At 37.8% G+C, this 72089-nt stretch overlaps 2 pseudogenes and 1 gene segment (V, D, J or C); all 3 read right to left on the bottom strand.

Annotated features, from left to right (window-relative positions):
- Nucleotides 1-26360: 26360 nt before the first annotated feature.
- LOC121433443 lies at nucleotides 26361-27033 on the bottom strand (annotated as a pseudogene).
- A 25617-nt stretch (nucleotides 27034-52650) lies between these two features.
- On the bottom strand, nucleotides 52651-53289 carry LOC121433450. The segment is given in 2 exon segments: nucleotides 52651-53057; nucleotides 53238-53289. Coding segments are annotated over 2 exon segments (456 nt in total).
- Nucleotides 53290-70020: 16731 nt separating this feature from the next.
- LOC121433458 lies at nucleotides 70021-70746 on the bottom strand (annotated as a pseudogene).
- Between the last annotated feature and the right edge of the window lie 1343 nt (nucleotides 70747-72089).

Consider the following 72089-nt stretch of genomic DNA (forward strand, 5'->3'; position numbering starts at 1 on the left):
ATAATTCATGTTCCTAGAGAAGCTAAATAAGAAGGTGAATCCAAAGACAAGCACATAGGCATCCTCATGAATATTAACCTTCATCAGGCGATGAAAGGAGACAGAGACAGAGACCCATATGGGAGCACTGGACAGAAATCTCAAGGTCCAAATCAGGAGCAGAAGGAGACAGAGCACGAGCAAGGAACTCAGGACCACGAGGGGTGCTCCCACACACTGAGACAATGGGGATTTTCTATCGGGAACTCACCAAGGCCAGCTGGCCTAGGTCTGAAAAAGCATGGGATAAATCCGGACTAGCTGAACATAGCGGACAATGAGGAATACTGAGAACTCAAGAACAATCGCAGTGGGTTTTTGATCCTACTGCACATACTGGCTTTGTGGGAGCCTAGGCAGTTTGGATGCTCACCTTACTAGACCTGGATAGAGGTGGGTTTTCCTTGGGCTTCCCACAGGTCAGGGAACCCTGATTGCTCTTCCAGCAGATGAGGGAGGGGGACTTGATCGGGGGAGCGGGAGGGAAATGGGAAGCAGTTGCGGGGAGGAGGCAGAAATCCTTAATAAATAAATAAATTAATTAATTAAAAAAAGATATTGATTTGTTTTTGTATTCAGTTTGCCTGTATTTTGTTGACAGTTTTTGCATCAATGTTCATGAGCAAGATTATTCTGTAATTCTCTATCTTGGTTGAGTCTTTGTGTCATTTTGGTATCAGGGTAACTGTAGCTTCATAAAAAAGACTTTGACAATGACTCTTCTGTTTCTATTGTGTGAAACACATTAAGGAGTATAGGTATCAGCTCTTCTTGGATGTTCTGGTAAAATTCTGCATTAAAACCATCTGGTCCTGGGCTTTCCTTTTTTTTGGCGGGGGGAGGGGGTTGGATTTTTTTTTTGACAGCTTACTATTTCCTCATGACTTATAGGTCTATTTTAATTGTTCACCTGGTCTTGATTTAATTTTGGTATATGGTATTTATCTTAAAACAAGTCCATTTCTTTTACATTTTCTAACTTTGTGGCATATATGCTTTTGTTAAGACCTAATGATTCTCTGAATTTCCTCAGTGTCTGTTGTTATGTCCCCCTTTTTATTTCTTATCTTGTTAATTTGCGTGTTTTCTCTCTGCCTTTTGATTAGTTTTGATAGGGGCTTGTCAATCTTGTTGATTTTCTCAAAGAACCAGGAAGGAGGGGGAGGGAAGAAGGTGTGTTGGGGAGTGGGAGGCGAATGGGAAGAAGGGAGGAAGTATAAATTTTAGAATGGTAAAAACAAAACAAAACAATTATGTCAGAAATAAATATTTTATAGAAGAAGAAAAAATACATATTGATTAGTCTGACTACAGAGCAAGGCCAGCTCAGACACCCTCTCCTCTATTGCTTAGGGTTTTAGCTGGTGTCATCCTTGTGAATTCCTGGGAATTTCAACTGACAGTCTTTTTGCTAACCCCATAATGGCTCCCTCAATCGAAATATCTGTTTCCTTGCTCTCATCTCTGTCCTTCTTCTACCTAGACTACCCCATTTCGTCAAGTTCTCCTCCTGCCTCCCCTTCTCCCCTCATCTTCCCCTTCTGTCCCCCACGCTAACCCCAGCCCCATGCTCCCAGTTTTGTCAGCCAAACTTGTTTACTTCCCCTTTCCAGGTGGATTTACATATGTTTTTCTTAAGGTTCACCTTGTTGCTTATCTTCTCTAAGATCATGAACTATAGCCTCAATATCCTTTGCTTTATAACTATTATCCACTTATGAGTGAGTATGTACCATGTTCCTCTTTCTTCATCTGGGTTACCAGACTCAATACTTTTGTATTTCCATCCATTTGCTCACAAATTTCAAGAGGTCTTTCTTTTTATCCTCTGAGTAAAATCCTAATGTGTAAATGTGAAACATTTCTTTGTCCATTCTTTGACAGAAGTGCATTAGTGCTGTTTGCAGTTTGATCCTACCCATGCAAGAATATGCGTGATATTTTCATTTTCTGGTGTCTTCTTAAATGTCTTTCTTCAAAGACTTAAAGTATCTGTTAAACAGTTCTTTAACTTCTTTAGTTAGGGTTGCCTCAAGATATTTTATGTGATATGGCTATTGTGAATGGTGATGTTTCTCAGATTTATTTCTTAGTTTCCTTATCAATCCAACACCCCTTTATGATAAAGGTCATGGAGAGATCAAGAATAAAAGGAATATTTCTAAACTTAATAAAAGCAATATAAAGCAAGCTGACAGCCAACATCCAATTAAATGGAAAGAAACTTAAAGTAACCCCACTAAAATCAGGAACAAGACATTCAACTGTTCCTGAAAATAAATTTCCTGTCCCTGTATTTCTGTTACATCACTGCCAGTTCAGCTACTTTTCATCTTTTTTTGGTTGTTGTTTTATTAATCATCTTGTGATTTTTTTGGTTCTATTTTTGTTTTGATCTTTTTAAAATTTGGTCTGGATTACATTTCTAAGTGATTTTTCATATTTTAAAGTAGTTTCAGGTTCACTGAAGAAGAAAATTTGTCAATGGAACAGATGTTAAGTTGTTAGTTTCGTATAAATGATAATATATGTACACACTTAATGGGACTCTGAGAACAGGGACAAAAATCATTACACAAACAAACACACACACATACACACATATAAACTGTGCCTATTTGCTTTACTGTGTAGCATACACTAACATAGGATGGAGGAAAATTTGAATTCCTCATTCCTCAGCAATTGAAAAGCTTAGATTATAGGCATTTATTATCAAGCTGGGCAGAGGCATGATTCTTGAAATCTCAATATGTGGTAGGTTAAGAATACTGATGGTATTAAAGAATATCTTAGTCAGAGTGTATAGGAATAGCAATCAAAATAGCACTTAACAATTAGGTCTCACTACCATCAACTATCCTGTCAATAAAACTCAATAAGTTTGATAGTGACATGAGTTAAAACCTCATCCACACACCAACATATTGTGAAACTATGGAAGTAGTTTTGATTGTGTCCATAAATTAAAACATACATTAACAGATCTTAGAGAAACACTATTTCTGACTGTAATGCCTAGAAAGATCTAGAGGATTCTAGAGGAGGAGACTACAGAGGAGGAGAAAAGTGTGGGAGGAAACTGGTTGAACTATGGAGACTCCTTAGCCATGACTGCAGCACAAAGAGTCACCCTCAGTTGAAAGGTTACTGCTCTCTACATAGAACAATAACAGCAAACTATTAAGCCTGATACCAACAAAAGAAGAGGCAGACCAATATTCTGTTCTTTTGGGAATCTACCAGGGAATTTTTTTTATTTTATTGAGCTATACATTTTTCTGTTTCCCTCCCTTTCTTTCCCCTTCTCTTCAAAACTCTCCCATGATCCACATACTCAAGAGATCTTGTCTTTTACTACTTCTCATATAGATTAGATCCATGTATGTCTCTCTTAGGGTCCCCTTTTTTGTCTAGGTTCTTCGGGATTGTGATTTGTGGACTGTTTTTCTTTATTTTATGTTTAAAAATTGTTTATGAGTGAGTACATATTATATTTGCTTTTCTGGGTCTGGGTTACCTCACTCAAGATAATGTTTTTAGCTCCATTCATTTGCTTGCAAATTTCAAGATATCGTTATTTTTCTCTGCTGTGTAGTACTCCATTCTGTAAATGCACTACATTTTCCTTATCCATTCTTCAGTCAAGAGGCATTTAGGTTGTTTTCAGGTTCTGGCTATGACAAACAATGCTACTATGAGGGTATTTGACTGTTTCAGTTGCAATGGTGGTGTGGGAAAATGGTTTGTATTACGTCAATTATATTTTTATTTATTTATTTATTTATTTATTAAAGATTTCTGCCTCCTCCCCACCACCACGTCCCATCTCCCTTCCCCTTCCCCAATCAAGTCCTCCTCCCTTGTCAGCCCAAAGAGCAATCAGGGTTCCCTGCCCTGTGGGAAGTCCAAGGACCACCCACCTCCATCCAGGTCTAGTAAGGTGAGCATCCAAACTGCCTAGGCTCCCCCAAAGCCAGTACGTGCAGTAGGATCAAAACCCAGTGCCATTGTTCTTGAGTTCTCAGTAGTCCTCATTGTCCGCTATGTTCAGCGAGTCCGGTTTTACTAAGAATCTTTAAACTAAATGTCATCAGGAGCAGAAGGAGCAATAGGATGTTATCATGGGGTGAAGAAGGCCAATAGAAACCTAAATTTAGAATCAACAGGCATCACTAAGAACAAGCCAGATCTTTCTCTTCTTCACTCCAAAGCAAATGCTGAATCCACATGAAGCCTTCACAAGCAGGGGAGCATTTTACCCTGTAATCAGTAACCCATCCTCAGAATCCACAGTTCCTGTCAATCAGCATTCAGTTTTGGAGTCCTAGCTTGGTCTGTGGACAGTGACAAATACCCTGACGATGTTCCTACTGTGAAACACAAAGCAGACAATGATGTTAGGCTTGTGTTCCTCTGGACACTCAACATACTCAGAGTTCTACTTAGGACTATAGCGTTTAAGTAAAACCTCAGGTCAGCTAGGAGTGAGGCTTTTACATAACCAACATTTCCCTTCTCTGTGGCACCTGAACTGGAGGTACTGACAATGTGAGGAAAAAGCAGACATTTCTGTTTCCAGTTGTTTGACAGCCTGAAATGTCTCAGACCCTGTATCCTTGAATAGTTTCATTTTACTTGAAGGGACTGAGTGAGGATCAGTATTCTCCAATCAAGGACAGAAGTACACTGCAGCTTGACTGTTTCCAGAAGGCCCATGTGGTAAAGCCTTAGTCTCCAAGATTTTTTGGAGGGATGAAACATGTATAATTACAGGTCCACTAGGAAGGTTTGAGGTCACTAACTTTGTGTTCTTGGGAGAACTGTGTGATTGTGATCTACCCCTCTTTCCTCTCCACAAAGTTCTTGGCTTTGCTTCAAACACTCCTGCCTCAATGCCTCATCAAAGCTAAACACAGGGCCGTACTCCCATTGAGCAAAACATCCTAATGAGCAAATAGTAAACTTATTATCTCCTTTTCTTCTAGTGATTGAAACAGGGAGGCACACCAGGCTTCACACTTTCAATGTAATTCAAACCAAGAAATACTTAAATTATTGTGCAGCTGAGCACTGCAACCATCATGGATGATAATGTAATGATTTTTGAAGGCGTAAGTCACAAACAATGCCACACCAATTTGGGATTATGATTAATAGGGTGGTATTTATTAAAAGGGGAAAAAACTTACAGATCACTGTCCCAGGCAACAGCCCTCTACGCAACCAGGAAAGGAGTCTAGTCGCAGGCGGAGAAGGAAGTGAAGAGAGAGAGGAGAGGGAAGTGGCCACTTTTTTAAAGGGAGAGAAACCACGCCCCAATGGGCTGGTACCTCAGCGGTGATAGGCTGGAGGAGTGGGAGGACCTCCCGCAACACCTCCCCCTTTTGTTTAAATAAGAGAGTTCTAAACCTACTATGAAATTATATACAATAAGTACAAATATCCTATTCTAACTAGCTTAGGTCTTGTATAATAAATAACTTGGCCAAGTCATGAGAGAAAGTAACTACATTTATATAGTCTTCAACCCCATCAAAGATCTGAGAAGGGAAATAATGTTACCTGGGTAATTAGGAAGTTTAGTAAAACAACTTCCAAAACATGCAACAAATCACAGAGACAACTGGCTACCTGGGCAATCACCCAAAATCACGTTAGCAGCGTTGAAGCAACCAACTTTGGCTAAGGCCTAACATAACTGACATACCATTTTCAAAGGCAAGCAACTTTTCAAAACTATCTTTCCCTGTCTTGGCAGGATATGACAGCCCTGTTTTATCCATTGATGCACGCTCTGTATCTTTGTCAGTCATTGAGGTATGGGCATTTCTTTGCCCCAAGGCCAGTTCTGCCAAAAAGAAGGCTCCAGGTGGAGTGTCTTTGGTGCTCAACATTCTCTCGGGAATAGAGTGGTGTTGCCAGGAGCAATTGTGTCTCACTACCACAAAACTCTGAGTTAGATTAAAGGCCAATTTCTACAGCTCTTTGAAGAAGTTGAAGATTATCTATCTATACTGAGTATAATCTCTATATACCTAAAGAACCTGATTAGTCTATTATAAATGACAAACTTAGATGACTATTAGTCTATATAATTCTCAATATCTATCTAACTTAAAGACTAAGACAATAAACGACTGTGAAACAAATGAGGACAATGACCTCCAAATATAAACAATGTACAAATATACATTGCAGTAGGTAAATATATATCAATACACAATCATTATATAAGTATCTTAATCAGAGGTAGAAATGTACACTGCAATATGGTAAATATATACTATATATATTTATATATAAATACAATATATGTCAATACATAAAAAATGTTTTAAACATAGGTAGAAACATGCATGCGTACAATAGTCAATATAATTTAACTTTGTATCAATATACAAGAATCTATACCAATGTATTTGTCTAAAAACAGTAACTCACAATTACAAATCTATTATTCCATCATCCCTCTTTTTTTTTTTTTTAAATGATCCCTGAGCGTATAAAATTCCTCCCCAAACCCTCAATCGTATACTAATTATAATCAACCCCTAAATGATGTCCCTAAACCCAAGGGCAAACTTTACTGGGAAAGGGGACGTAGTCCTCTAGAATTACTTCCAGCTGTGATGGGGGCGACGTTCTTTCTGGGGGATCCTGTGAAAGTGAAATGATGGTTAAATTTCAAGATCAATATCTTTTAAAATTGCCAATAGTCTCTGAGTATTTTGTGCAGGTCTGGCCAAAATGTTGTATAAGATGTGCACCATTTCAGCTAACCAAGTTGGAACTGTCTTGTGCAGCTGGTACCAAAAGCAGGTCTTGTAGTAGCGCTATCAGTATCATGACGTCATATCAACCAGGTGGAGTTGTTGTTATGGGGCCCCATCTTCTTCCTGGAAACTTCAAATGTCACTTCAGGAAAAACTCATTGTTCATTATGAAAAACTTAAACATTAATCATATAGACATATATAGACATATATATATATATTCAATGAAAGACATGATAGATATATTCAATGAAAAGTATGATAGATATGAAGAAAAGCAAAGATGTTTTCTAAACTCATATTTCTTTCTGTCCCATATCATGGCTCTTGACATGAGACAGAAACTCCAGAAACTCTGGGTTTTTCTCTTACTAACAGGCTTGGAATTGGAGAGGGACTGAGCCAGAGTCCAACTTCAAAACCAGCTTTATAAATTTAGAAATATGGTTTAATATTACTTACACAACCCATTCAGTTGTCTTGATATTTCCTATTGGGCAGGTATTTTTCCATCTGTCAGTATCCAAACATCCAGGGTCCCTTGAATTTCTCAAAGATGATTGTTTTCCTGTGGAGATAAGAACAGAACCCTGCCCCCATTCTATATGTTTTTCTTACCACCTGTATGAATATCGTCGTTGTGGATGAGTTGTCATTTCTCCTTTCCAAGAGGTTTCTCCTCTTCAAATCGAAACTTTATTAATTTTGATGGTATCCACAATTTTTCTTCTCCTGTGGAAACAAGAGCAAAACCCCTTCCCCAACGTAGCACATCTCCTGGCTTCCACTGAGAGGTCAGCACATCTTTGAAATAAATCGGTTGATTTAGTTCAGCAGACTTTTCCATTATCCAATGTCTTTCTGCTGCTGTCGTTCCTTTCTCATTAGCGTTAAGAAAATTCAAGGTTAATAAAGCATTATGTAATCTATTTCTGGGGGTATTTTCGGTCCCTTTCTGTTTGTTCAGCATATCCTTTATAGTACGATTTGATCTTTCTATAACTGCCTGACCTGTAGGATTATTTGGTATACCTGTAATGTGTTTTATATTATAATAATCAAAAAAGCATTTCATTTTCTTAGATACATATGCTGGACCATTATCTGTCTTTATTTGTGCAGGTATACCCATGATGGCCATAACTTCCAATAAATGTGTGATTACTGAATCAGCCTTTTCTGAGCTCAGGGCAGTAGCCCATTGAAAACCTGAATACGTGTCTATGGTGTGGTGTACATATTTTAATTTACCAAATTCCATAAAGTGGAACACATCCATCTGCCAAATTTCATTTCTCTTAGTACCCTTTGGGTTACTCCCTGCAGGCAACGGTGTTTGATTATAGAAAGAACAAGTAGGACATCTCTTTATAATGTCCTTAGCTTGTTGCCAAGTAATGGAAAATTCTTTCTTTAGGCCTTTACTATTGACATGATGCTTCTTATGAAATTCTGAGGCCTGCAACACACTTCCAATCAATAACTGATCAATCTCAGCGTTGCCTTGGGCTAGAGGACCAGGCAGACCTGTATGGGACCGGATGTGTGTTATGTACATCGGACAAAGCCTGTTCCTGATTATGTCTTGTACCTGGATAAACAATGAAGTCAACTCTGTGTCATCTGGTATAAATTCAGCGGTTTCAATATGCAAGATAACTCTTTCTGCATATTGTGAATCTGTAACTATATTAAGAGGTTCTTTAAAATCCCTTAGCACCATAAGAATGGCATATAATTCTGCCTTCTGGACAGAATTATAAGGGCTTTGTTCCACCTTACTCAATTCATCTGACTTGTAACCTGCTTTCCCTGATTTATTTGCATCAGTATAGAACGTACGGGCTCCAGTTATTGGAGCATCACGTACAATTCTAGGAAGAATCCAAGAAGTTCTTTTTATGAGATTAAGTCTATCACTTTTGGGATAGTTGCTATTAATTTCTCCCAAAAAGTTAGCACAAGCTCTTTGCCATGGTTCAATGTCTTCCCATAACTTTTTTATTTCTTCAGTAGTAAAAGGCACTATAATTTCTGCTGGGTCTATACCTGCTAGTTGACGAAGTCTCAGCTTACCTTTTATAATTAATTCAGAGACTTTTTCCACATAAGTTTTTAATTTTTTACTTGGTTTATTAGGTATAAATATCCACTCTAAAATAATATCTTCCCTCTGCATTAGAATCCCTGTAGGAGAAATTCTGGAAGGCAACATGACTAGGATGCAGCTAAGATTTGGGTTCACCCTATCCACATGTGCCTCCTGTAATTTTTCCTCAATCATTGTCAGTTCCTTTTCTGCTTCAGCTGTCAGTTCTCTTGGACTATTCAAATCTTTATCACCATCTAAGGTTTTGTTTAAATGAACTATTAGATCAGGTGTTATCCCAACAGCTGGTCGTAGACTGGAAATGTCTCCTAACAATCTTTGGAAGTCATTAAGAGTCTTTAACCGGTCTCTCCTAATTTGTGCCTTTTGCGTTTTAATTTTCTCTAACCCTATTCTGTAACCTAGGTAATTAATAGAATTTCCTCTTTGAATCTTTTCAGGGGCAATTTGTAATCCCCACCTAGGCAAGACTTTCTTTACTTCTTCAAACATCCTTTCTAAAGTATCTTTATTTGAATCAGATAACAAGATGTCATCCATGTAATGATAAATGATGGACTTGGGGAATTGTTTACGAATTATTTCCAATGGCTTACTTACAAAATATTGGCACAGTGTAGGACTATTGAGCATACCCTGTGGGAGGACAGTCCATTGATATTTCCTATTAGGCTGAGAATTATTATAAGTAGGCACTGTGAAGGCAAATTTTTCTCTATCCTTTTCTTGTAACGGTATAGTGAAAAAACAATCTTTCAAATCAATAACTATAAGAGGCCATCCTTTTGGTAACAGAGAAGGCAAAGGAATTCCAGATTGTAGTGGGCCCATAGGTTGAATTACTTTGTTGACAGCTCTTAGATCTGTCACCATTCTCCATTTACCAGATTTCTTTTTTACAACAAACACAGGAGAATTCCAAGGGCTGGTTGATTCTTCAATATGGTGAGCATCTAGTTGCTCTTGCACCAGCTGTTCCAATGCCTGTAGTTTATCTTCAGCTAGAGGCCATTGTTTGGTCCATATTGGCTTCTCAGTTAGCCATTTTAAAGGTAGGGCTGTTGGTACCTCTAAAGGTTTGGTATTTGCTGTATGTTCTTGTACAGCCTGAATGGCTGGTGACCTTTTTCCATAATACCTCATCATATCCTTCCCAGAATTATGAGTTCCTGGAAATACAGGAATGTTAATCTGGGTATCCCATTGCTGTAGCAGGTCACGGCCCCATAAATTTATGGCAATATTGGCTATATATGGCCTTAGTCTTCCTATTTGCCCTTCGGGCCCTATGCATTCAACCCATCTTGTGCTTTGTTTTACACGAGATAGGGTTCCAATTCCCAGGAACTGAACATCTACCTCTTGAAGAGGCCAATTCGGATGCCAAGATTCTGGGGTAATGATACTTACATCTGCACCTGTGTCTAATAAGCCTTCAATAAAAGTGCCATTTATACAGACTCTTAGCTTTGGTCTTTGATCATTAATAGAAGTCTGCCAAAATATACGTTTACTCTGTCCTATTGGGTTTTTTGACTCATCCTCCACACGTAATTCATTATTTAGACCAGTATTACTTTTTACAGCAGAAATTGGAGCTTTTAATTTTCTTGGTGAGGCACGTTCTCCACTGTGACTGGGAATGACTGGGCCACTGTTGGCTTGGGGGCCTGCGAGAGGCCCCCCAAGGAGTTTCCCGATGATATTGGATTGCCCCGTCTGTCTGTTGTTGACCTACATTCGTTGGACCAATGCCTGCCTTTACCGCATCTCCTACATATACCTGAAGGCCGAGGTCTCCTATTTTTGTCATTCCCAGAAGAGATATTATTCCTAGAAATTCTTTGCCTGCAATTCCTTTAAAAATGTCCTAATTTACCACAATTAAAACACCTGGCAATTTGATGTCTCCTCATTGCTTTGGAAATCGCTTCTCCTACCCAAGATTCATCATTATAGCTAAACGTCTCAACATTCATCGTATGCTGAATCCATTCATCCATAGGTGATGATCTAGACTTTAAAGGCCCAATTATCTTTTTGCATTCTATGTTTGCATTCTCAAACGCTAGAGATTCAAGAAGTATTCGTCTAGCTTCTGGGTCTGTTACCCCTATGTCCAGAGCCTTAATTAATCTTTGCAAAAAGTCAATAAAGGGTTCTCTCTGTCCCTGCCTAATTCTGGTATATGATTCAACTCTTTTTGCTGGATCTTGTATCCTATTCCAAGCATTTAAAGCTGCTTGGTGACATAGACACAGTACTTCATCGTCATAAAGAGCTTGGACCTGTGGATCAGCATATTCTCCTGTACCAAGAATTTGATCTTGGGAAACCTCAATACATTTTGCTCTTCCTTGCTGTTCCATATGTTTGGATTCTTCTCTGAAATAAATTCCAAACATCAAGGAAGGTCCATTATCTAAAACTGCAGACACTAACTGATGGAAATCATGGGGGGTAGCTCTAGCATTAGAAGCCCAAGTCCTTATCATTTCCTTTACATATGCATTGTGCAAGCCAAAATTAACAACAGCTTGCTTAATTTCTTTCAGATCATTCATTGCTATTGGTGTCCATCTAGCTTCTCTGACTCCCTTTGAGCCTTTAGAAGTTGACGCTTTGTCAGAATTAAGTATAGGGTATGTCGCTAGAACCCTGGGTAAGCCAGTTCTAATAGCTGGTGGAGGCATTGTATCCTGTCCTTGTGCCTCCTTACTCTGTTCACCAGCTGCAATAATTTCTCCAATCTTTTCAAATCTTTTTATCATTGTCTCTCTTAAATCCTGAATCTCCTGACCTGTATATATTTCCAGTGATTTCACTGAGGTATCAATTTTTTGGTCCCCATTCTGCACCTGTGATTCCAAAGCTTTAATTTTTTCCTTCAAAGATACCATGTCCTCCTTAAACTTTTCTTGTATATCATATAGATTCCCATCTTGGAGGTACCTTCTGTCTGTTACCTTATCAAAACTTTGTGATAAAGTCTGAAGGTCAAATTCAACAGCCTGAACCCTTTCAGATAACTTTCTAATACCATTGGATATGGAATCAATTTTGTCTGTAATAGTATCCACTTGTTCAGATAACCTCTGATTTTCAATAATTTTAATCCTGTCAATTAGTTGTTCATTATTAGTTCGTAAAGATTCTATCATTCTTAGGAGTGCCATATTCTTCTGTTCATTATTAGTTTGTAAAGATTCAATCGTTCTTAGGAGTACCATATTCTTCTGTTCATTATTAGTACGTAAAGATTCAATCGTTCTTAGGAGTGCCATATTCTTCCTTAATGATAGAATATGGAAAAGAAAACTGAAGCCTAGTAACAAGTAAATTAAGGTATCCCCATAATCATATAAACCTTGTATCATGTAATTCATTGTATTAGTAAATATAAATTTACTAATCCATTGTATTAGTGAAAACAAAGCAGTAAAATTTGCGTTAGAAAAGAAAACTGCCATATTACATATTATCCAGCAGGTGGCGCTGTTGCAGAGTCGCGGTGAAAACATGGTCCTGTTTCAGTGCCTTAGTAGATGTTAAAAACTGGAAAATGCAAGTTTCTCAACAAAGTAAATGTAATTAAATCAATTCCAGAGACGGAACCAGAAACCCAGAATCCCGGGGTAGAGAAGAGCAATCTGGAAGCCGCTTATGCCTCCATGTGACAGAGTCACCCTGAGGGGTTGCAGCTTTCAGCAACCGCGTGCTCTGGTTCATGCCACTTAAGAGCTGTGCTTGCAAGGGAGATTTAAAAGCGACTCAGAAAAGAGCAAACCACGTGGGCAGAGACTACGTGGGCCTGTGGAGTTTAAATCCACGTGGGGAGTCCAAGGCTTCTGCTGCAAGGCACAGGCAGCAGCTGAAAAAGAGAGGTCTCCTGCCAAGCCGAACTAGTGCCCGCCAAGCCGAACTCGAGGCTGCCTAGCCGAACTCGCGGCCGCCAAGCCGAACTAGCGGCCACCAAGCTGAACTTGTGGCTGCCAAGCCGAACTTGTGCCCGCCAAGCCGAACTCGCGGCTGCAAGCGGGGAAAGGAGAGGTTCTGAAACCAAACGTTGAGTGCCAAAATGAAGGCGTAAGTCACAAACAATGCCACACCAATTTGGGATTATGATTAATAGGGTGGTATTTATTAAAAGGGGAAAAAACTTACAGATCACTGTCCCAGGCAACAGCCCTCTACGCAACCAGGAAAGGAGTCTAGTCGCAGGCGGAGCAGGAAGTGAAGAGAGAGAGGAGAGGGAAGTGGCCACTTTTTTAAAGGGAGAGAAACCACGCCCCAATGGGCTGGTACCTCAGCGGTGATAGGCTGGAGGAGTGGGAGGACCTCCCGCAACAGATTTTCACCATTTCACCATTGTTTTTCCAACTCTCTGACAGTGTCCCTGGAATAATGATGTGGATTGAATTCTTGTATCACAGTTATCACATCCTGCAGGACATTCTCTATTAGTGGATGTTAAAGATTTTTCCATCCTCTGTCTTCTACAACTTCATTATTTAACATCCCAAAGATTCCATGTATGGATCTTTAACTTTTTATTTTTTAATTGTTTTTATGTAATTGTTTTTATATTTTTAATTGGTTCCTAGGCATTTTGTTTTGAAGTTGCGAATGGAATTAACTCCTTTCTTCTTTCTTAGGAAGTTTGTTACTTTTACACAGAAAATTTACTAACTTTTGTCTGTTGACTCTATATAGTGCTCTTGGTTTATACACTGCCCTTTGCTGGTAGGATTTTTAGTACTAATAAATTTCTGGATTGGGGTGAGTTTCTGGCCCACGGCGCCACCCTGGGACGGGGAGCTCGGGGGTTTCTTGGACCCCTGTCCTTCTTGGGCTCTCTGCAGGGCCTCTACTCCCTGGGTGCTGCCTCTTTCTTCCTGGCCGACCCAGCTTCCGTCCAGAGCCCTCCCCACTTCGGCCCCACTGCCCTCTTTTGGCGCGTGGCATTGCCCAGCCCAGCCTATCTGGGTGCTGGGTCCGAGTACTCGGGGCTCACAGGCGGGCAGCAGTTCCTTTGTTTCTGTGGCCTGCCTGCACCAAGCGGGGTAGGTGCTTTGTTTGCGAGCTGCCCAACCAGCACGGAGGCCTGATCTCTCATCGCCAGAGAGCCAACATTGGGGAGAGACAGCGTTTGGTAGGCAAGGAGACCTGATCCGGTAAAAGAAGATCCATAGGGAGCATTTGGAAGAAGAGATGGGCCGACGTCAAGGCAAGAATTTGCCCAACAAGCTGAAAAGCAACATGAAGCCACCAGAAACAAGCGACCTCACAACGGGAGGACAAGAACCCCTTAATCAAGAGGAAGGAGAAAAGATTGACTTCATGAAAGTGATTGACACCCTTAAACAGCATGTAAAAAACGCCCTTATAGAAATGGATGAGAAATATAACAGAAAGTTTGAAGAATTGAATAAATCAGTGAATGATACCCTAGAAAACCAAGGAAAAACAATCAAACAGATAATGGAAACAGTTCAAGACCTGAAAACTGAAATGGAGGCAAAGAAGAAAACACAAACAGAGGGCCGGCTGGACATGGAAAATCTAGGTAAACGAATAGAGACTACAGAAACAAGCATAACCAGCAGAATACAAGAGATAGAAGAAAGACTCTCAGATTCTGAAGATACCATAGAGAAAATAAACACACTGATCAAAGAAAACAGCAAGTCCAACAAACTCTCATCACAAAACATTCAGGAAATATGGGACACAATAAAAAGACCAAACCTAAGAATAATAGGAGTAGAAGAAGGAGAAGAAGGGCAGCTCAATGGTCCAGAAAATATATTTAATAAAATTATAGAAGAAAACTTTCCCAACCTAAAGAAAGATATTCCTATGAAGGTGCAAGAAGCATACAGAACACCGAATAGGCTGGATCAAAAAAAAAAAAACATCCCCTCGCCATATAATTATCAAAACACAAAGCATACAGAATAAGGAAAGAATATTAAGAGCTGCAAAGGAAAAAGGCCAAATTACTTATAAAGGTAAACCTATCAGACTTACACCTGACTTCTCCATGGAAACCATGAAAGCCAGAAGGTCCTGGATAGATGTACTGCAGAAACTGAGAGACCATGGGTGCAAGCCCAGATTACTATACCCAGCCAAGCTTTCATTCACTATAAATGGAGAAAATAAAATTTTCCAGGATAAAAACAAATTTAAACAATACGTAGCCACAAATCCAGCCTTACAGAAAGTAATTGAAGGAAAATCACTAACCAAGGAGTCCAACAATGACCACAATAACTCAGACATCTAGAGACCCTTCACCAACACAAAACAAAGAAGGGAAACAAACAAACTCTACGACTAAAAAAAAATGACCGGAGTTAACAACCACTGGTCATTAATATCACTTAATGTCAATGGACTCAACTCACCTATAAAAAGGAACAGGTTAAGAAATTGGATAAGAAAACGGGATCCAACATTCTGCTGTTTACAAGAAACACACCTCAACCACAAAGACAGGCACCTACTCAGAGTAAAGGGCTTTGAAAAGGCTTATCAAGCAAATGGACCTAAGAAACAGGCAGGTGTGGCCATACTAATCTCTAACAAAGTTGACTTTAAACTTAAATCAATCAGAAGAGATGGAGAGGGGCATTTTATACTCATAACAGGAACAGTTCATCAGGATGAAGTCTCAATCCTGAACATCTATGCCCCTAATATAAAAGCACTCACGTACATAAAAGAAACATTGCTAAAATTCAAGGCAGCCATCAAACCGCACACACAAATAGTAGGAGACTTCAACACTCCTCTCTCACCAATGGACAGGTCAATCAGACAGAAACCTAACAGAGAAATAAGAGAATTAATGGAGGTAATGAATCAAATGGACTTAACAGACATCTATAGAACATTCCATCCACATAGGAAAGAAAATACCTTCTTCTCTGCAGCTCATGGAACCTTCTCGAAAATCGACCACATAGTCGGTAACAAAGCAAACATCCACAGATACAAAAAAATATTAATAACCACCGGTGTCTTATCAGATCACCATGGATTAAAGTTAGAATTCAACAATAAAGCTACCCCCCAGAAAGCATACAAAGTCTTGGAAACTGAACAGTCAACTATTGAACCATACCTCGATTAAGGAAGAAATAAAGAAAGAAATTAAAGTCTTCCTGGAATTCAATGAAAATAAAGAAACAACATACTCAAACCTATGGGACACTATGAAAGCAGTCCTAAGAGGAAAGTTCATAGCACTAAGTGCCCACTTAAAGAAAACAGAGAAAGCTCACATTGGAGACTTAACAGCCCACCTGAAAGCTCTAGAAAAAAAAGAAGCAGACTCACCTAGGAGGAGTAGAAGACTGGAAATAATCAAACTGAGGGCTGAAATCAACAAAATAGAAACACAGAAAACAATACAAAAAATCAACGAAACAAAAAGCTGGTTCCTGGAGAAAATCAACAAGGTTGACAAACTACTATCCAAGCTAATCAAACGGCAGAGAGAGAATTTGCAAATTAATAAGATCAGAAATGAAAAGGGGGACATAACCACAGACACAGAGGAAATTCAGAGAATCATTAGATCTTACTACAAAAGCCTATATGCCACAAAATTGGAAAATGTAAAGGAAATGGATACTTTTTTAGATAAATATCATATACCAAAGTTAAATCAGGACCTGGTGAACAATCTAAATAGACCTGTTAGTCGCGAAGAATTAGAAGAGGTCATCAAAAACTTCCCTACCAAAAAAAGCCCAGACCAGATGTTTTCAATGCGGAATTCTACCAGATCTTCCAAGAAGATCTAATACCTATACTCCTTAATGTATTCCACAAGATAGAAACAGAAGGGTCATTACCAAACTCCTTTTATGAAGCCACAATTACTCTGATACCAAAACCACTCAAAGACTCAACCAGGAAAGAGAACTACAGGCCAATCTCACTCATGAATATCGACGCAAAAATCCTCAACAAAATACTGGCAAACCGAATCCAAGAACACATCCGAAAAATTATCCATTATGATCAAGTAGGCTTCATTCCTGAGATGCAGGGCTGGTTCAACATACGAAAATCTATCAATGTAATCCAGCATATAAATAAACTGAAAGAAAAAAACCATATGATCATTTCATTAGATGCTGAAAAAGCATTTGACAAAATTCAACATCCATTTATGTTAAAAGTCTTGGAGAGATTAGGGATACAAGGGTCATACCTAAATATAATAAAAGCTATATACAGCAAGCCGACAGCTAACATCAAATTAAACGGAGAGAAACTCAAAGCCATCCCACTTAACTCAGGAACACGACAAGGCTGTCCACTCTCGCCATACCTCTTCAATATAGTGCTTGAAGTTCTAGCAATAGCAATAAGACAACATAATGGAATCAAGGGGATTCGAATTGGAAAGGAAGAAGTTAAACTTTCGTTATTTGCAGATGATATGATAGTGTACATAAGCGACCCCCAAAACTCCACCAAAGAACTTTTACAGCTGATAAACAGCTTTAGTAATGTGGCAGGATACAAGATCAACTCCAAAAAGTCAGTCGCCCTCTTATACACAAAGGATATGGAAGCAGAGAGGGAAATCAGAGAAGCTTCACCATTGACAATAGCCAAAAACAGCATAAAATATCATGGGGTACATCTAACCAAGGAAGTGAAAGATCTATTTGACAAGAACTTTAAGGCATTGAAGAAAGAAACTGAAGAGGATACCAAAAAATGGATGGACCTCCCTTGCTCATGGATTGGGAGGATCAACATAGTAAAAATGGCAATTCTACCAAAGGCAATTTATAGATTCAATAAAATCCCAATCAAGATCCCATCAAAATTCTTCACAGATCTGGAGAGGACATTAATCAACTTTATATGGAAAAACAAAAAACCCAGGATAGCCAAAACAATCTTATACAATAAAGTATCTTCTGGAGGCATTACCATCCCTGACTTCAAACTCTATTACAGAGCTACAGTAATGAAAACAGTGTGGTACTGGCATAAAAACAGAGAAGTCGACCAATGGAATCGTATAGAAGACCCGGATTTTATCCCACAAACCTATGAACACCTCATTTTTGATAAAGGAGCTAAAAGTATACAATGGAAGAAAGAAAGCATCTTCAACAAATGGTGCTGGCACAACTGGATGTCATCCTGTAGAAGAATGAAAATAGACCCTTATCTATCACCGTGCACAAAACTCAAGTCCAAATGGATTAAAGACCTCAATATCAGCCCAAACACACTGAACCTGATAGAAGAGAAATTGGGTAGTACCCTACAGGAGATGGGCACTGGAGATCGCTTCCTATGTATAACCCCAGAAGCACAGACATTAAGGGCAACATTGAATAAATGGGACCTACTTAAACTGAGAAGCTTCTGTAAAGCAAAGGACATAGTCACTAAGACACAAAGGCAACCTACTGAATGGGAGAAGATCTTCACCAACCCCACAACAGACAAAGGTCTGATCTCCAAAATATATAGAGAACTCAAGAAACTAGACTTTAAAATGCTAATTAACCCAATAAAAAATGGGGCACTGAACTGAACAGAGAATTCTCAGCAGAGGAAGTTCAAATGGTCAAAAGACACTTAAAGTTGTGCTCAACTTCCTTAGCAATCAGGGAAATGCAAATCAAAACAACTTTGAGATATCATCTTACACCTGTCAGAATGGCTAAAGTCAAAAACACCAAGGATAACCTTTGCTGGAGAGGCTGTGAAGGAACGGGTACCCTCATCCATTGCTGGTGGGAATGCAATCTTGTGCAACCACTGTGGAAGTCAGTGTTTCGGTTTCTCAGGAAATTCGGGATCAACTTACCCCTGGACCCAGCAATACCACTACTGGGAATATACCCAAGAGATGCTATTTCATATGACAAAAGCATTTGTTCAACTATGTTCATAGCAGTATTACTTGTAATAGCCAGAACCTGGAAACAACCTAGATGCCCTTCAATGGAAGAATGGGTGAAGAAAGTATGGAATATATACATGCTAGAGTACTACGCTCCGGTAAAAAACAATGACTTCTCGAATTTTGCATGCAAATGGATGGAAATAGAAAACACTATCCTGAGTGAGGTGTCCCAGACGCTAAAAGATGAACATGGGATGTACTCGCTCATAATTGGTTTCTAGCCATAAATAAGGGCCATGGAGTCTACAATAGGTTAACCTAAATAACCTAAGTAAGAAGGTGAACCCAAGGAAATACATATAGTTATCCTCTTGGCTAAGGGAAGTAGACCCAATTGCCGGGGAGAAAATTAGGATCTTGGGGGTGGGGTGTGATGGGGGTAAGGGGAGATGGGGAGAGAAAAGGTAGAAGGGAAGGAGAGGGGACTTGGGGAATCAGGAGATTTGGGATAAAAAAAGGTTGGACAGGGGAGCACGGAACCACAATTCTTAGTTAAGGGAGCCACTTTAGGGTGGGCAAGAGATTTGACCCTAGAGGGGCTCCCAAGTGCCCAAGATGAGGTTCCCAGTTAGTTCCTTGGGCAGCTGAGGATTGGGAACCTGAAATGACCCTATCCTAGAGCAATACTGACGAATATCTTGCATATCATCATAGAACCTTCATCTGGTGATGGATAGAGATAGAGACAGAGACCCACACATGAGCACTGGACAGAACTCCCAAGGTCCCAATGAGGAGCAGAAGGAGGGAGAACATGAGCAAAGAAGTCGGGACCACGAGGCGTGCACCCACCCACGGAGACAGTGGGGCTGATCTATTGGGAGCTCACCAAGGCCAGCTGGACTGTGACTGAAAAAGCAGGGGATAAAACCGGACTCTCTGAACATGGCGAACAATGAGGGCTGATGAGACGCCAAGGACAATGGCACGGGGTTTTGATCCTACTTAATGTGCTGGCTTTGTGGAAGCCTAGCCAGTTTGGATGTTCACCTTCCTAGATATGCACAGAGGGGGGAGGACCTAGGACTTACCACAGGGCAGGGAACCTGGACTGCTCTGTGGACTGGAGAGGGAGGGGGAGAGGAGTGGGGGGAGGGGGAGAAGGGTGGGAGGAGGGGGAGAAGGGTGGGAGGAGGGGGAGAAGGGTGGGAGGAGGGGGAGGGAAATGGGAGGCTGGGAGGAGGTGGAAACTTGTTTTTTGTTTATGTTTTTTTTCTTCTTTTCTATAAAAAAAATAAAAAAATTAAAAAAAAAATTCTGATCAAATTCTGATAGTCTTTACGATTAAGAATGTATTGTGCTCATTTGACTTTTTGCATTTTTTCTCAGTCAGGTTTGTGCATTTCTCTGAATAAGAGTGAGATTGGACATGTGCACTTCTCTCATTTCAGAATTATGAACCAGTGCTCTGTTTTTTCCTAGTTAGTATAATTATAAGAATATTTCTCTCATTTATAATTTTGATTTTTGCTTTAAATTATTTTCCAGTGTTATTACAAATTTCTTTCAGAAACCCATCTTTGTTTCATTTTTGTTTTTTTAATCCCATTTTTGACTGTCTTGTCTATCAATTACAACAGTGTTTATCAGACCAACAATAAAAACAGCCTGTCTGAGAATTGTCCAGATCTATCATTCTCTCATTCTCCACAACCTCTGTTGCTAAAAATCTCTTGGACTCTGGAACAGTAATGCAGTTCCATGGATTGGGACCTAGATCTATGTTTCTTGAACTGACACCCACACAGCTTTCATAGCTCTCTGGAGATGCTTCAGGGACATGAAGTTGCACGATCCTCTTATGTGTACTGCCTCATTTTGAATTGAAGACAGCAGACATTTCTGAAATTTGCCACCCAGGACCTTTGTATGTGTATAGGTTGCCTATTAACCAAAGTTTATTCAACTCTTTCACAGCCTTCTTAACATCCTCATCCATCATCAAGGAGAAAGTCGACATAATCCATCCCACCAAGTGAACTCTCAGGTTGTTGAAGACATTCATCTCAGCCAGTACTTGGGTTTCATATCAGTGAAGACTTCCTCAAAGAACCCATCACATTACTCCTGTGCCTGCATGTCATTCCAGAACAGTGTGAGCCATCAGCTGTCTGACAACAGTTTGGAGATTTATTTGATGTTTTCAATCAAGATGGTCTTGCTAAGGGTCAGCATACTGGGTCATCAAAAAACATTTGTCTCCTTGATTACATCCTCCAATTTTGAAAGAAAAATAATAGTTGACATTGTCTCTCTCGGTACTGACAATAGAAACCATGTACTCTTCCTTTTTCCAGCAGAACCTGTGTACAGGGATGCGCATGCCAGTTACTGTGTCCTATATTCTTAACTATATTCAGGAAACATCCTTGTACTGCTGTCTCATTCTGGGATTTATCCTGAGTTTAAATGAGTGTTTTATACTTACCAAGATGATGACAGGATTTCTGCTTCTCTAACACTTTGTGCTAAATTGGAGTTAATATTTTTGGGTTTGAGCCACCTGTTCATTCCTGCATAGAAAACAATTTGGTTACAGTTTACACTCCTCTTAATGCATTCTTAGATTTCATTTGCAAGAATTAGGAGATCCTTATGTTAATTGGGGAAATTTGTTTCTCATCTCTGTATTTTTTCTTTTTGAATCTTTATTTTGATATCTGGATAATTCTGTCTCCCCACATGAAGTCTGATTGTATTCCTTTCTTTTCTTTCACATGGAACAGTTCCAGAGGTGTTAATGTTATTTCTTCATTAAAGGGTCACCATAATTATGCCAAATACCTTGTGCTTCACTTTTTTAAAAAATATTTGTATTATAATTTTGAAATGTTGTACAATAAAAAATCAAAAATATTTTTACACCCAACCCAGAAAGAAAATAAAGTTTAATGAAGGCATTTGGGCCTAGAGACAGTCTCCAAATAAAGTCAGATAGAGAACATAGTGCCTTTCACCAGGGAGGGTTTTTGGGGGAGGTATCCTCCATGTTTCCAAGCTTCGAGAGATCTGTCAGGCCATGATAGATTGCAACATCTGACCAACAGGGCCTCCCAGCATCTATCTAGGTTTGTCTTATAACAATGTAGTCCAACGCCAACGTGTACGCATTTGGAACTGCTATATACTTTTGGTGACTCATTTTCTTTATTGCTGTCTTGGTCCATTGATTCAGCACTGTTCAGATTCCAATGTAATAGTTTCCATCATATGTGGTGATATTTTTTGTGCATTAACAATTAAAGCTTGCCTGAATATCAGAGTGCAGAATTAGCCACAATTGTTCACCACAGAGGCTAGACATTAGTGGCATACACCTTTAATTCCAGCTTTCGGGAACACAGAGGCAGACAGATCTCTGTAAATACAAGGCCACCCAGGAATACACAAAATTGATTCAGTCTAAAAGAAAAACAGCTCACACAAAAGTGATTCCAGGACTTGGTATCACATGCCTTTAACCTCAACACTAGGGAGGTGAAGACAGGAGTGATATGGCTCAGCATAGAGAGGAATACAAAGAGAGGAGACAGGAGCTCAGGAATTCAATCTGAGCAGTCAGTCTGAGCAGTCAGGATGAGCAGTGAGTCTGAGAATACAATCTGAAGAGATAGTCTTAAGACAGGATCAATCCTTTGATCTGAGTATTGATAGAGATAAGAACTCTAATGGTTGGCCATTTGGATTCTCTTATCCTTCACCTTTCATCCCTGATAGCTGACTCCCAGTTTTTATTAATTAAGACCATTTGGAATTTGTGCTACAAGCATAATTCTTCCAGCTTGGTTTTGGATCCCCTTTCTGTCAGAATATTTACTTCCAACATTTGACTCTCAGCACATGTGTATAGTTAAAAGGGAGTTGTGGTTGAATGAAAGAAACAGTTGGATATATTTTCAACCTAGTCTAAAAATATGTGTGTCATTCTTGAGAAATAGGATCACATAAAGTTATTAATAATTGTTTTCTAATTTCTCTGATTTTGTTGAGGATTCTTAATGTAATAGATTGTTGATTTATCTTCCTCTGCCCCAACCCTCAACCACATTGAAGTTCCTGGCTTACAGTGTTGTACATATTGATATCTCCTTTCCTGATAATAATTATTCATCTAGTTCTCTGTTGAAAGTATGATTTTTTTCTGTGCTCTCCTGATTGAGATGATCTTCATATTTCTATGTAAATAGTATTATGGCTGTATTCTCTAAAGTGCTATTTTCATGGTCATGAAATGCCGTACCTTTTGATTTTCTTGTAATGTCTTTATTTCTCCCTCAATTTAAGATACATTTTGGCTGAACTTAGCTCAATTAGTCCTGTATATTTCTGAAATATACAGGTTGTTCCATCTTTTTCCAGTCTTTAAGGTTTTGAATGAGAGTTCAGGTGTCATTCTCATGTGTTTGTCTTTGAAGTTGACTTAGGACCTTTCCATTAGATGTTATGATGTTTATTCTTTATTTTGTATTTTTTTTACAGAATAAGCACAATCTATGACATGGAGAGATAACTCTACAGTGATCTCTATCTGGGAAGCTAAATGCCTTTTTTTCATTTACCATTTTTTCTAAATATGATTTTTTTCCCATTCTTGCTTTATTCAATATAATCTCTATGTCTTTAGTTTTTTTCAGCTCTTCTATATCTTATGCTTCTTAGTATTGGTCTCTTGATCATATGCTAGAATACTTTGACATTATAATCATTGTATAATTTTTAACCAATGATGTTTCAAAGCTATATTTTTTTTTCAATTTTAGTCTTCATACAGGATATACTTTCCTCCATTTTATTGAGTCTTAGGGTGATTCCTTTGTTCTGTGTGAAAGAAAACGTATAGACTCTGTACCTGAAAGATGATTTCTCACTACAAAGCATATGTTTCTTTTTCCCCAGAAGAGCAGAGGGCAAGGAATAAGTGAAAAGGCAGAATATAGAGGAAGAGTGAGAATGGGATTGTAACCCTGGAAAGGGGGTAGGAGTATTTTTCATGGATTAAAAAGGACTGTCTCTAAATAAAGAGACAGATATAGCACATAGGAAAATGGTAGTTTACGAAGGCAGAAACTCAGTGTTATGATGAGATGTTTAATTTTAGTGGGTATTTTAATTACGTGAGCCAATGAAGACTTTGACTGCTTGATTTTGGTGCTTTAAGAAATGGACCTTGATAGCCTGAATGAGGGATTGGCTATATAAGCAAATAGACCTTGTGTCTTGCTTCAGGAATGTAATCTAATTGTTTTAGCAGAGGTAGAGGCAAATGGGGAGAAAGGGCAAGGCCTACAAGAGCCACATGCCTGAGCTTGTAAGAGTCCCTTCACTCTGTGCTGTATTTGATACAGTGAAATTTTACTAACAGTTCAATTGTGATTTTCCCTTGTTCACTTATTCTCTCATGTTGCGTATTATTTTATCCATCTTGTTTATGGTTTCCTATAATTTACTAGCCTTTCTCAATACATCTTTTGATGTGGGAGTATCATATATCAATCAGTTGATTTCATTGGTTAAATAAAGAAACTGCCTTGGCCCTTTAATAGGACAGAAAATTAGGTAGGTATAGTAAACAGAACAGAATGCTGGGAGAAAGAAGCAGAGTCAGGCAGTCGCCATGATTCTCCCACCCGACACAGACGCAGGTTAAGATCTTTCCTGGTAAGCCACACCTCGTGGGGCTACACAGATTATTAAAAATGGGTTAATCGAGATGTGAGAGGTAGCCAATAAGAGGCTGGAAGTAATGGGCCAGGCAGTGTTCAAAAGTATACAGTTTCCATGTAATTATTTCGGGTAAAGCTAGCTGGGTGGTGGGACACAGCTTGCCGCTCTACACTACTACAGAGTGGCTGCTTTTATTACAACAATCATTGGCTGAATAATTTTTTTGTTTGTATCTATTGTGGTAATTCAATACATTATGAGTATGTTTTTGAAATCATGACCCAATATTTTACCCATTTCAGATCTTTGAGTTGAATCCTTGAGTGAATTAAGCTCCTTTGTGGTATAATTTTGGTTTCACTTTTCATAATCTTATGTTTGTATATTATAATTAATATCTGTAGGTTTAAATACTGATTTTCATTTATTTGAGGCTTTTCTAAATGTAGCAAACTATATTGAATGTGTCACTGACCAGAATCAGTCTGCTTTAAGGTATTTGGAAATTTCCATTAATTTTATGCAGTGTGTACAAACTTGATCCATGCCATATCTTCAAAATAGGGTAAGTTTCTTAATCAGGGTGTGGGCATAGTTAGAATATTTTATTAACAGGATAGCAATATATACCCCTTAAAATTAAGCCTTATTAATTGATATGAAATATAAAGACTTGAAGGCAACATTTACTGATACAATATTATACCAACATTAGAGTGCAGGAAGGTGTCTTTATCTCCACAAATGGGAGTCAGATACAGAGTCTTGAGAAGATGTGATCCCCAAAACAAATGCGACAAATTCCTCAGTTTCCTTCTTTTACATAATTAGACTCCATATATTTAGAATCTGCAAACCCGTGCGTGTGTGTGTGTGTGTGTATTTCTGTATGAGTTTGTGTGTGTTCCTGTGTGGATGTATGTGTATATGTATGTGTATATATGTATATGTATGTGGCTTTATGTTTATATATGTGTATAAGTGTACATACATGTGGATGTGGGTGTGGGTGTGTGGGAATGAGTGTGTGAGCATGGGTGTTTGGGTATGGAGGTACATATAATAGGAAAGACAGAGAGATAAAAATTAGAAGATACTCTTTAAGAAAAGATTGCAGAAAAGGGAAGGAGAAATGGGGGAAGGTTAAGTACATACGGTCAAAATATATGACATACTGGGAAAACCTTGCTTTTAAGAAAAATATGTACAGTGAATTTAAATCAATAAAAGATTTCAAGGGCAACAAGGTGACTCACATGTCAAGGACATTTGACAGCAAGCTTGATATCAAACCTCAATTTGAGTATCAGATCAGCAGAAACCATAAGATAAAGATAAGATCAAGTCCAGGCTGTCCTCTAACCTCCATATCTATACCATATCAACTATAAACTTAGAAATATGCACACACATACATACAGACACACAATTGTACACTCTCATGGTCACAGAAAAAGGTACTTGACTGACTAGAATACAATAAAAAGAAAAGACAGAAGATACGGACGCCAGTAAGGAAGTACGAAGCTCTCTAGAATCTATTAAATCAGGAAACACTTTTCCCTAGAGCTTCCAAAATGAAATACAGCATGTAGTCATCATCACTTCAGCCCATAGAGTATTCTGATTGACACCAGAAGTCCAGAAGTATATAAAGCTAAACACCTCATATACTCAAGAAACAGAGTTTGTGGTAATTTAGTTCTCCTTTGCTGTTTTGCATAAAACTTTCATACTAAAAAAACAAAAGAGACGTTGAACCCATTACAGTTTGCTGGAATGTGCAAACTTTTTCATCAGAGTTTCAGGTACACTGACTCTAAGGCAGAAGGGGGAAGTGTAAAGGACCAGGGCTGTGAATGATGAAGGCAGATGGTGAGAATTTTAGAGAGGTTTTTATTGGAGACTGAAGCACTGTGGGAGGAGTGCTATATGCCTGCTGGCAGTAATAATCTGCCAGGTCATCAGCCTGGACACTGTTGATGGTGAGAGCAAAATCTGTCCCAGATCCACTGCTTATGAAGCGATCAGGGACCCCAGTTACCCGAGAGGCTGCATAGTAGATTAGTAGTTTAGGAGACTGCCCTGGTTTCTGCTGGTACCAGTTCAAGTAGTTCTTCTTGCTGTTACTGTTGTAAAGACTCTGGCCCTGCAGCTGATAGTGATCTTCTCTCCTACTGACACAGCCAAGGAAGATGGAGACTGGGTCATTGTGATATCTGCACAGGCACCTGAAATCAGGAATACAAATGGTCATAAGTAATGAAAAACACACAGAATCTAATACAGACAAACTTTGTCATTTTATAGCTTCATAATGTCATATTGTCAGAGTGTATATCTTTTACAGTAGTGTAAGAAATAGTGTCCTAGTCCACATTGTAAATTTCTTTTATACAAATAAGTGACTCCAAAAAGATTATAATACATTTAAATTTCTCACCAAACACCCAGAGCAGCAGGGACATGAGAATTTGGGTCTGTGACTCCATATTGTTCCCCGTGCCTGTTTGATGTGGCTCAGTTCTCACCAAAAAGGCCTGCTTTATACATTCTGAGCAGCTGCTCTAGGCTGGAGTTTCCCATGCAAAGCAGTAATCAAATACATACAGAAATGTCTGGACAGTGTGTGCGAGTGACTGGTGTCAATCAGCAGGCAAATGTACAGTCATGGGTAGTATGAGCAATCCCTGAAAGATATTACCATACTGTTTTCACAGACAGAAATCAATGAGGTGTTCTAATATCAACTTTAGGCTAAAATACCTTATATATTTAAGTCAGTTTGCTTTTGCAGCAATGTGTGGAAATTTATCCCATATTAACATTATTAGGTATATAATAAAATATATTAAAAATCTCACCATAGCAAAAGAAAGCTAGAGTAAGATAATATAAAGTAGAAAAAAGGAAGTGTGGAGAGAGGAAAATAGGAAAGGTAGAGAAAGTGTGTATTGAGGTTTTAATTTGTTTATCTCCCATCTTTAAATTTACTGTTATACTGAAGACAATGAACAAATAGCTCCAGTTTCTTGGCTACACAAGGAACAGAAATTCAAAGAGAGCCAGGAATTCACTATGTGGAAATTCTGGGAACATTAATTTAAGATTGAGATGAGAGCTTTAATCGCAAAGCAAACCCAATATAAACTAGTAAGTATCCTTCACATAATTTCAGGGAACTATAAGAAGACACTGAATTTGGCAAAAGGGGAGTAGAACAAGTAATCATGCCTGTAGATCAACACTGCCAAGAAAGTTCATTCCAGAAATGCATATTCTGGATTAATCTTTAAATTATCAGTACTGAAACTGGGTAAAAATGATTCTATTGACATAGTAAACAAGTAAAAAGCTCTCTATCAAGAGAAAACTATGTTAAGTCAAGTATTAATTTTACAGAAATCAATAGACCACAACATCAGAGATGGTTGCCATCCTAAGAAAATAATTTTTGAGTATGAATGAAAATCTATAGCAATAGCAGAAATCAATACCATGACTGGATTTAGACATGTGAACTCTGAAAGTGCATATAAGAAATAAATTATAAACCCTATATTTTGTGTAAAGTGTAAGAAACAGAAAAATGAATAAGTAAACTATTGTGGCAATTAGTGGAGATTCATGTCTGTAATCCGAGAACTGAAGAGACATAAAGATCAAAACTAGAATTTGAGGACAGCCTAGGGTACAAATTCTAGGTCAGACTAATCTATGCATGGAGATAGCCTCTCAAAAATGTGCTTCATTTATCAAGGATTACAAAAATACTCAAGTGCTTGATATCAAAGCAAAGTAGTTAACTGACATTGAGATTTTAGCATTATGATAAGAGTATTATTGAAAAGTAAATATACATTTAAGTAAATGAATTTCACATTTATTTTGTATTTATTATATTATTTTATACATCTACATTTTATGTGCAAAATTTTTAATTATTTCTAATAAGCATATTCAGATCTCTTTTGTAAACTGCTCACCCCCATCATAACAGAGAGTTAATCTGTATGTTGAATAAGAAATTTCTGAATATCAAGGTCAAGAATATGAGAGATGAGAAACTGCCAAAGTTAATGTCTAACAATTTGTGCTGTGCCCTCTAGCTTAGACAAACTTTGTACATACTTTGTTACAGCTGCAGTGGCTGAAATTATGGTTTCATGTCATTGACTATTGCTTATTCAGATTGAACACATGGAAACATGGGTCTTACAAATTCAAAGGCTCCTGTCTTCATGTTTTCATGGTATGTAAAGGGGAATCATGGAGACTAAATGGATAAAATTTCCATGTTCTTTTGTGCCTAATAGAAAAAGCCAGACAGTCCTTAGTTACTGCTTTTACAACAAATCAAGTTTCAGCCTTGGTGCATTAGATTCCTTGGGCTATGATTAAAAGTGAAATAAAAGAAGTTAAGAAAGCATGGAAGCTCAACAAGACAGTTGGTCTTAGATATTAATATTGTGTATCCGATATAGCTTGCAAATTTCATTGTATGCTGGCAACTGTATTGATTCTGACAATTGCCACTACACTCCGTTTCTAATAAAAAAAAAGTCTGTTTGTTCTCAATTAAAAGGTCACAGTCTCAGTCTTGCTGTGGGCCCTCCAAAAAAAGTGAACAAACTATAAACTCCTGGCTGCAAACAAGACAGCTTAATTTGTTCCCAACTTTGGAGCCAGAACGTCTGATGCTGACGACTTTGAAGTCATGGAACACAGTAATCCACTTCTACGGACATCACTGTGAAGGAAGGCCCATGGAAGTCATATTTCTTTCTCCAAATCAGCAGAATTGGGGCTGAGATTGTCATCACACAATCTCCACATACAGTACTATAGCCTAAAATGCAAACCTCCCTACTTAGATGGTCCAACTGCTATCACATGTTGTTTACCTTTACAAAATCGTAGAAAATAGCTTTCAATTCCTTGAGAGGAAGAACAATAGATCAACAAGTTACAGCTGAGTTTTCTGCCCCATGGGAAACACAGCTTCCCTCAGGAAAAACTTATTTGTCCTTTCTGGTCCATCATGCTCAGTATGGAGATAAGCAGAACAAGAGTAAACATTATCCAATCTTGCCGGGTGGTGGTGGCACACACCCTTAATTCCAGCACTAGGGAGGCAGAGACAAGCGGATCTCTGTGAGTTTGAGGTCAGCCTGGTCTACAAGAGCTAGTTCCAGGACAAGCTTGAAAGCTACAAAGAAACACTGTCTCAAAAAACAAAAACAAACAAACAAAAAAAACCCATTATCCAATATCGTCAAAATAATTAGATATTATTGAAAGTAAAGGAAGTTCCAGAGTATCCATAATCTATGTTCTTCTGGAATTGTTTAGTGACTGCTACAAGATGTTTTGTGTCTTCTGTATTCCTTTCAGTTTGGTCTTGAGATAGAAACCAAAGTGAAAACATAAGATAACTTCATTCAAATAATGATTTACTAAAATCATTAAAATGACTATAAATAATGGCAAGACAGAACAGAAAGAACAAGAAGTGTATGGAGCTGGAGTGACTACAAACTGGTATACTCAAGGTGAACTTCCATGTGGGGGTCCACTAAATGTATTCCTGAATATGTGTATATCAAATAAAATACATATACTTCCACAACCATGTCTATGGCTACACTACTCACAATAGTAAGAATTTAAATTAACTTAGTGTCTACCAATCTATAAATGGATAATAAAAAGGCACATATGTACAAAGAAATTTACTCACCTCTCATAAAAATAGAAATCATATACATGTATATATTTTAATCTGTGTATATAGATGTATATATTTTTTTCAGAAAGACTCATTGCATATATGAATACAACACTTACTTTTCTGTCTTTAGATTTGAAATTCAGCCAACTTCTGGTCCAGGCTGATTAATAGTTGTCTTGAAATCATTTACATCCATGATGTTTTCCTTCTTGCATATTCCATCAGTAACTGAGGCAGTTATTGGACACGGTGGATTAAGTGTGTAACCCTGGCACATGAGTGACTGAGTCAGGACCTTTGAAAAGTCAAGGAATTCTTGGAAGCTTAGTGAGACCAATTTTGAAAAAAGGAAAAGGTTTTTTTTTTTTTTCCCAACAACCATAGTTGTCTTACAATGAGAAGTTTTTGAGTATCCAAACAAGAATGTAGCCTTGATAACACTTTGACTGTAACCTGTGAGAACCTGAGGAGATGAAACAGACACCATCTGCTCAGATTATAGGTATTGAGCTCATAAATCACGCCATTATTGCTCAGAGTCTTAGCTGCGGTCATACTTGTTGATGCTAGGGAAATTTTCTAGCTCCACATTTCTCCCTAACCCCATAATGACTCCCTCCATCCAGATATTTCACTTCTTTTTTTAAATGCTTTTTGTTTCATTTTTCTTTTTTTGATATTTTATTTTTTTATTGAAAAAAAATTTCTGCCTCCTCCCAGCCTCCCATTTTCCTCCCCCTCCTCCCGCCCCTCTCCCCCTCTCCCCACTCCTCTCCCGCTCCCTCTCCATTTCTGAAGAGCAGTCAGGTATTTCACTTCTTATATAGTTATATTCTAATACTATTTCATCTACTACAAAATTGATTCAGGATACTATTTCTTTTGTTTTACTGAGTGTGTTTATAAGTTCTTTGATCTGTGTATTGTATTTGATACATTGAAATTTTATTTCCCAGCATTTCAATTGTGCTTTTTCACCTGACTCACTATTTTCTGCTATGTAACTAATAATTTTATCCATTTTGCTCATCTTTGCCTAGTATCACTAGCTTTCCTCATTACCGCCTTGATAGAATAAATGTTTTCATTGTGTTATTTCTGGTGAGTCACCATTTTAGGAGTATGTTTCTGAAATATTCACCCAGAATTTTACCTATTTCAGATCTTTGAGTTGAATCTTTGTGAGAATTATGATCCTTTGGGGATGTCATTTTTCACTTAATATTTGTTATAATTTTTTTTCTTTTTTAATGATTTATTTTTATTTTAAGTGTGTTGTTATTTTGCATGTATGAGTGTCTGATTCTCTGGAACTGGTGTAACAGAAAATTATGAGCTACCATGTGGGTGCTGAGAATTGAAGCTGGGTTCTGGGGATGAGCAGTCAGTGCTCTTAACCATTGATCTATCTCTATAGCCCAAAGATATTTATTTTACTATATATACAGTGCAACTTAACTTTTAAGGATCTTGTGTTCCTGTTTTATGATTCATATTTCTTGGCTTAAACACCCCTTTTAGTTTATTTGAGACTTTTCTAAATTTATCAGCTTATATCCAAGGGTTTATTGCCCAGAATCACTCAGTGAACTGCTCAGTTTTAAGGCATTGGGCAATCTCCGACAGTTGTATATAGTTCGTAACACACTTGTTCCCTGCCATATCTCCAAGATAGGTGCTCAATAAGGTTCTTAATTAGAATATGGACATGATTAGTTAGCACATTGTCTTTACACAAAAAACAAAATATTTCCTTCTAAAACCATTAAGATTTATCAATTGATATAAAATGTAAATACTGAAAGACAGCATTTGCTGTCACAAAACTATATTCAACACTATAGTGAAGGAAAGTTTATCAGTTTTCACAACTGGAAATAAGATGGAGAATTCAGAGGGAGATATGGCCCCAGCAACAAGGACAAGAATTATCACATTTTTCCTCATTTGTAGATCCTAATTATGTAGATTCTGTGTATGTAAAGTTCATGTATGTGCATTATATAAATGTGCATGTATGTGGATATGTGCATATATGTATCTCAGTACATGTGTTATCGGCGTATATATATCATATGTTAGGTGAGTGTGTTTGTATTTTGACACAGATGGAAAGATAAAAATTAAAGGAGGCCTAGGGAAGAAAGATAGCAGGAAAGGGATGGAAAGTGGGGAAAATTAGTGCATATGGTCAAAACATAAGATATAGTAGGAAAACATTGCATTTAAGAAAATTGTGCAAAATGAATTTACATCAATAAAACATTTAAAGGGGAATCAAGATGGATCAGATGACAAAGAGACTTTACACAAAAACTGAGGAAAACCTGAGCTTGATATCCAGAACCCAAATGACAAAGAGGCAATCAAGTCCAAGTGTCCTCTGAGCTCTACGAACATGACATGCTGCATATTCACCTAGAGACGTGCACATACATACATAAAGATGGAGGTAATCAATTTACAAAAATATAGTAAAAGTAAAAGAATTTATGAAAAAAGGAAAAATATAGATAAAATATGCAACAGTAGAGAAGAAAGAAATCATTCCAGAATCTGGTAAAAGAAGGAAACACTCCTTTCTAGAGCTTCCAAACTGAAATACAGATTGCCTTGTCATCAATTCAGCTCAAAGACTTTTATGATGGACACCAGAAATGCAAAAGTATAAAAGATGAATCTTTTATATTCAAGCAACAGAGTTTGTAGTTTGATGTAGGTGGGTCATCTGTCTATTTGTTACTTTCATTGGTCAAATAAAGACTGCCTTGGCCTTTGATAGGACAGCAGCTTAGATAGGTGGAGTAGAGAGAAAAGAATGCTGGGAGGAAGGCAATGAGTCAGTCGCCATGGAGCCAGTTGCCAGGTCAGACATGCTGAATCTTTCCTGGTAAGCCACCACTTATTGATAATGGGTTAATCAAGATGTGAGAATTAGCCAGTAAGAGGCTAGAACTATTGGGCCTGGCAATATTCTTTTTAAAAGAATACAGTTTCTGTGTAATTATTTTGGGTAAAGCTAGCCGGTGGCCAGGAGCCAAGTGGCAGGAAGTGGCCTGCAGCTCTTGCTACAAATTGGCGCCCAACGTGATGGACTAAATCCACTTAAAAACCTGAGAGGGCTTTTTAAAAAGAGAGAGAGAGAGTTTAACACAGCTTTTTGCTCTTTGCTAGGATGTTCTGTAGAGAGATTTCCTGTGTCAGCAATAGCAGGAAAAAAAAAAAGCTGCGTCATTTTACAATGTGGCTCCTGGGTTGTGCTGCCAGAGCAAACTCTGGTATTAAAGCATTTCAATGGCTTTTATGAGACTGGATGATTGTGTGTCTTCTCAGGTTCAGGAAGAAAGTACTATGAGACCATGCCAATGGCTCAGTGCTCCCCTTCTACACCTGGGCAGGCAGTGGGATCAGGGTTCCTAGGCATGCACAAGTGGGAGAGCATGGTGGATTCCCACCACCATACACAGAGATGTTTTCAGGCTGTGCAGAGCTCTGCCTGGCAGATTTAGATGTAACTCAGACAAAAAGCTCATTCTCAGAGCTAAAGTGCTGAGTGTGACTCTTAACCTGGAGACAAAAAAAGCCACACAGTATTAAAATGCCAGTTTTCTGGACTATACTCCTAGTGCAACCTGTCTCTTGCAGGAGTCAGAGAATTTGGATAGCTTGCTTGCTTGATGTCCATGTGGACTTGTTGTGTGCCTGGAACTGTGCATGACTCATGTACACCAAATGTATCTGAGCCAGAAGTGACTGCTCCAAGCTGAACTGTGCTCATCTCAGGCAGGAACTGCTGTAATTATCAAAGTAACAGCACAGTTAAGGTTTAGAATGGGCAGCAAACAATCGGTACCATATTACCTCTTCATAGCTGGTGCAACTTAAGTTTTTAAGAAGTGCCTAGCATTTTAAGAAGTGCTCCTGGATAGTAAAGAATTACAGATTCACAATAGTACAGATTCAGACATAAAAGTCCTCTAAATGGGTCACAATGTTGGATGAGTGTATGTAGGCTTGGGAGAGAGAAGAAAAAGAATATAGAGAATAAAGTTAATGCCTTAAAAAAGGGTAAAGTCTTTAAAGAGACAGAATAAAGTAAAGTGATAGAGTAAAATTAAGCCATGTAAAAATGGAAGATTCACAGAGGGTCTGGATTATATATTTTATTGTGTTTTCTTTAAAACTTTAGACTGTAAAGGAGCTAAGTACAAAAAAATTCATTAAATGGGCTTCTAAGCTGAACCTGCATATATGTTTAAAACATATCTTGACTTCAGAATTTGGATCTAAGGATATCATGCTTTGGAAAAGAGTTTCTTCTTTTGTTTTCACAGAGGATGAGACCCTGTGGATTGCTTCTATCTCAATATGGTATGATAGATCACGTCCTCCTGAAAGGTTGCTGTGAACACCCTCAAAAAATTTACTTCATGTGGGGCCCTGATCCTGTACCAGAAGATTCATCAGAGGGGTGAGTGTGATCCTGACTCACAGCAGGAGCTTGGAAATGGAGCACAGACATTCCCCGACCCCCTTAACTCTCTGGTCATTTTGCAGGGGCTGCTCTCCTCTGCTATAGCCTCTCTCTTCCTTTCCCACCCCAGCTTGCACACAGGAACACTTCCTTCTCCTCCCTTCCTCAGGGCCATAAGATCCCCCAGTTCAACCTGTTTTGGTGCTGGGATGTGGTGGTGAGTGCAACCGGGCAGGTGGGAGTTCCTTTGTTTCGAGAGCCTGCCTGTAGCAAAGTAGGCCTTTTGTCAGCAAGGTTCCTGGCCAGCCAGGGGTCCTGAGCCTGTAAAAGAAGATCCATAAGAGGGATGAGTATGTTCCTGACTCACAGCAGGAGCTCAGAAATGGATCACAGACATTCCCAGACTCCCTTAACTCTCTGCTCATTCTGCAGGGGCTGCTCTGCTCTACTATGGCCTTTCTCTTCCTAACCCATCAAAACTTGCACCCAGGAACCCCCTCCCTTCTTCCTCCCTTCCTCAGGACCATAAGATCCCCCAGCTCAATCTATTTGGGTGCTGGGACTTGGTGGTGAGTGCAATCGGGCTGGGAGAGTTCCTTTGTTTCAATAGCCTGCCTGCAGCAAGGTAGGCATTTTGTCTGCAAGGTCCCTGGCCAACAAGGTAACCTGATCCTATACCAGAAGATCCATCAGATAGCATTTGAAGGAAGAGATGGGCAGGCTACAAGGCAAGAATTCCTCCATAAATCTGAAAAGCAACATGTAAACACCAGAACCCAGCGATCTTACAACAGAAGGATTTGATCAACCTAATACAGAAGAAGTGGAAAAATTGACATTATGAAAATGATAGAATCACTTAAACAGGATGTGAAAAACTCCCTTATAGAAATGGATGAGAAGTATAACAAAAACTTTGAAGAAATGAGTAATGCATACATGATACCCTGGGAAACCAAGAAAAATCAATCAAACAGGAAATGGAAACAGTTCAAGAATTGAAAACTGAAATGGAGGCAAAGAAGAAAACACAAACCAAGGGATGGCTGGATATGGAAAATCTAGGCAAACAAACAGAGACTACAGAAACAAGCATAACCAATATAATACAAGAGATAGAAGAAAGAATCTCAGATGCTGAAGACACCATAGAGAAAATAAACGCACTGATCAAAGAAAACAGCAAATCCAACAAATTCTCATCACAAAACATTCAGGAAATATGGGACACAATAAAAAGACCAAGCCTAAGAATAATGAGAAGAATTACAGCTCAAAGGCCCAGAAAATATATTCAACAAAATTAGAGAAGAAAACTTTCCCAACCTAAAGAAAGATATTCCTATGAATATTCAAGAAGCATACAGAACACCAAAGAGACTGGATCAAAAAAATCCCCTCGCCATATAATAATCAAAATACAAAACATACAGATTAAAGAAAGAATATTAAGAGCTGCAAAGGAAAAAGGTCAAGTAACTTATAAAGGTAAACCTATCAGACTTACACCTTGTAGTAGGAGCTGCAGGCTGCATTCCCAAAGCCCATCTTCCAGCTGCCTGGCTGGCTTATACCCCGAAATAACAACACACAAACTGTATTCATTTAAACACTGCCTGGCCCATTTCTAATAAAGTGTGTAGCACCAACGTGCACGTACCAGGAAAATTCTAGCCTAGGTCTATCCTGGGTCATGCTTCATCCAGTCTGCCCTGGAGAGGGCAGCATGGCGTCTCTGACCTCACTTCCCTTCTTCCCAGCATTCTATTCTGTCTACTTCACCCACCTAAAGGCTGGCCAATCAAATGGGCAAAGGCAGTTTGTTTATTACCCAATGACTTTCCTCCATCAACACCTGACTTCTCTATGGAAACCATGAAAGCCAGAAGGTCCTGGATAGAGGTACATCAGAATCTAAGAGACCATGGAAGCAAGCCCAGACTACTATACCCAGCAGAGCTATCATTCACTATCAATGGTGAAAACAAAATATTCCAGGATAAAAAAAAAATTAAACAATACGTAGACACAAATCCAGCCTTACAGAAAGTAATAGAAGGAAAATCACAACCCAAGGAATCCAACATTGCCAACACTGCCTACACTAGCTCAGACGTCTAGCCACCATTCATCAACAACTCAAAGAAGGGAAACAAACAAACTCTACTACCAAAAATAAATAAATAAATAAACGAGTCAAAACCACTGGTAATTAATATCACTAAATATTAATGAAATAAATTCACCTATTAAAAGGCACAGGCTAAGAGATTGGATATGAAAAGAGGATCCAACATTCTGCTGTTTAAAAGAAACAGAACTTAACCACAAAGACAGATATCTACTCAGAGTAAAGGGTTGGGAAAAGGTTTTCCAAGTAAATGGACCCAGGAAAAAAGCAGGTGTGTTGAATACAAATTTCTAACAAAATTAACTTCAAATTAAAATCAATCAGAAGAGAGGAAGATGGACATTTTATACTCATAACAGGAACAATTCATCAGGATGAAGGCTCATTCCTGAATACCTATGCCCCTAGTATAAAATCACCAACTTATATAATAGAAATACTACTAGAACTCAAGGCAGACATCTAACCACACACACTAATAGTAGGAGACTTCAACACTCCTCTCTCACCAATGGACAGGTCAGTCAGACAGAAACCTAACAGAGAAATAAGAGAATTAATGGAGGTAATGAAGCAAATGAACTTAACAGACATCTATAGAATATTCCAACCAAATAGGAAAAAATATACCTCTTCTCTGCAGCTCATGGAACCTTCTCGAAAATTGACAACATACTCGGTAACAAAGCAAACTTCCACAGATACACAAAATATTAGTAAGCAAATGTGATATCAGATCACCATGGAATAAAGTTAGAATTTAACAAGAATTCTACCCTCAGAAAGCCTACAATCTCTTGGAAGCTGAACAATCAACTACTGAACCATCCCTGGGTCAGGGAAAAAATAAAGAAAGAAATTAAAGTCTTCCATAAATTTAATTAAAATAAAGACACAACATACTCAAACCTATGGGACACTATGAAAGCAGTGCTAACAGGAAAGTTCATAGCACTAAGTGCCCACTTAAAGAAAATGGAGAAAGCACACACTGGAGATTTAACAGCACACCTGAAAGCTCTAGAAAAAAAGGAAGCAGACTCACCTAGGAGGAGTAGAAGACTGGAAATAATCAAACTGAGGGCTGAAATCAACAAAATAGAAACACAGGAAACAATCCAAAGAATCAATGAAACAAAAAGCTGGTTCCTGGAGAAAATCAACAAGATTGACAAACCCCGAGACATACTAATCAAATGCCAGAGAGAGAACAAGCAAATTAATAAGATCAGAAATGAAAAGGGAAGCATAACCACAGACACAGAGGAAATACAGAGAATCATTAGATCTTACTTCAAAAGCCTGTATGCCACAAATTGGAAAATCTAAAAGAAATGGACATTTTTTTTAGATAAGTACCATATTCATAAGTTAAACCAAGACCAGGTGAACAATCTAAATAGACCTGTAAGTCACAAAGAATTAGAAGATATTATCAAAAACTTCCCTACCAGAACAAGCCCAGGACCAGATGGTTTCAATGCAGAATCCTACCAGAACTTCCAAGAAGACCGAATACCTATACTCCTTAATGTATGTCACAATATAGAAACAGAAGAGTCATTACCTAATTCCTTTTATGAAGCTACAGTTACTCTGATACCAAGACCACATGAAGCCTCAACCAAGAAAGAGAATTACAGGCCAATCTCACTCATGAACATCGATGCAAAAATTCTCAATAAAATATTGGCAAACTGAATCCAAGAACAAATTTGAAAAATTATTCATTATGATTAAGTAGGCTTCATCCCAGAAATATAGGTCTGGTTAAACAGAAGAAACTCTATCAAGGTAATCCATCATTAAATAAACTGATAGAAAAAAAGCATATGATCATTTCGTTAGATGCTCAAAAAGCATTTGACAAAATTCAACACCCCATTATGATAAAAGTATTGGAGAGATTATGACACAAGGTTCATACCTGAATATAATAAAAGCTATTTACAGCAAGCCAACAGCTAAAGTTAAGTTAAATGGAGAGAAAAATCAAAGCCATCCAACTAAAATCAGGAACATGACAAGGCTGTCCACTATCTCCATACCACTTCAATATAGTGCTTGAAGTTCTAGCAATAGCAATAAGAAAACATAAGGGGATCAAGGAGATTCAAATTGGAAAGGAAGAAGTTAAACTTTTGTTATTTGTAAATGATATGATAGTGTAAATAAGCGACCCCAAAAACTCCACCAAAGAACTCCCACAGCTGATAAACACCTTTAGTAATGTGGGAGGATACAAGATCAACTTCAAAAATCAGTTGCCCTCCTATACACAAAGGATAAAGAAGCAGAGAGGGAAATCAGAGAAGCATCACCTTTCACGATAGCCACAAATAGCATAAAATATCTTGGGGTAACTCTGACCAAGGAAGTGAAAGATCTATTTGACAAGAACTATAAGTCTTTGAAGAAAGAAACTGAAGAAGACAACAGAAAATGGAAGGACCTCCCTTGCTCTTGGATTGGGAGGATCAACATAGTAAAAATGGCAATTCTACCAAAAGCAATCTATAGATTCAATGCTATCCCCATGAAAATCCCATCAAAATTCTTTACAGACCTTGACGGGAAAATAATCAACTTTATATGGAAAAACAAAAAATCCAGGATAGCCAAAACAATATTATAGAATGAAGGAACTTTTTGAGGCATTACCATACCTGACTTGAAACTCTATTACAGAGCTACATTATTGAAAACAGCTTGGTATTGGCATAAAAACAGAGAAGTCAACCTATGGAATCAAATAGAAGACCCAGCTATAAACCCACAAACCTATGAACACCTGATTTTTGATAAAGGAGCTAAAAGTATACAATGGAAGAAAGAAAGCTTCTTCAACAAATGATGCTGGCATAACTGGATGTCAACCTGTAGAAGAATGAAAATGGATCCATATCTATCACCATGCACAAAAATCAAGTCCAAATGGACTAAAGACCTCAATATCAATCTGAACACACTGAATCTGATAGAAGAGAAAGTGGGAAGTACTCTACAACACATGGGCACAGGAGAACACTTCCTACATATAACCACAACAGCACAAACATTAAGGGCAACATTGAATAAATGGGACCTCCTGAAACTGAGGAGTTTCTGTAAAGCAAAGTCACTGTCATTAAGACAAAAAGGCAACCTACAGACAGGGAGAAGATCTTCACCAACCCAGCATCACAGAAAAGTCTGATCTCCAAAATATATAAAGAACTCAAGAAACTAGACTTTAAAATGCTTATTAACGCAATTAAAAAAATGGGGCACTGAACTGAACATAGATTTCTCAGCAGAAGAAGTTCAAATGGCCAAAAGACACTTAAGGTCATGCTCAACCTCCTTAACGATCAGGGAAATGAAAATCAAAACAACTCTGAGATACTATCTTGCACCTGTGAAAATGGCTAAAATCAAAAACACCAATGATAGCCTTTGCTGGAGAGGATGTGTAGTAAGGGGACCACTCATCCATTACTGGTGGGAATGCAAACTTGTGCAAGCACTTTGGAAATCAGTGTGGCGGTTCCTCAGGAAATTTGAGATCAATCTACCCCAGGATTCAGCAATACCACTCTTGTGAATATACCCAAGAGATGACCTACTTACTAAAAAGCATTTGTTCAACCATGTTCAAAGTAGCATTATTTGTAATAGCCAGAACATGGAAACAACCTAGATGCTCTTCAATGGAATAATGGATGAAGACTGTGTGGAATATATACATATTAGAGTTCTACTCAGCGGTAAAAAACAATGACATCTTGAATTTTGCATGCAAATGGATGGAAATAGAAAACACTATCCTGAGTGAGGTAACCCCAACCTAAAAAGATGAACATGGTATGTACTCACTCATAAGTGTTTTCTTGCCATCAACAAGGACATTGAGCCTATAATGTGTGATCCTAGAGAAGCTATATAAGAATGTGAACCCAAAGAAAAACATATAATTATCTGCCTGGATATTGGAAGTAGACAAGATTGCCAGGCAAAAATTGGTAACTTGGGGGTGCAGGTGGGTTGGGGGTAAGGGGAGATGGGAAGAGAAAAGTGAGAAGGGGAGGATGGGGAAGCTTGTGGGCACGGTACGGTTGGGATAGAGAAAATGTGGATATGGGAGCAGGGAAGTAGATATCATAATTAAGGTAGCCATTTTATGGTTGGCAAGAGACTTGACTCTAGAGGGGTTCCCAGATGTCCATAGAGATGTCCCCACCTAGTTCCTTGGGCAGCTGAGGAGAAGGAGCCTGAAATGGCCTGATCGTATAGCCATACTGATGAATATCTTGCATATCACCATAGAACCTTTATCTGGCAATGGATGGAGATAGAGACAGAGACCCACATTGGAGCACCAGACTGAGCTCCCCAGGTCCAAATGAGGAGCAGAAGAAGGAGGGAGAATATGAGCAAGGAAGTAAGGACCGCGAGGGGTGCGCCCATTCACTGAGATGGTGGGACTGATCTAATGAGAGCTCACCAAGGCCTGCTGGACTGGGACTGAAAAAGCATGGAATAAAACAAGACTCTCTGAACATGGCAGACAATGAGGGCTGCTGAGAAGCCAAGAACAGTGGCACTGGGTTTTGATTCTACTACATTTATTGACTTTGTGGGAGCCTAGTTGTTTGGATGCACACCTTCCCAGATTTGGATGGAGTGGGGAGGTCCTTGGACTTCCCACAGGGCAGGGACCCCTGACTGCTCTTTGGACTGAAGAGGGAAGAGGAGGGTAGTGAAGGGAGGGGAGGGAAATGGAAGGTGGGGAGAAAGCAGAAATGTTTAATAAAAATAAATAAATAAATAAACTATAATACCCGATACATAAAAAAATTACTTCACTCAACTGCCGACTGAGATGAACCTAGCACACAGGTTACACCATGAAAAATCTGATTAACAGTGCTCCCATTCAGTTTGAAGCAGTTTGGAGAGAAATAACTATGTCCATATTTCCAAATATTGTTTATAAATGTTCTTTTACATTTAAAGGGGGATATGATATACATATCAATAATTTACATTGATATACATTTTACTCTATTGATATAAATTTAAGGTTACTTTTGTTATATGTATATGTATTTCTGATCTTGTTTAAGGTATTGTGATTGTGTAGTTCATTTAAAAATATAATATATAATTAGGAAATATAGTTTGTTAATGAATAATCATCAATAATAATCTAGCTTGTAGTCATGTTAGATTTTCTAGATGTGCCTAGATATATTTCAGATAGACATTCTTCATATCTTTCAAAGACTGCAGAATATGGCATTTAATGTTTTAATAACTTAGGGCTTTTCATGACAATGAGACACGTCTGTTCCTGGCAGCACCAATCTACTTCAAGGGGAAAATGGGCATCAGAAAAGCTCCTTATAGAGTTTGATAGCCATTTGATTAAGAGACTGCTCTTACCTGGACTGTTACATAAACTGGACATAAAGAACTCGCAGAGAGAGGACTGCTGAACTTGCCTAAAGGTGAGATGGTTCTTCAGGGTTCCTGATTCATGAAAGAGTCTGCAAGCCATTCTGTAGGACACAGCAGATACTGAACTGTCTTTGAAATTTCATGCTTCATGGAAATGTCTCCTGAATTCTATGGGCCTATAGGCTGAAGATGAATGCCCCAAAGGTAAAAAGAACTTTGGATGACTGTATAGGGAGCAAGATGTCTCTGTCATTTCTAGAGTTTTAGAAGTTTTTTACTTCTTGTATAATTAGGTAATATTATATCCATCTGGAGTCTTTGATGGATTTGAAGAATGGATAGTCATAGTTTTAGTTTTTCTTAGTTATGATAAAAGATAAAATAGATATAAATATTGTAACTATAATTCTTGCTTGATAACTATTTTGTTATATGCAGTTTTGCTATGTTAAAGTTAAAGCCTTCCTTTTTGTTTAAATAGAGAAAGGGGAAATGATGTAGGTAGGTCATCTGTCTATGTGTTACTTTCATTGGTCAAATAAAGACTGCCTTGGCCTTTGATAGGACAGCAGCTTAGATAGTTGGACTAGAGAGAACAGAATGCTATGAGGAAGGCAATGAGTCAGTCGCCATGGAGCCAGTAACCAGGTCAGACATGCTGAATCTTTCCTGGTTAGCCACCACATCTGTGTATCTGGTGATACACAGATTATTATAAATGGGTTAATCAAGATGTGAAGTTAGCCAATAAGAGGATAGAATTAATGGGCCAGGCAGTATTTGAAAGAATCAGTTTCTGTGTAATTATTTTGGGTAAAGCTAGCCAGTAGCCAGGAGCCGGGCAGTGGGAAGTGGCCTGCAGCTCTTGTTATATAGTTATGTGTTACAGAAAGAATAGAAAGGTAATACTGAGTTCTCCTTAGCATTATCATATAAAAAAATTTTTCCTACCAAAAGACATAAGAGACATCAAGCCCATTATGTTTTGTTGGGATCTGCAAACATTTTCATCATAGTTTCAGGCACCCTGGCTCCCAGGCAGAGGGGGGAATGTGCAGAATTACAGCTCTTTGTGGTGTAGGTAGTTGTTGAGACACTGTCAAAGAGGTATGACAGATTGAATCATAGAATGTCTCTCCAGGAAGGTAATATGCGTACTATAAAGTTTATCTCTAAGGATGAGACATTATCTCTACTGGACAAACTTCATAACTTGGAACCCTCAATTAGGGCACTAGAACAGAACACTGCACAGGAGATCCAGACATTACAAAAGGCAGTGGTAAACAGATTTGAAAAGACTGAGGAAAGTATTGAATTTGATAACCAGGACCAAAAGATAAAAAGGCAAAATTTAAACTCATCGGTACATAAAAATCTCCAGGATAGCTTCCCCAGAGTTCTGCCTGCCTTTCCAGTAATAACATCAGAAAAACTATCTGACTCCCAGTACCCTAAGGTTGTCAAGGAATATACATGGAAGCCCATACATATGAATGATCTAAAAGAAAGTAAATAAACAATTGTAGTTTACAGACTACATTCGTCTTTTGTTAGGGAAATGGTCAAAATGTGGGCTTTCAGTAACAAAGCCCCAAAAACCATGCCTCAAGACTGGGCTCAGTTAATCTCAGCAGTCCTAGAAAGTGAACCACAATTTCTTTTGAGGTACTTTATTAAAAGAGGAAGCAAGAACTTTAAAATAACAAGAAAAAGCAAAAGGACTTGAGATTTACCTAGATCAGATTCTATGTGAAGACTTTAGTTTGATCCTCAGGATCAAGCTCTTTATGATGAACACACCTTGTCCCTAAGTACCACAGCAGCTTTAAAGGCTTCAGAAACTGTGAAAGTCAAATCATATCTTAGGATTAAACAGGGTCAGAAAGATTCTTTTAGTGACTTTTTGCAAAGACTAACTGGGCCTGTACAAATAGGAGTAACTGACCCAGAAGCTAGATGTATAATTGAATCTTTGTCTTATGAGAATACCAACATAGAATGCAAATGGGTCCTTGGGTCTTTAAAAATATGATCAGCACCCATGGATGTGTGGGTCTTGCATACAATGAATGTCAAGACACTTAACTATGGTACTGAAGTGTTGGTAGGTCAAAATGAATGGCATTTTGTTATTAATTCAAATACAGATACTTTAGAAAGATGTTTGAAGAAGTAAAGAAAGTCTTGCCTAATTGAGGATTACAAATTGCTCCTGAAAAGATTCAAAGAGGAGATTCTGTTAATTACCTAAGTTACAGAAATTTAGATCACAAAAGGCATAAATTAGGAGAGACCTTTTTAAAATGCCTTTCAAAGATTATTGGGAGACATTTCCAGTCTACAACCAGATGTTGGGATAACACCCAATCTTATAATTCATTTAAAGCTAACCATTAGATGGTGATAAAGACTTAAATAGTCCCAGATAATTAGAGGCAATAGCAGAAAAAGAATTGGAGATTGTTGAGGAGAAATTACAGGAGGCACATGTGGATAGGGTGAATCCAAATCTTAATTGTATTCTAGTCATATTGCCTTCCAGAATTTCTCCTACAGGAATTTTTTGCAGAGGGATGATATTGTCTTAGAATGGATTTTTTTTTTTTTGGTTTTTTGAGACAGGGTTTCTCTGTAGCTTTGGTGCCTCTCCTGGAACTAGCTCTTGTAGACCAGGCTGGCCTCAAACTCGAACTCCCAGAGATCCGCATGCCTCTGTTTCCTGAATGCTGGGATTAAAGGCATGTGCCACCACTGCTCAGCCCTAGAATGGATCTTTTTACCACATAAACCTCACCTCTGTGGTTTTGAGTGCTGGCTTCACTTATGGAAAATTTTAATGGCCCTGGGGTTGTGAATATTTGTGTGATGTCTGGTATTCTACCTACAATGGGTTCTTAAAATTAGCATGACCTCAAGGTAAGCAGATGTCTTCTGGTGGAGTTGTGGGCCAGGATATGGTACCCAAGGCAGGGGGTGTTATGGGGACTGCTGGATAGGAATTGAGGGGTATTTTTTTTTTTAATTGTTGGGATTTTTATTTTTATTTTTTTTTTTTAATAATTTTTTTTATTAAGAAAAGAAGAAAAAAAAACATAAACAAAAAACAAGTTTCCACCTCCTCCCAGCCTCCCAATGAGGAGCAGAAGGAGGGAGAACATGAGCAAAGAAGTCGGGACCACGAGGCGTGCACCCACCCACTGAGACAGTGGAGCTGATCTACTGGGAGCTCACCAAGGCCAGCTGGACTGTGACCGAAAAAGCATGGGATAAAACCGGACTCTCTGAACATGGCGAACAATGAGGGCTGATGAGACGCCAAGGACAATGGCACGGGGTTTTGATCCTACTTAATGTGCTGGCTTTGTGGAAGCCTAGCCAGTTTGGATGTTCACCTTCCTAGAGAGGGGTATTATTTAGAAGTGAGCACTGTCTTACCTGGTGTGCTTCTTAACACAGTGGGATTCTTTACTTGTATTATTATCCATGAAGAAATCTCTACCTCTTTGCTGGGAGAGAGGTTGTATTATCTTTCTCTTCCACTTGGAGCTTGTTTTCTTCCTGGCAAAATTGGCCTTTGGTCAAGGAACTGACAATACCTCTACCAATAACAAGGTACATTGTATTCAGAAATGGATAAACTGGACTGCCAAATCTTGCCAAGACAGGGTAAAATCGTTTTAAAATTTTTCCTGCTTCTGAAAATAGTCTGTCAGTTACACTAGGCCTTAGGCAAAGTTGGTTGCTTAACCATTGCAAAAAAAAAATAAGACTTGGGTGATTTCTCAGGTAGCTGATTGGTCTGCCTCATATATTGCTTGCTTTGGAAGCTACTTGATTGTACTTTCTGCCTGCTCAAGTAATATATCTCCCTTCTCAGGCCTTTGATATGGTTGACGATTAGATAGTCATAGTTACTGTACTCTTATGATCGAGCCAAGCCATTTTCTATACAAGACTTAGTCTCCATAGGATAAAATTTTTATTAAAACATTAACATATGTTCATTGCTTAATATTGTTTATGCTGATTGTACTTCTAATCTTACACTTGATATCTGGTCCTAGTGTATATTGTTTTGTATCAGGTTTGGAACTCTCTTACTTAAACAAAAGGGGGAGATGCTGCAGGAGCTCCTTCTGTTCCTCAGCCAAAAGCTTTTATGATACCAACCGACTGGTGTGTGATCTCTTATACTTAAAAAAAAGTGGGAAATGGGTACTCTCTCTCTCCCTTCTTGCTTCTCTCTTCCCATTCTGGTGAGTAGACTTTCTGTTTCCTGTTTGCAAGGAGAGAATCATTGTTTAGGAAGGTGATTTATAAGTTTATCCCCTTAAAAAATAAACCATTTTATTATTCATAATTCTTAGCTGGTGTGGGAATGTTTTATGTTTTCAGGATGGAATATTTCATACATGTCTGTTAAGTCCATTTGAGTCATAACATCTGTTAGGTCTCTTATTTCTCTGTTTATTTTTTTGTCTGACTGACCTGTCCAGTGGTGAGAGTGGAGTGTTGAAGTCTCCCACTCTTAATATGTGGGTTCAATGTATGATTTAAGCTTTAGAAGTGATTATTTTACATATGAAGGTGCTTTTGTATTTGGGGCATAGATGTTCAGTATTGAAATTTCCTCTTGATTCCTGTGACTAATATGAAATGTCCTTCTTGTCTCTATTGATTGATTTTTGTCTGAGGACTATTTTGATAGATATTAGGATAACTACACCCACTTGTTTCTTAGGTCTATTCAATTAGAATACTTTTCCCAACCTGTAACTCAGAGACAATGTCTATCTTTGAGGTTGGGAGGTGTTCTGTGTATGCAGAAGAAGGATGGATCCTGTTTTTGTGTCCAGTCTACTAACCTGTGCCTTCTAATACAAGAGTTGTGCTCATTTATATTAAGGGATATAAATGACCAGTGATTGCTATTTCCTGTTAATTTAGTTTTGAATATTGGTGATGTTAATTTGTGCATTTTTCCCTTCTTTGGTATTTGCTGCTATGAGACCACCAATTGTCTGTGTTTTTGATGATATAGCCAACTTTTTTGGGTTGGAGTTTTTCTTCTAGTATTTTGTGTAGATTTGGGTTTGTGGCTAAGTATTGGTTAAATATAGTTTTGTCATGGAATATCTTGTTTTGTCCTTCTATTGTGATTGAAAGTTTTGATGGGTATAGTATTCTTGGCTGGCATCCATTGTTTCTTAACGCCTGCATAACACCTGACCATGACCTCACTTTCATTTTCACCAATGAAAATTCAGGTGTGATTCTTATAGGTCTGCCTTTATAAGTTACTTGGCTTTTTTCCTTTGCAGCTCTTAATATTCTTTCTTTACACTGTATGTTTAGTGGTTTGATTATTACGTTGTGAAGATACTTTTTTGATGCAGTCTATTTGGTGTTCTATAGGCTTCTTGTATCTTCATAGGCATATGTTTCTTTAGGTTGGAAAAGTTTTCTTCTGTGATTTTGTTAAATATATTTTGTGTGCTTTTGAGTTGAACTTTTCTCCTTCTTCTATACCTATTTTTCTTAGGATTGAACTTTTCATGGTGTCCTTTAATTCCTGGATATTTTGGGTGAAGATTTTATTAGATTTAATGTTTTCTTTGACTGATGAGTCTATTTCCTCTATTGTATCTTCTGTGCTTGAGATTTGTTTCTTCCATCTCTTGTATTCTGCTGTTCATGCTTGTGTTTGTGGTTCCTAATCATTTTTCATGATTTCTGTTTCTATAATTTCCTTGGCTTATGTTTTCTTTTCTCTACTTCAGTTTTCAAGTCTTGAATAGTTTCTTTGAAATGTTTGGTTGTTTTTTATTGGTTTTCTTTAAGGGATCTGCTGATGTTTTCCATTTTTTTGTTCAATTTTTCTTCAGTTTCTTCTAATTTCCTCTTTAAGAGTTTCAAACATTCTCCTGAAGTTATTTTTTAGGTATTTTTTCTTCTGCCTCATCTATATTTGGTTGTTCAAGTCTTGGTGTGTTAGAGTCTTCAAGTTTTACTGGTGTCGTGTTGCTCTTTATGGTGTTGTATGTGTTCTTACTTTTTCTACTCATCTTTTCCTCTAAGAGGAGTGGTTGGCACTATCTGTGATTATTTTGATTAATATTCTAGGTGCAAGTAAATCCAAGGCTCAGATGTTTTCTCCCCATGTTACAGTCAGTGCCATAGTTCTAGTTACCTCTTTGGTCACTCTTTGTTCCTGGAGGCTGTCCTGGGCTTTAATCTACTCCCATGTAGTTTGCTGTCTCAGTTCTCCTCTAACTTAGGTTGTTGGATCAGATCTGTCTGTAAATGTCCCTGGTCTGGATCTGTTTCTGCAGAGGTCCCTGGCTGGGGGTTGGACCTGCAAAGATCTCTGGCTCTGGTCTACTCCTTTGGATTTCTCAGGCTCTGGTGTATCCAGACCCACAGAGGATGTGGGTCAGGTTTACTCCCTCATACGTTGCAGATTCATACTCAGACCAGTAGAGGTTTTTGTTTCCTGATTATTTCCTTTGATGTCCCAGACCAAATGCCCAGACCCATAGAGTTCCTGGCTCAGGCCTTCTCCCTCTGAAGTCTAAGACTCACACCTGGACCCACAGAGATCTCTGGTTCCTGCCTACTCCCTCAGAGGTCCCAAATCCATGCCCAGATTCACAGAGGTCCTGGCTCAGGCCTAGTTCCTTGGAGGTCTAAGACTCATGCTCCTGGATTAGGTCCACTAGCTTGAAAGTCCCAGATTCATATCTGGACCCTCAGCAGTCTCTGGTTCTGTTTTATTCATTCAGTGGTTGCTCCCCTGTACCTGTTCCTATGGAGTTCTCTGTCTCAGGTCTGCTCCGGCCCAGGTTGCTAGCTCAGTCTTGGTGTGCCAATGTCGCTAGACTGGATGTGCTCCCCTCCTATGAAGATTGCTTTCTCAGGCTACAGACGATGTTTCATTACTATGTTTCTTCATTTTCTTTACTTTCTTTCTTCTTCTTCTTTCTTCTACTTCTTCTTCTTCTTCTTCTTCTTCTTCTTCTTCTTCTTCTTTAGTTTTTTTCGAGACAAGGTTGCTCTGTAGCTTTGATGCCTGTCCTGCTCTTGTAGACCAGGCTGGCCTCAAACTCATGAGATCTGCCTGCTTCTGTCTCCTGGGTTCTGGGATTAAAGGCATATGCCACCACCACCCAGCTGTTTCTTCATTTTAAAACTTGATGCAGGATATTCTTACTTCTGTTTTATTGAGTCTTATGGTGATGTCTTTGTTCTCTGTGAAAGGAAAAGTATGAGTTTAGGACCCACAAGGCCAAGTTCTCACACAAAAGAGAAGTCTTTACTTCAGAGGAACAGAGGTCCGGGAACAAGGGAAAATGCAGGAGACAGAGGAAGGGGGAGGAGGGGTATGGAAACAGGGAAAGGGGGCAGATTATTTATTTGTCTTAGAGAGAAAAAGGACAGCCACTCAATAGAGAGACAGGACATAGAACATAGTAAAATTGTAGTTTATAAAGTAGAAACCTGGTGTTAGGATGAGGTGCCTAATCTTATTTAGAAATGTTAATTAGGAAAATCAATGGGGGCTTTTGATTGCTGGCTTTTGATATTCTGATAGCTGTACTTTAGAAGTTAGTCTCAGGAGAAGAAACTAGGCACATAAGCAAATAGACCTTGGGGAAGAGTTTCATGAATGTAAACTAATGGTTGTTATCAATACAGAAAATTTGGGAGAATTGCATGAGTCATATGCTCAAATAGGCTAGTGTGCCTTCACTGACTGTTGTATCATTTTAATTTAACATTTCAATTGTGATATTTCCCTTGCTAAGTTATTTGGCTGAGTTGTTGACTGTTTTCTCCATTTTGCTCAACTTTGCCTATATGTCACCAGCCTTCCTCCCTACATCCTTGTCTGAATGAATTCTTTTGCTTTTTATCTTTTATTGTAATTGATCATTTTATGAGTACATTTTAAAAATCTTCACACAACCTTTTATCTTTTTCAGATCTCTTTTTCAGATCAGAGATCCTTCAGTGAATGATTATCCTTTGGGACATCATTTTTTACTTGATTTTTGATAATTTCTATGTATGATTCATACCTGTTGGTTTAAGTACCTTTTAGATTTACGTGAGGCTTTTGTAAACTTAGCATTCTAAACTCAAGGGATCACTACCCAGAAACATTTAGAGAACTAATCAACTTTAGAGAATGTGGAGATCTCCAGAAACTTTTTGTAGTCTGTAGCACTTGTTCCCTGCCAGATCTCAAAATACATGTTCAATGTTTCTTAATGAAAATATAGACATGATTAGTTCCTATATGGTTCACACAGGAACAAAAAAATACCCCCTCCTTAAAAAACACTGAACTCTATTCGTTGATATGAGACGGTAAGGGAACATCTGTTGGCACAAAGTTATATCAACAATTAGGGTGAATGGAAGGATATCAGTTTCCACAGTCAAAAATCAGACAGAGAAACTGCTGAAGGAGATGTGGCCCCAGAATCAAAGGCAGTATATATCATAATTTCCATCCTTTTCCAATTCTAAATATGTCCGTATGAGTGCATGAGTGTCTTGTGCAAATATGTGCAAATGTACTCTGTATGCATGTCTATGTGTATATGTGTTTGTGGGTGTAGGGAGGTATGAGTGGCAGGAGGTATAGGCATGTGTGAATGTATATGTATGAGAGATAGTGATAAATGTAGAAGAGGAACTAAGAAAAGAAGAGATAATAGGAGAGGAAAGAAGAAATGGGGGAAGTTTTGTGGGTAGAGAAAAAAACATATGATTTACTGGGAAAAAAAAAACGTGCTTATAAGAAAATTGAGTAAAAACTCATGTACAGTAATGGAACTTCCAGAGGCAACACATTTCTCCCTCCAAGCTTTATTATAGGGCTATAGTAATGAAAACACCTTGGAACTGGAAAAAAAAAAAACAAATGGGTTGACTAATAGAATCAAATTGAAGTCCCTGATATTAACCCACACCTCTTTGAGCACTTGATTCTTAACAAAGAAGCTAAAAATAAACAATGGAAAAAGGAAGCATCCTTAACAAATGGTACTGACATAACTGGATGTCAGCATGCAGAAGAATGCAAGTAGACTATATCTATCTGCATGCACAAAAATCAAGTCCAAATAGATCAAAGACTTCATCTGAACTGAATAAAAGATAAAGTGGGAAGTAGCCTTCATGGGCACAAGAGAAGACTTCCTAAATATAACACCAGTAGCACAGACACTGAGAAAAAACAATTAATAAATGGGATTTCTTGTATATGAAAAGATCCTTAAAGCAAAGGAAAAAGTCATTAAGACAAAACAACAGCTAACCCCACATCAAACAGAGCATTAATCTCCAAAATACAGATCTCAAGAAACCAGACATAAAAATACCAAATAACCCAATTAGCAAATGGGATACACATCTTAACAGAGAATTATCAACAGAATAATAGCAAATGGCTGAAAGACACTTAAAGAATTGCTCAATATCATTAGCCATCAGGGAAATGAAAATCAAAACGACTCTGAGATACCATCTTACACCTGTCAGAATGGCTAAGCTCAAAAACACCAATGATAGCTCATGTTGTAGAAGATGCGGAGTAAGAGTAACACTCCTCCATTGCAATGCAGGTGTGAATGCAAATTTTACAGCCTCTTTGGAAATCATTACAATTTGAGTACAATAAATTTATTTTAATTAAAGATTTTAAGGGGCAGAAAGATCCATCAGAGGGCAATGACATTTGCCAAAAAGCCTGATGTCATAACTGACTTTGATTCCCAGAACCAAATGACAAGCAATCAATATAGTTCAAGTGTTCTCTGATGTCCACACTATGCCATGTCAAATGTGTACCTAGAAACATGCCCACACATACACCACACAGACAAACAAATCTATATTCACAAGGACACAGAAAAGACTTCTCAATTAACTAAAATGTAATAAAAAGTAATTTATGGAAAGGGAAAGAAAAAAAAAACAGAAGAAATGGACACCAGAAAGGAAATAAGAAAGTACCACAGAATTCAGTAAAAGAGCAATAAACATTTTTCCCTAGAACTTCCAAACTGCTACCATAATTATTACTTCTGCCCTTATAGTCTTATGTTAGACACTGAAATTCCAGAATTATAAAAATAAACCCTACATATTCAAGCAGCAAAACTTGTGTTAATGTGTTACAGAAGGAATAGAAAGATAACACTGAATTCTTATTTACATTTTCATTTAAAAGTTATTTCATATCTAAAGATATGAGAGGGATTGAAACCAATGTTTTTGGTGGGCTCTTCAAACTTTTTCACCACTGTTTAAACACATTAGTCTCAGTCAGCAGGGGAACATATGCAGGTCCAGGGCTGTGTGGTGCAGCCAGCTGGTGAGAATCTCAGAGAGGTTTTTGTTGGAGGCTGAAGCACTGTGTGAGGAAAGCTGCCGTGCTGCTGACAGTAGTAATCTGCCAGATCTTCAGCCTGAACACTGCTGATGGTGAGAGTGAAATCTGTCCCAGATCCACTGCCTGTGAAGCGATCAGGGACCCCAGTGTGCCGAGTGGATGCATCATAGATCAGTAGTTTAGGAGCCTGTCCTGGTTTCTGCTGGTACCAAGCCAAGTAGTTAGTGTAAACATCTAAAAGACTCTGACTGGACTTGCAGCTGATGGTGACCTTCTCTCCGGCTGACACAGCCAAGAAGGATGGAGACTGGGTCATTACAATATCTGCACAGGCACCTGCAATCAGCAATAAAAATGATGATGCATAATATGAAAAAAATTGAATTTAATATCTTTGTAATATCATATATTCAGAGTATCATTGTGTAAGACAAATTCTATCATGACACACATTGTAAATATCTTATATATAAAGAAGTGACTCTAAAACGATTATAATACTTTTGAATTTCTCACCAGATACCAAGAGCAGCAGGGACAGGATAACCTGGGTTTGTGACACCATGTTGATCCCCCTGCCTGTCAGTTCTCAGTGAAAAGGCTTGGTTTATAAATTCTATCTAGGTGGTTTGACTGTGTTGGAGGAGTCTATGCAAAGCAGTTAGCAAATATCTTAGAAAATGCATGGGCAGTATATGTGAGTAGCTGGTGTCAATCAACAGGCAAAAATAACAACATGGGGAGTATGAGCAATCACTGAATGATACCAACTTACAACACTCAAACAGAAATCTCTTAGACATGCTAATGACAACTTTGGTTTAAAATCCACAGTAATTTTAAATCATTTTGATTTGCAGAATGTTAGGAAGCTATCTAAGATTAACAATACTATGGAAGTGATAAATTATGTTAAAAAAAATCACAACCAAAGGGACTTAGAGTAAAAAAAATCAATAAAAGAAAGAAATGATGGAGAAAGGGAAGACAGAGAGAGAATGGAGGTTAAGCTTGTTCATGTTATTCTATATTTAAGACTAAACTTAAGAGAAGACGATGAACAGTGCCACCAACATTGTACTCTAGGTTCTCGACTCAAAAAAGTGAAGCCCAGAATTCACTCTATAAAAATCCTAGTGAACATTAAGATTGAGATGAGAGAATCTTAAATCTCAAGCAATGGTACATCCTGCAGATAGAAACAAGTGTCATCTTCACAACTTAGGGAACTGAAACAATATGATAAATTGTGGGAAACAGAAGAGGAAGAAAACAAACTTGATTTTTTTTCAAAATTCATTGTTGTAGAACAATAATTGCCAAGAGTGTTTATTCCATAATGCATTTTCTAAGATTATTTACAAATCAGCAGTATTGTAAGAGGGTGAAAATAGTCTTTCTGACATAGTCAACACTAAAAATCTTCTCCAGAAGGGACCACTGTCATCTTAAATCAAGCAGTAATTTTACAGAGATTGAGAGACTATGGCACCAGAGACTGAAGCTATACAAAGAAAAAGATGTTTGGGTATGAATGAAAATCCGAAGACATAACATATTTCACAGAACATATCTGGACTTCAGGTTGGTGAACTCTGAAAGGACATATAAGAAGTAAATTATAAAGTCAGTATCATGTGTAAAGTACAAGAAACAGAAAAATAAATAAATAAAACATCAAGTCAAGACATTGGAATCATATCTCAGACATCAGATCTGGAGAGACATAATAAGGAGAATTATATATTTGAGCTCAGCCTGGGGCACAAGTTCTAGGCCAATCTAACCTGTGCATGGAGAAGATCTTTCAAAATTTGTGTTATTAATCAAGTGCTTACATGGCACTTTAGGCATTTGATATCTAAATCAAAGTAGTTTTCTAACATTAACATTCTAGCATTAAGCCAAGATTATTATTGAAAATTAAATATACATTTAAGTAACATGTATTTCCTATTTATCTTCATTCATTATATCATTTTATCAATCTACTTTTATATATAAAATGTTAAATTATTTCTGAAAAGCATATTTCGATCTCTTTGTCAGTTTGTAACATCATCATATGAGAGAGACAAACAACATGTGAATTAACAAAATTCCCAATCTCAAGGTCAAAATTATGACAGATTAGTAACTCTGCTTCAGGCAGTTTTTAAAAATATGACAGATGAATAAATGCTCCTGTCAGTGTCTAACAAGATGTGCCATGCTCTCAATCTTTGCAGAACTTTGTACTTTGCTTTGTATCAGCTGCAATGAGATCAGACTGTGGTTTCATGTCATTTACTGCTGATCATTGAAATAGAACACGCAGCCACTGAGTCTTACAAATTCAAATTCTCCTGCAATTAAACATGTATTTTCACAGTATATAAAGGGTATCACAGAAAATAATAGGACACAATATTCATAATCTTTTATGTATAGTAGGAAAAACAAAGAATGTTTAGTTACCCCTTTTCTCAAAAATCCAGTTTCCAACCTTGTGCATTAGAATCCTTAGGCTGTGATTAAATGTGAACAAACTACAAACTTACTGGCTGAAAACAACAGAGATTAATTGTTCACAGCTTTGGAGCCAGGAAGTCAGATGTTGATTATATTGTCTTCATGGGACACAGTAACCTCTTCCATAGACTCCACACTAAATAAACATCTAGGGAAGTCATAGTTCATCCTCAAAATCAGCATAATGGGGGCTGAGGATCTTGTCATTTATTAAGGTATAAAAGTCATGCAATCTCAAGGAAGTGTGATAAAGACTAAACTGGAACCCTCCCTACTTAGCTGGTCCTCCTGATATCACATGTTACTTATCTTTGGAATAACATAGACAACTGCCTAAAATTGTGTGAGAAGAAGAACAATAGAAAAATAAGTAACAGGTGAGTTCTTGCCCCATGGGAAACACAGCTGCATCCAGGCAATGATGGAGGAAGGTCATTGGTTAATTATAATAAAGATACTGCTTGGCCCTCATAGGTTAAAACATAGGTGGGAGGAGTAAACAGAACAGAATGCTGGGAGGAAGAGGAAGTGAGCTCAGAGGCCATGCTCCCCTCTCCTGGGCACATGCGATCGATGAAGCTCCAACCCAGGATGGACGTAGGCTAGAATCTTCCCAGTAAGCGCACTTAGGGGTGCTACCCACACTATTAGAAATGGGATAGTCCAGGTATGAGAGTTAGCCGAGAAGAGGCTAGATATAATGGGCCAAGCAGTGTTTAAAAGAATACAGTGTCCGTGTAATTATTTTGGGGCATAAGCTAGCAGGCGGCCAGGGTGCTAGGGACACAGCCCTGCTGCTCCTATTACAACAAGGCAAAACCTTAATGGGGCTTTCAGTTCTACCATCTTCAGCATGGCAATATGGAGGAAAATAACAAACATTATTCAATCTCTTCTAAATAAATAGTAAGAATGGAAGTAAAGGAAGCTGCTGAACATCAATAACTTGTGCTCTTCTAGATGATCTTCTGTGGCTTTTAGTATCTCCCAATTTGGCACTGAGATAGAAACCAAAGCAAAATCATAAAAATCATTCCACTTCAATAATGAATTAAGAAGAAATCATAAAATTGACTACAAATGGTGGTAAAACAGGACAGGAAGAGCAAGCAGTCTATGCTGCTGGAGGGACTTCAAACTGATACACAGTCACTGTGAACTTCATTATGGAGATGCCTCAAGAAAACATGAACTTATCATATGATTTAGTTACTTCTGCACTATGTATTTTCCAGAACAAATGTAAATCAGCTTGAGAGAGATATGCTTCCACACCCATGTTTATTGCTGCACTATTCACAACAATAAGAATTTAAATCAACCCAGTGTCTATCAACAGATGAATGGACTTTAAAAAGGTACAAATGTGCAAGAAAATTTATTCAGCTATAATAAAAATGAATCTCATTAATTGTTATTTTTTCTCTTTGGTTCATCATATACCTTTGTTTCAGAAAAGTCTCTGTGTATAATACATATTTTTCCTTGTTTGGGGATATAGTTCAACCAACATCTTGTGGTACACGCTAAATAGTAGTAATCTTAAGATTTTCTATACCCTTGATTTCCTTACTGCATATTCACCAGTAATTGTGACAGCAATTGGACAAAGTAGATCATTATTCTAATCCTGACATTAGTAATTGAGTCAAGATATTTGCAAAGTGACAGTAATCATGCAAAACTTTGTGACATGAAATTTCAAAAAAAATTGTATCCACAAATTCACTGGCCATACAGTGAGATATTTTTAAGTATCCAGAACAGAATGCTGACTTAGAAACACCTTGACTAACCTGTGAGAGCCTGAGAAGAGTACCCAGACATGCTGTGCTCAGTTTGTAGGTACTGAGATTATAAGTTGCTGAATTTGCGATAACTTCTTGAGTAGCACTAGGAACGTCATACAACACAGTTTCACTATCCAGAGCTACGACTGTAATCTTGAAAAATTCAAAGATGGTTATCAGAAGGTTATTTTGCTTATCTTTTTTACTCTACATAGGAAGGTTGCAAAAGCCCAAAGGAAGTTCATGAAGTAAAGTTTCTACCTTGCACTCCTGGATCTCTTGAGACCTATACCTGTAATGGGAGAGCAACCAGAACCCAAAAAAGATCATAGGTGTGGTGCCATATAATATATCAGTCACGGTGAAGAGGCATTGCAAACTGAGGGAGCAGTTTCAGTGTGATTGTCTTCTAAGTAGTGATTTCCATGTCACTCAGGATATGTAGTAAGGCATTATATCTCTCCACCTAAGAAGACAGTAAAGATTGAAGGAAGGTAAGAAGAAATTGTGGTCACATTGTGGAAGTTATTAAAAAGAAAGATGTGAATATAGGATAAGAGTGAAGAAGAGCTAAGTAGTCTAAGACTATAAATAAGCACCTGTGATAGACCCAAAAATACTGATCAGGAGCTAAGCAGTAAATCAGTTGCAGGAGGGTGGCTTGTGTGATCTGTTGAAGAGGGACTTTTGAAATCTTAGTAAAGAAGATGTGGAAATGTGACCTTAGGCTGAGGATGTCAACTTGTGTCTGCAAGACAAGTAACATTCTTCAATACTCAAAACTCTTATATTGAACAACTGAGGAACATTTGCAGTAAATTTTAAATGATTGTTTAGTCAATCTATTGAACTTAAAAACTGTGCTTTTAAAATAGTAGCAGGGAGACATTTATTCAGGATGAAAATTTAAAAAAAATAATTAAACATCCATGGTCAGACAAACACACATGTTTGTTTAAGGAATCTCTCTTTCATAGCCTCACCCTCCCCCCTTTTTTTAGTTTTTTTCAAGACAGGGTTTCTCTGTAGCTTTGGACCCTGTCCTGGCACTACCTCTTGTAGACCAGGCTGGCCTTGAACTCACAGAGATCTGCCTGCCTCTGCCTCCCGAGTGCTGCGATTAAAGGCATGCGCCACCACTGCCCGGCTAGCCTCACCCTTTTTATGAATAATCTTTATATTATAAATCACAGAGTGGAGATGTGTGGGGACCCAGGTGAGAGACAGAGCTTCAACAATACTTAGTCTTCTCACCTGAGTCCTAGAATATCAGTACCCACAGCAGGAGAGCAGTTTTATGACCTGGACTAAAGGCTGCTTCCTGGGCTCTGGTAAGGTAAGATGTCTTTAAAGGTGCTCTGAGAAACCTGCACCAGAGCTAATGTCTCAATATGCAAATAATGCTAAAGGGTTGCAGAAACACTGTGATTCTGGGGAAATATACTTATTAAAAAGATGTTTTTATATTTATTCTATGTATATATGTGTTTTTTCTGCATGTATGTGTACTATATTTGTGACTGTTGCCCTTGAATTCCACATAAAGACTTGGTTCACCTGGAAATATTGTGGCAGATGGCTGTGAACTGCCATAAGGCATGCTGTGAACTGAACCTATGTCATCAGCAAATTCAGGAAGCAATCTTATCCACTGACAATCTCTCTAGCTTAAACTAACTTTTTGTATCTCATGACAATTACAACAACAAAAACAACAACATAGTTTGCATTGATGTCATGGTTCATGTGAGAAAGGGATGTTGGATCCACTCAGAGGCTTTATACTAAATGTCATTAGGAGCAGAAGAGGCAGTGGGTTATGAGCACGGGATGAAGAAGTAAACTAGAAAACTAAACTTAGAATGAACAGGCATCTCTGAGGACAAGGCAGGTATCTCTCTTCTCACTCCAAAGCCAATGTTCAATCCACACAAAGCCTTCATAAGTGGAGGCACATTTTACCCTATAACCAGTAATACATTCTCAGACTCCACAGTTCCTCTCAATCAGCATGCAGCTTAGGAGTCCCATCTTGTCCTGCAGGCAGAATCACAAATACCCTGACAGCATCCCTACTATGAAACGCAAAGCAGATAATGAGGCTAGGTTTGTGTCCCTGTGGACACTCAGCATACCATCAATTCCACCTCAGACTCAGCTTTTAAGAAAAACCTCAACTTAGCTAGGAAGTGAGGCTTTTACATAATTAACATCTCCCTTCTCTATGGCACCCAAACTGGAGGTACCGAAAATGTGATGGAAGGTCAGACATTTCTGTTTCCAAGTATTTGGCAGATAGAAATGTCTCAGACCCTGATATCCTTGAACAGTATCATTCTACTTGAGGGGACTGGGTGAAGTATTCTCCAATCAAGGATGGAATCAAGGAAGTACATTGTAGCTTGACTATACACAGAAGGCCCGTGTGGTAAAGACTTAACCTCAAGGATGTTGTTTTGTTTGGTGGTGAAACATGTTTAATTACAGGTCAACTAGGAAGGTGTAAAGTCACTAACTCTGTGTTCATGGGGAGAACTGTGTTTCTGTGATGCCCCCCTCTTTCCTCTCCACAAAGAGCTTAGCTTTGCTCCATACTCTCCTGTCCCAATGCCTCACCACAGACACACACAGAGCCTTAATTCCATGGAGCAGAACCTCCAAAGCTGAGCCAATATTAAACTCAAAATCTCCTTTTCTTTTAGTGATTGAAACAGGAATGCACACCAGGCTTCACACTTTCAAGGTAATTAAAACTAATAGATGCTTAAGTTATTGTACTCTGAAACACTGTACAATGTACACTTCAATGGATGGTAATGTAGTGATTTTGCTTTTCCAACTCTCTGGGCCTTGTCCCTGGGATTATGATGTGGACTGCATTCTTGTTTCACACGGTTACCACAAGCTTTAGGGATTTCTCTTTTAGTGAATGTTAAAGATTTTTCCCTCATCTGTCTTCTACAACTTCATTATTTAACGTCTCAATGGTTTTACATAGGGATCATTAACTTCCTTGTTTAAACTGGTTCCTAGTATGTTTGTTAATATTGTACAGAAAATCTAATTAATATAATGCTCTTTGTTTATACCCTGCTCTTTGCTGAAATCAATTTCAGGTCTAATAGTTTTCTCGTTGAGTTTTGAGAGTCTTTTAAGTATAAGACCATACTGTTGTAACTTGATAAAAAAAAAACCCTATTATTCATTCATTCATTCATTCATTTTTGGTTTTTGAGAACGGATTTCTCTGTAGTTTTGGAAGCTGTTTTGGAACTAACTCTTGTAGACCAGGCTGACCTTGAACTCAAAGAGATCCACCTGGCAGACCTCTGCCTCCTGAGTGCTGTGATTAAAGGCATGTGCCACCACTTCCCGGCTGTAATTTTTATTCTTAGTTTACTATTTATATCCTTTTATTTTTCCCTTTTTTCTCTCTTCTATGACTGAGTTTTGAGAATTACATTGAATAAAAGTTAGAGGGTAGGCATTTGCACTTTCCTCATTTCAGAATTGTTAAGCAGTGCTCTGCATTTCCCCACTTAATATAATTATAAGGATATTTTTTATCATTTATAACTTTGGTTTTTGTTTTACATTCTTTTTCTGTGTGTTTATAAATTTCTTTCAGAAACCCATGTTTGTTTCTTTGCTATTATTTTTTAAATCCCATTTTAAACTGGCTTGTCAATCAACTACAAACTGTCTAGCAGATACAGGAAAAACAGCCTGGTTCAGAATCGCCCAGATCTGCCATTCTTTCTTCACCATCTCTTCTGTTACAAAACCCTGGTCTCTGGATCAGTAATGCAGCTTCAAGTTTTTTGAGCCATTGCCCACACAACTCTCTTAGCTCTCAGAATATGCTTCAGGGTGCTGAAGTTGCAGAAGGCACATTTGTAAACTCCCCCATTTTGAACTGGAGACAGCAGGCCTTTCTGAAGTTAGACACCCAGGACACCTGTGAGTGAATCAGCTGCCTATTAAACAAAGGATAACACAGCTCCTTCGTAGCCTTCCTCATCATTCTCTTATAGGAAATCTTGCCATGCATATTCCCCACGAGGTGGACTCCTAGGTTGTTGAAAACATTCTTTGCAATGAGTAATTTGGTTTCACATCAGTGAAAACTTCCTCTACCAGGCAACCTACAACCTTGTCCTTTCCTATGATCTAGACAAGGCACAGAAAGGAAATATTAGAACAGCCACCCAAGAAAGAGAAGATTAGATGTCAATATCAAGAATCACCTATGTCATACTAACTCCAGATGCCTAGATTCCAGCACAAAATAAGACACAAAATAACAAACACAAACAACCAAGAGAAGACCATTCATCAGCTCCCAGTAACCTTACTATATGGATTCAGTCTTCCCACTTCTGACTCAAGTGTGCTGCTTCTCAGGATGTCCTGAACCACTTTTCTGAGGAAGAGGGGCCTTCTGGCTCTGTGGTAGTAAGGAGAACAAAAGAGATAAGCTAAAGCTGAGGCGGTAGCATTCCTTAGTGAAACTTCAATGTTACTCTATTTTATCTTTTTCCTTCTCATCCAACTTTCCTCTCATGTACCTATGGAATCAGCTTCCCTTAGCTCAAGAGAAGTTTATGTCATGATTTTAATGTTTTGATTTGTTTTAATTTTGATACAGTTTTCACATGATACATAACACTGAAATACTAACAGAAAGTGCTAACTCTTTTGTATGGAAAGATTTCAACAACAGAAAAAAAAACCTAAAAACAAACAAACACAATATCTCAAAGGGAAATTCCAGCTGCTGTCACTGAAGAGCTGCCATGTCTTATTGCCTTACAAGATGGTTGCTCCTGCTCCAGAACACGAGATTCCTATTAGACAATTGTCTTCTCTTCATACTAGAGTAACGTACGTCTGTGCCTTAAACATGTTATGAATGTGGATAGATGGATATATGAATGCACACATTTAAAAAATCTTCAGCTATTTTGGTGTTTGCCATTTTTTAAAAATCAAATTAATAACAACTGTGTTTTTAAAGGTCCAATGCCAGGCTTCTGCCCTATTTCCTAAGTAAAATAACTGCCATCATTTTTACTTCAGTTTTACTGGCTTAAAAATGACCGTGTCACCTGAAAGCATTTACAACACTTTCAAGGCATTTGGGAAATGACTTAAAATTTTCAGGGTGGTCATATATTTAGATAATCTGTTTGAAAAATTGTGTTTATTAACAGCTGAAAGTTGTTTCTCACATTGAAAAGTTGTTTTGAGGGGAGTTTTATGATGTAGAAAACCAAGATTTATGCCTAATTCTCTTAGTCAGCAATTTAAACTTTTGCAATCTTATGACATTTGATCTGTTACAAAAAACATAACCAGAAGGTATTGAAATAATCTTTAGTGATTCTTGTGGCTTCAAATAGATGACAATAGTCTCAGAGTTAAAGCCTAAAACAGGAAAGGATCAGAGTAGCAGAATTTTGACAATATATGATGTGGGATTTCTTTCTGAATGCTGTGATTACCATTGATGAATAAAGAAACTGCTTTGGACCTATAGCAGGGCAGAAGCTAGCTAGGTGGGAAAATCTAAGCTGAATGCTAAAGGGAAGAAGGTCAGAGTTAGAGAGAAACCATGGAGCCACTGGAGAAAGATGTGTGGAAACTTTGCTGGTAGGTCACGACCTCATGGTGATGCACAGATTAATGGAGATGGGTTAAATTAATATGTAAGCCAGAATTACTAGGAAACTAGAGCTAATGGGCCAAGCATTCTTTTAATTAATATATTTTCTGTGTGATTATTTTGGGTCTAAGCTAGCTGGGCAGCTGGGACAAACAAGCAGCCCTCCTTTCAACAAATACACATACCTGGCAAAGAATCTGATTTGTTTGTACAACTTAATCTTTTCAAAGTCATAACTATTTTAATTGGTTGAATATGAGCAGTGAAAATTCTATCTATTGACACAATTTCCCAGTTGTCCTTTAAAGGCAGGCTCTGCCTGGTAAACATTCTCAACTGAAGCCCACACCAGGAGGAAAAGAAGAGGCAGGCCAAACTCACTCTTCTTCTCTGGATGGTTTATGACATGACATATGTCATAACCTTGCAGACAGTAATAAGTGGTAGAATCTTCAGCCTCCATGCTGCTGATTGTGATAGAATAATGTTTGCCAGACCCACTGCCACTGAACCTCATTGGAACTCCATTTTCTGAGTAGTTTGTGCCATAGATCAGGAGATTAGAAGCTTTCCGTGGTTTCTGCTGGTACCATGATAATCCAGAGCAAATGTCCTCCTCACTAGCCTTGCAAATGATGGTGACTCTGTCTCCCAGAGATGTAGACAGGGAAGATGGATTTGTGTCATTTGGATATCACATCTGGCACCTACAACTGAGGGCACAAAACAAAGCCACTGAATAAGCATGTGGCAAAACAAATTAGCGGATTAATCAGTCAGAAATAACCAAGTTGGGTCAAGCAATTAGCCATTGTTGTGATTCCATACCTGGGAACAAGAACAGCAGGAACACTAAGAGCTGAGTGGGAAACCCACGCCCATGCCTTGACCTGGTCACAACTGACTACAACACAGACTGACAGTCCTATGAAGAAGTCTGTAGGGCAGTGGGCTATGCTCTGAGCACATGCAAATCAAGCTGTGTACAGATACAAGGCTGGTTCAATTCAGTAATTCAATAGAAAATTAGGGTCTCCAGTTTTCTCAGACCAGACGAGGAATGAACATAATTTTGTAGAAAGAACATGTGTTTCTTTTACTAGGGACAAAAAGGGAAAAAAAATAAATCTTGAGTCTTGAGAGGTGCATGCTATTTTTAATATTTCTTGTTTCATTACACTATTTCATTTGTACAGTTCTATCTATGACAGGGTCAGACATGATGGTACAATCTCAGAAGTGCAAGAAAACTCATAGACCTGTTTTCTTGATACTTGCAACGATTATGGGTGGCTGATTTTCTTTCTTTTAAACATAAAGTGTGAGAATGTGTCATTATGAAAGCACAGTGTTCTACTAAGAGGTAAAATGAGTTTACATACCTAAAAGTCCTCTATGTGGTAGTTGATTAAGACTGTGTTAGAGAGACATCAAGGAAGTAATCTAATGATAATCACTGAATGAGTATTAAATTAATACTGCTTTGTTGGTATATGTCAGAAAGATGTTTGCATTGAAGGTATAAGGAGACATACAAATTAGTCATTAGTTTTAAGTTGTAAGAGCAGAGAAAATGTAAAGCTCAATAACATAAAATAGCAACAATAATAATAAAAGGTTGAAGAAATATACAAGTTGATAAATTAAAAAAAAGAATTCAGATACTAATAAATAGTGTATTTTTTTAATTTCACTTTTTTCAGGAATTGATACATTAGTAATGCATTGAAATTATTTCTATCCCATACCTTTCTGTACCAACTCCTCCCATGTGGTATGCAGAGTTCCAGGGAAGGAGTTTTTATTTCCCATCTTTGGGTGCAAAACTCCTTCAGCCTTTTGACAGAAGTTGCCTCTCTGCTCTTGGGACTGTGCCAAGACACCATACTTCTTTTCTTATGAAGGTTCTCCGCAGATTTGAAAAGATTTTGTATCTCACTCCCCTTTTCCCCTTTTCTTCCAGTTCTTAGCTGAATCTCACCAGCTTTGTTTTAGCATGCATTGTTCCATCTGGAATTCTACAGACTGGAGGCTCTAAATCACTTTGTCTAACATTTGTTTTCTATCTTAGCCGTTTCATGTTTAAAAACATCAATTTCGGCTTCCAGCTTTTTTACAGTGGTGTGATGAACTTCCTTTATGTTGCCAAATTCTGTCTTTAGTGCTTTTAGGAGAAATTTTATTGACACTTTAAGACTGTTGCTCACTCTGGCCATTTTGAAGTTGTTAATATTCTTTTGATTTAATTTTATAACAGCTATATATAAAAATACCTATTTTTTCTAGATATTTCAGTTTGAGAAAGAAATATAGATTTCTGAGTACTACTTAGTTATCATCTTGATTTCATTTAAATCTGTTGCAAGTTCCTCTCTTCTATTTAAGATTTTATTAATTTAGATATGTTACTTTTTTTAGGTTTGTTTGTATCCTGTTGTCCATCTGTTGATTCAAAGAACAAACTCTTAGTATAATTTCATGTATTGTATGTTCATCCCCATTTCATTCACTTCTGGCAAATTTGTCACATCTTAACATTGACTGCCACTGTGTTTTATTTGATCATTTCTTAGACCTCAAGACTCATAATTAGGTGCTTATTTAATATCTCTATGAATTTGGTCATATACTAGAGGTCATTCTGCCTTTTAATGTGGGCATTCAAAATCATAAACATTCCTCCCAGCTCACATAGCTACCACCAAAAAATATAGGGAAGTTGTGTTGTCATTTTCATTTAATTTTTTCTCTCTGACTTCTTCAATCAGTGGTCATTCAAGAGGTTACTAGTCAGTCTCCCATTATCTATTTAAATCTGTAATTTCTCTCTGTATTGTTTTCTAATTTCATTTAGATTTTTTTTATACTTTTTAATACTTACATTGTGGCTTATAATGAAGTCCATTTTTCTTTGGAAGGTTGATGTGATGCTAAGAATGATAGATAATATATGTGTATACATTATATATGGGATGTATTTTAGATGTCATGGTGACCATTCATTTCTCATACAGTTTGTATATAAAATTTATCTGGCAGTTTTAGTTTGAATCTAAAGAAAACAGACATGTGTGAAATTATCCTCTGCTATTGTACAGGACAAATCTGACCATCTGAGACCATTCTGTCTGCTGGCCCCCTTTTTCCTTGTGGTCTATTGGCCACCAGTCCACGAGGACAAAAGGGGAGAAACAGCAGCAGAAAGCTTCATAATCTTCTGGGATGCAGTTTCAGTGAGAAATCTCTACTTTATTGAAGAGTGAGGAGAAATGTTAAGGATGGGTGCCGGGCTCTCTGGCAGAAAGAGCAGTGGTAGAGCCTGGCCTGCAGGACTCTACCTGGGGCTGAACAGCATGGGAAGTATTGCAACTCAGCCCTCCTCACTGGTACAGGGGAGAAACACACCTACTGAGTCTGGAGTCTGTCAAAGCAGAAACTCATTTATTGGTATCAAGCAGGGACTTTTATAGGGTTTTAATGGGAATGGAGGAGCCTAAGAAGGGACAAGGTGGAGCAAGAAACAAGGGCCAATAAAGTTCTGCCATGCTAGAGGTAGCTGCACAGAGGTGGGCCTAGGTAAGTTAACCAGAGACAGGTCTCCAAACTCAAGCTAGGCTCAGAAAGTTACACTAGGCCCCACCATACTCAAGTTAGGGTTGGGAAATTACACTAGGCCTCATGCCCAGGCTTCATAAGGCCAGACAGATAGGGACAGTAGCTGAGGCATCATATAATTTGCATTAAACAACACAATTCTTTCATTAAGCCACTAGTACAGATCTTAGTTATCATCTGTGGAAGCACAGTTCTATCAAAAACTTCCTAGCACAATGCCTAATTACCATTTGGGCACGGGGGGGGGGGGAAGCTCCTTCAGGGAAATGTTTCAAGGGTCATACACAGATAAGCCAGGTATCCAGACCAAGAGAAAGCTCCAAATAAAGTCATCTTTCACTATGGAGGTGACAAACTCAGAGAGAGCTGTTAAGCCATGGTAGACTGAAAGCTACAGCAAGCAGGGAATCCCACCATCTATCCAGGTTTGTTATATAAAATTTGAGTCCCAGAGATTTATGTGTATATATTTGGAATTGTAATATATATTTGGTGAATCATTTCCTCTATGGCTGTCTTTACCTGCTAGATTCAACATTGTCCAGATTCTAATGTAACAGATATCAAGAGACTGTGTCACTTGGTAAGGGGCCCCCATTTTCTTGGTAGATTTACTTCCATCATTTGATACTCAGTATGTGTGCATCATTACCAGGTAAGACAGACAGTCTTTTACAGTTATTTTAAACAAAGTCCAACTATAAGTGTTCAAGTCATATAAGATTATTAAGAAATGTTTTTAATTTCAATAATTTTGCTAGTGTTTCATGGTATATTAAATCGTTGTTTGTTTTTCTTTTCCTTACTCCTGAACTATATTGGAGTTTCTGGCTTATAGTGTTGGACATATTAATATCTGCTTTCTTGATAATCAGTATTCATTTATTCCTCTCATAACATTAACATTTTTATGTGTTCTCTTGATTGAGATGATCTTTCTTTTCTCTGTGTCTATAATATTTTTATTTTTATAATACCTTCTACAATATTGCCATCATGGTCATGAACTGTGTTAGTTTGTGATCTTTTTGTAATTTTCTTATTTCTCCTTCAATTTAAAGCAATTTTTGCTGGACATAGCTAACATCTTGAAATATTTTGTTTGATTTTTTTTTGCCATTAAAGTTTTGAAAGTGAGTTCAGCAATCATGTTGATATGTTTGCCTTTGGAGTTAAGTTGACATTTTTACATTATATATTTTGAAATTGATGGTTTACATTATGGACTCAGTCTATGAGATGAAGAAGTTCTTCTCTGGTGCTAGCAATTTGGGGAACTAAATGATCTTTTGTATTTACCAAAATATTTATAGATATAAATTTTTTTGTTCTTATTCCATTCGATATGTTCTCTATTTCTTTAGTTTTTATCTTATTTCTCCTTTGTCTTATGAATCTTGGTATGGGTCTATTTTTTCATATGCTAGAATTCTTTTGTTAATTTTTTTTTTACCCAATGATGTTTCAATATTGTTTTTTTCCTATTTCAACATTGACCAGGATATACTTTTTTCCATTTTATTTAGTTTTATGGTGATTCGTTGTTTTGTGTGAAAGGAAAAGTTTAGACGGAGGACACTGAAGTTCCAGTTCTAAGCATCAAGGAGATCTACTTGCCACAGAGGGACAAGAGCAGGGATTAAGAGAAAGTCAAGAGACAGAGGAAGAGTGAGAAGCTAAATGCAACAAGAGACAGATATAGCACAAAGGAAAATGGCAGTTTATAGAGGTAGAGACTTGGTGATAGGATGAGGTGCTTAATCTTAATGGGCATGTTAGTAGTTGAGCCAATAACGGTGTTTTATTGCTAGGTTTTGATACTTTGATAGTTAGATCTTCACAGTCAGCCTCAGGAGGATGGATGACCAAATAAGCAAATAGAACTTGGTGACTAGCTTCATGAATGTGATCTAATAGTTTTAGCAGATGGAGAGGAAAATAGGGAGAAGAGCCAGGCCTACCAGAGTCACATTTTTGATGGGCTAGTGCTCATTCACTGTGTGTTGTATTTGGTGCAAAGAAATTTTAAAATAACATTTTAATGGTGATATTTTCCCCTTGTTTACTTATTCTGGTATGGTGTTGACTATATTGTCCACCTTGTTTATGTTTTCCTCTATGTCACTAGCCTTCTTTTCTGTAGCCTTAACTGAATAAATTTTTCATTTGTATCTTTTGTGGTAACTCACCATTCTAAACGTATACTTTTGAAATCATCAGACAACATTTTACATATTTCAGATCTTTGAACTGAATCCTTAAGTGAAATATGATCCCTTGGAGCATAATTCTTAATTTGATTTTCTTCATGATCTTGTGTTCTGTGTTATGATTCATATCTGTTGGTTTAAGTACCTCTTCTGGTTGATTTGAGGATTTTCTAAATTTATCAACATACACTAATGGGTTCACTGCCCAGAATCACTCAGCATTAACATATTTGGAGCTCTCCGGCATTTTATGCAGTCTATAACACTCTTGTTCCTTTCCACATCTTCACAATAGGATAAGTTTCTTAATCAGAAAATAGACATAATAAATTAGAAGATTTTTTTACATAAGAGCACAGTATATGCCCCCTAAAAACACTAAGCTTTTTTCATTGATATGACATGTAAAGACTAGAAAGGAGCATCTGCTAACATAAAATTATATCCAATATTAGAGTCCAGGAAGATTTCTCAAACTCCATAACTGGAAATCAGACACAGAGATTTCAGAAGAAGATGTGATTACAGAAACAATGGCTACAAATATCATAATTTCTTTCCATTGAAAATGTTAAATTCTAATTCAATTCCAAGTATTTAAAGATCATGTGTGGATGTGTGTGTGTATATATATATATATATACATATACATATATATATATGTATATTTCTGTATGAATTCCGAAGTGTGTTCTATGTATGTATGTGTATATCAATTATGTACATTGATATGTGTGCATCTATATGTATATGTGTTCATAAGTATTTATTGGGGTATGGGTGGGTGGAAATGGGTATGTTGTCATGGGTGTACATATAATATGAGAGACAAAGAGATAAAAGTAGAAGATACTCTGTAGAAGAAACAAACGATAGCAGGAAAGACAAAGAAATGGGGAAGGTAAGCATATATCGTCAAATATATGATATACTGGAAAAACATTGCTTTAAAGAAAATTATATACAATGAATTTACAACAATAAAAGATTGTAAGTGACAGCAGAATGGCTCACATTATGAAGACACTTGAGACCAAGCCTGATGTCAAACCTGAATTTGATCCTTAGAACCAAAATGACAAAAGAAAATCTAGGCCAAGCTGTCCTCTGACCTCCACAACTATGCCATTTCATGTGTTCACCCTAGAAACATACACACATGTATGCACAGACACACAAATTCACACTCATATGGACACAGAAAATGGTACTTAATTAACTGAAATGTAATAAAAAATTAAAAGCTGAAGAAATGGTCACCAGTAAGGAATTTAGAACACTCTAGAATCTAGAAAAAGCAAAAAACACTCTTTCCTAGAGCATCTAAAACAAAATATAGTTTGCCATCACTATCACATCAGCCCACAGAGTATTATGATGGACATCAAAATTCCAGAAGTATAAAAAGATAAACCCATCCTAGTCAAGCAATAGACTTTGTGGTAACAGTTCTCCTTGGCATTTTTGTATAAAGGTTTTTCATACCAGAAAATGTAAAAGACACTGAATCAAATATATTTTGCTGGGCTCTGCAAAACTTTTGTCAGTGATTCAGGCCTACCAGCAGAAGGGGGAAGTGCACAGACCAAGGGCTGTGCATGATACAGGCAGCTGGTGAGACTCTCTGACATTTTTGTTGGAGGCTGAAGCACTGTGGGAGGATAACTGTAATGCTGCAAACAATAATAATGTGCCAGGTCTTCAGCCTGGACACTGCTGATTGGGAGAGTGAAATCGGTTTCAGATCCACGGCCTGTGAAGCGATCAGGGACCCCAGTATGCCGACTGGATGCCCAGTATATTAATAGTTTTGGAGACTGCCCTGGTTTCTGTTGATACCAGACCAAGTAGTTCTTCCAGTCTTTACTGTACAAAAGATTCTGACTGGACTTGCAGCTGATAGTGATCTTCTTTCTCGCTGACACAGCCATAAAGGATGGAGACTGAGTCATCATGATTTCTGTGTAGGCACCTGCAATCAGAAAAAAAAATAGTGATCATATGTAATAACAGAATGTAATACAGATGAAAATTGTCATTTATTAAATATCCTCATAATGTCATATTGTCAGAATGTATATCTTATACAATATTGTAAGAAATATTGTGTGCTAGCACACATTGTAAATTTCCTTTATACAGAGAAGTGACTCCAAAGAGATTATAATACATTTAAATTTCTCACCAGACACTCAAAGCAGCAGTAACATGAGGACCTGGGTCTGTGACTCCATATTGCTCTCCGTACCTGTCTGATGTAGCTCAGTTCTCACCACAAAGGCCTGCTTTATACATTCTAAGCAGCTGGTCTGGGTTGGAGTTTCCCATGCAAAGCAGTCAGCAAATACATAAAGATATGCCTGGGTAGTGTGTGTATGTGACTGGTGTTAATCAACAGTCAAAAATACCATCAAGGGATTTGTGAACAATCAGGGAAAGATACCAGCTTACAATTCTCAAACAGACATCAATTAGAATTAGGTGCTGTAAAAAAAACTTTGATTAAAATCCACGACATATTTAAATCAGTTTTCTTTTGCATAAATGTTATGAAAACGATTTTAGATTAACAGTACTAGGAAAATGGTAAAATACATTCAAAAATTCACAACAGCAAAAAAAAAATCTTAGGGTAAGAAAACATAAAGTAAAAGAAATGAAAGGTGGAGTGAGGAAAAGGGAGAGAGAAAGAATTGAGGCTAAAATTGTTTATTATCTCCCATCTCTAAAGCCACTCTTCAACCTAGGAAAACAAATACTGAGCTCCCTTTGCCAGGCTAAACAGGAAAAGAAAATAAAAAGAGCTGCTCATAACTCACTTTGTGGAAATCCTGGGGAAGATTAAGATTACAAAGTTTTAATCTCAAAACAAATGAAAACCCAGGAGGAACTAACAAGTATTCTCCGCACAACTTTGGAGAAATGAAACAGGACTCTAAATTTGGGAAATGAAGAGAAAAAAGAAATAAACTAGATTTGTTCCAGTAGTTATGGCTGTAGATCAGCACTCCCTCGAGTGTTTATTCCAGAAATGAAAGTTCTAGAGTAATCTAGAAATCAGCAGTATTTAAACTGGGTGAAAATGGTCCTATTCACATAGTGAACAATTAAAAACATCTCCAGAATGATGAGCAGCTATCCTAAATCACATAATAATTTTATAGAGCCCAATAGACCACAGCATAAGAGATTGTTGCCATCCTAAGAAAAAAATGTTTGCGCATAAGTGAAAATTAGAAACAATAATGGAAATAAGAGAACATACCTGGACTTCAGATTGGTAAACTATGAATATATATATATATGAAGTAAATTATAAGCCCAGTATTATGTGTAAAGTACTAAAATCAGAAAAATAAATGAAGAAAACATCATGGAAAGAAGTCAAAAATCACATACATAATCACAGAACCAGAGTGACATAAGCAGGACACTCTCTCTGACTTTGGAGTGGTCAGTCCTAAATGGTTCAGGGACCATAATTGAGACATAAGAGAAATAAGAACCAGAAACAGTGGGGGAATGCTGCAAGGCAGTATCTTCTGGGCATAATGTGGCTAGTGCATTGATGAGCCAA

This window comes from Microtus oregoni, unplaced genomic scaffold (assembly GCF_018167655.1).
Source record: "Microtus oregoni isolate MIOR12 unplaced genomic scaffold, Mior012 000002F_ref0000024, whole genome shotgun sequence".
Taxonomy (NCBI): Eukaryota; Metazoa; Chordata; class Mammalia; order Rodentia; family Cricetidae; genus Microtus; species Microtus oregoni.